This window comes from Leucoraja erinacea, unplaced genomic scaffold (assembly GCF_028641065.1).
Source record: "Leucoraja erinacea ecotype New England unplaced genomic scaffold, Leri_hhj_1 Leri_293S, whole genome shotgun sequence".
In the NCBI taxonomy this organism is placed as follows: domain Eukaryota; kingdom Metazoa; phylum Chordata; class Chondrichthyes; order Rajiformes; family Rajidae; genus Leucoraja; species Leucoraja erinaceus.
The window spans coordinates 1-71,866 of record NW_026576194.1 but is presented as its reverse complement, the minus strand read 5'-3'; the positions used below and the strand labels follow the sequence as shown (position 1 = coordinate 71,866).

The 71,866-nt window shown below is 47.4% G+C and overlaps 12 non-coding genes across 12 annotated transcripts; all 12 read right to left on the bottom strand.

Moving 5' to 3' along the window:
* Positions 1-34,719: 34,719 nt before the first annotated feature.
* Positions 34,720-34,801, bottom strand: trnas-aga (transfer RNA serine (anticodon AGA)). Its single transcript has one exon. It is a non-coding gene; the product is annotated as a tRNA-Ser (tRNA).
* A 5,182-nt stretch (positions 34,802-39,983) lies between these two features.
* Positions 39,984-40,057, bottom strand: trnan-guu (transfer RNA asparagine (anticodon GUU)). The gene has a single exon. It is a non-coding gene; the product is annotated as a tRNA-Asn (tRNA).
* A 221-nt stretch (positions 40,058-40,278) lies between these two features.
* trnas-aga (transfer RNA serine (anticodon AGA)) lies at positions 40,279-40,360 on the bottom strand. The gene has a single exon. It is a non-coding gene; the product is annotated as a tRNA-Ser (tRNA).
* Positions 40,361-48,424: 8,064 nt separating this feature from the next.
* Positions 48,425-48,501, bottom strand: trnan-guu (transfer RNA asparagine (anticodon GUU)). Its single transcript has one exon. It is a non-coding gene; the product is annotated as a tRNA-Asn (tRNA).
* A 926-nt stretch (positions 48,502-49,427) lies between these two features.
* Positions 49,428-49,509, bottom strand: trnas-aga (transfer RNA serine (anticodon AGA)). Its single transcript has one exon. It is a non-coding gene; the product is annotated as a tRNA-Ser (tRNA).
* A 2,435-nt stretch (positions 49,510-51,944) lies between these two features.
* trnan-guu (transfer RNA asparagine (anticodon GUU)) lies at positions 51,945-52,018 on the bottom strand. Its single transcript has one exon. It is a non-coding gene; the product is annotated as a tRNA-Asn (tRNA).
* A 3,611-nt stretch (positions 52,019-55,629) lies between these two features.
* Positions 55,630-55,703, bottom strand: trnad-guc (transfer RNA aspartic acid (anticodon GUC)). Its single transcript has one exon. It is a non-coding gene; the product is annotated as a tRNA-Asp (tRNA).
* A 624-nt stretch (positions 55,704-56,327) lies between these two features.
* On the bottom strand, positions 56,328-56,409 carry trnas-aga (transfer RNA serine (anticodon AGA)). Its single transcript has one exon. It is a non-coding gene; the product is annotated as a tRNA-Ser (tRNA).
* Positions 56,410-58,551: 2,142 nt separating this feature from the next.
* trnan-guu (transfer RNA asparagine (anticodon GUU)) lies at positions 58,552-58,625 on the bottom strand. Its single transcript has one exon. It is a non-coding gene; the product is annotated as a tRNA-Asn (tRNA).
* Positions 58,626-59,580: 955 nt separating this feature from the next.
* trnas-aga (transfer RNA serine (anticodon AGA)) lies at positions 59,581-59,662 on the bottom strand. The gene has a single exon. It is a non-coding gene; the product is annotated as a tRNA-Ser (tRNA).
* Positions 59,663-67,646: 7,984 nt separating this feature from the next.
* On the bottom strand, positions 67,647-67,730 carry trnas-aga (transfer RNA serine (anticodon AGA)). Its single transcript has one exon. It is a non-coding gene; the product is annotated as a tRNA-Ser (tRNA).
* Positions 67,731-70,981: 3,251 nt separating this feature from the next.
* trnat-ugu (transfer RNA threonine (anticodon UGU)) lies at positions 70,982-71,056 on the bottom strand. Its single transcript has one exon. It is a non-coding gene; the product is annotated as a tRNA-Thr (tRNA).
* Between the last annotated feature and the right edge of the window lie 810 nt (positions 71,057-71,866).

Below are 71,866 nucleotides of genomic sequence, written 5' to 3'. Positions count from 1 at the left end.
ACTGGGCGGAAGTCGTTGAGGCTTGCCGCAGTGGAGTGTTTTGGCACTGGCATGATGGAGGTGGTTTTGAGGCAAGTGGGGACAACTGCTTGGGCAAGTGACAGGTTGAAGATGTCAGTCCAGACGTCTGTCAGCTGCGCAGCACAGGCCCTGAGCACGCGCCCGGGGATGCCGTCAGGGCCAGCAGCTTTACGTGCATTAGTCCTACTCAGTGCCACGTATACGTCGTAGGGGGTGAGTGTGAGGGGTTGGTGATCGGCAGGTAGCACAGCCTTGATGGCTGTCTCTAGATTGAACCCAGGTCTCTCGCGCTGTAAGGACTGGGCTCTACTGCTACACCACCGTGCCACCTCTGCTCCTGCACTCTGATGGCTGGCTTTGTCCTGTATAGGACAGGTTTTGTCTGGGCCACAGCCAGACATAAAAACAGTATTTTTCCACGAGCAGTAGCTCTACTCAACAGCCAAAAGTCTGCAGGCTCTTTTTACACTGGTACTTTATTTCCACGTGTTTAAATTATAATGTTTTATTTTTAATTGGCTACTGTATATTATGTTTTTATCCTTGCAAGCAAAGCACCAACGCAAGTTCCTTGTATGTATACATACTTGGCTAATAAAATTATATTTATTATTATTATTATTATAGGTTAACGGATGAACAGAAGCAGCTACTGACTGCACTGGCGCTGCTGGAGGAGCAGCTCGGCCAGACACGGCTGGAGCTGCAGGCTGCACGTGCGGCAAACAAGGACATGGATTCCAGCATGCGAACAATGGAAAGCAGTGTGAAAAGTATAAATGATGTAAGTTTTCCCAATTAGTTTGTATTTAACTGTAAAAGGCCAAAACATAGCATGTCTCCTGCCTTGGAGATGAACAAAGAGATTGAGGTGAAGTGGAATCTGTGGAAAGTAACTTCCCCTCTTCCCTCTCCTTCACTAACACTCAACTCTCACTCTCTCCCTCCCTCTCTACTGCGTTCTTCCCTTTCTCTCACTGTCTCCTTTTCCCCTTCGTCTCCTTTCCCTGTGTTCACGATGTGGTCTCTACATTGGAGAAACCAAACAGACATGGGTTTCTACTTTGCAGAGCACCTGTGTTCGATCCATGGGGCACTCCTGAGCTTCCTGTTATCGCATTCTGACTCTTGGATGTAGGAGTGACCGAACAGTCTGTGAATTCCTGCGCTGTTGCAATGAGGCTCAAGTAATCTTGAGGAATGGCATCTCATCTTCCATTTGGGCTCATGGTAGTCCTCTGGGCTTGAACTAAATTCGATAATCTTGGGTGACTCTGTATCAGTTAGTATCAGTTGTCCATTTGTGATAATAGGGTTGGCTTGTATTTTTAAATATCCAATAGTGGAGGGCATGTGCATGTTGACCTGCTAGACATGTCTTGTCTGAAAAGTGTCTCCACCTGAAACATCACCCATTCCTTCTCTCCAGAGATGCAGCCTGTCCCGTTGTCTATCTTCGGTTTAAACCAGCATCTGCCGTTCCTTCCTAGACATGTCTTCTTGCTCTGCATTTTACAACTGCTACGATCTTTTGTCTATTTTTCTTATCACCTAACCGCTCCTATTCACTGCTTGACCAGATAGTTTTGCTTGCAGCTTATCGCCATGGTCACCTGGTTTTACACTATCAGAGCAATCCACCCACCTGTGCAGCTTTACAAGTTTCTTTTGTCACCTCCCCAGTTATGATGAAGGGTCGTTGACTTGAAACATGAATTATGTTTCTCTGGCTCCAGATGCAGCCGGACCCGAGTGCTCCCAACAATTTGTTTTTCAGATATATTCCATTAACAGTTTTCATGCATTTATTCTAATTTTTTTTCCCTATATGACTGCCACCTTTCAGTCCATGTTAGCACACGTCCTCCAATATCTTGGCCTCTTAATTTTTTTTGCAGCAGACTCATATGTGGTAAATGCCTTTCAGGGATCAAAATACACACTACATTTACAGGAGATAGACACAAAAAGCTGGAGTAACGCAGCGGGTCAGACAGCATCGCTGGAGAAAACAAATAGAAAATTCCTTTTTTCCAGAGATGCTATCTGAGCCGCTAAATTACTCCAGCTTATTGTCTGTCTAGGTTTAAACCAGCATTTACAGTTCCTTCCTGCTACATTTACAGGTTTCCCTTATCAACTCCCTATCACATCCTGTCAAGTTTTGTCACACATGATTTTCATTAAACCATGTCGGCTGCATTTGATTAGATTCAGCTCACCAAATGATTAGTTATTTCCTCTTGCGAACTATGAGTGCTGGATGAATTAGAATCATAGAGTGATACAGTGTGGAAACAGACGCTTCGGCCCAACTTGCCCACACCTGCCAACATGTCCCAGCTGCACTAGTCCCAGCTGCACTAGTCCCACCTGCCTGCGTTTGGTCCACATACCTCCAAACCTGTCCTATGCATGTACCTGTCAATTGACCTATAGTTCCCAGCTTCTGTTTTACGTGCTGGGAGGCCAGGTGAATCTCACTCACAGCCTCTTCTCCTGCTGGTCCAGGTGCCCAGTAAATGTGACATCTGCTTCCAACAGCCAGTCAGGCAGTGAACCCTTGGCCCACTGTACTAATTGCATCAAATCCTTGTGCCAAATGATTTACATTTCCAATTTTGTGTAGGAAAGATGGTTACCTTGTTTACTCTGAATGGACCAGTCAGAATATCATAACCTTATGTGTAGGAAGGAACTGCAGATGCTGGTTTACACCACAGATAGACATCAGCGAGACAGGCAGCATCTCTAGGGGGGGGAGGAATGGATGACATTTCGGGATGAGATGGCTGAAGAAGGGTCTCAATCCGAAACATGATCTATTCTTTCTCTCCAGAGATGCTGCCTGTCCTGCTGAGTTCCTCCAGCATTTTGTCTCTTTTTCTCTAATATTATAACCACTCAAACAATCTACCTGCTGCAGTTCCGGGCAACTCTCTCCTTGCTTCTCAATCCAACCTTTCTTCTCCAGTCCTGCCAATGTCATAAACCTTTCTTGTGCCTCTCTAGTGCACTCCCATCAATCCTGTAGAATGGCAACCAGAATCCACACAATGTTACAGGTACTTCTGAGCTAACGTTTTCCACAGTTCCAAGATGACTGTCCCATTACCTTCAAAGACCCATGAACAAGCCCTCCAAAGATAGACACAAAATGCTGGAGTAACTCAGCGGGACAGACAGCATCTCTGGAGCATTAAATGCTGCCTGGTCCGCAGAGTAACTCCATCATTTTGTGTCTATCTTCAGTGTAAACCAGCATCTGCATTTCCTTCCTACACGACAAGTTCTCGAAAATATTTCTGTTCCCCACCACGGTTCAGTATCCTTTCAGCTATAATGTATCCCCTTGCCTTGTCTCCCTCACCAAAGGATCAACAATTGTAAAATAATGTTTTTTTACGATGACAAATGTACTGCTTTGCATTGATTTTAATGTTTCCAAGGAGGAGCACTGACTATCCTGCTCTTGTGTGTTTAGAAGGAGACGGCGTTGCTCCCACTTGTCAACAAGCTGCTGTTTGGTTCCTCACAAGACAGTACAGGTGAACCACTGACAGCACAGCTGGTCCATCGCCAGGAACTTGAGGCCCTCCTTGCTGTGTTGGAGAAAACGATCTGCTCAGATGCTTCAATATATCCTTGTCTGGCAATGGAGGCAGCTGTCAGAACAGGGATTATTAAGGTACAAGCATGCAAGCAGCCAGTGGCTCTAACTCTGGAACAGACTATTGTATTTCAGAAAAGTAATTTATTCATAATATATACAGTTAATGAAATTGGGGCATGTCTTGCTTCTACGTTCCATCAATTCAGCACTTTTGCTTGCAATGTGTCAATCAACACCACATCCTTAAACAGTGCTCCCATGAAGTGTCTGAGAGTCCCTCAGTGACTAGTGATGGCTGGACCTTAGACCAAGGCCACTCCCCCACAGCCTCTGCGGTGACTGCACTGACCTTCAGTGTGTCCCACACACCACATACTCTCGCATCCTGGAATGTGCCAGTCGGCAGCAATTCATTTACCGACATCTTGAGCACAGAAGGTTAAAGGGGGACTTGATAGAGGTCTTTAAAATGATGAGAGGGATAGACAGAGTTGACGCGGATAAGCTTTTCCCACTGAGAGTAGGGAAGATTCAAACAAGGGGACATGACTTGAGAATTAAGGGACTGAAGTTTAGGGGTAACATGTGGGGGAACTTCTTTACTCAGAGAGTGGTGGGTGTGTGGAATGAGCTTCCAGTGAAGGTGGTGGAGGCAGGTTCGTTTTTATCATTTAAAAATAAATTGGATAGTTATATGGACGGGAAAGGAATGGAGGGTTATGGTCTGAGCGCAGGTATATGGGACTAGGGGAGAATACGTGTTCAGCATGGACTAGAAGGTTCGAGATGGCCTGTTTCCTTGCTGTAATTGTTATATGGTGATATGGTTGTGCAGGAAGATCAATTTTTGGGCAGACCAAAGTGAGTCTTCCGCTGAGATAATGATCTTCCAGCAGCAGTTGACATTTATCTTGTTGTGCGTCCCTGTGAACAGCTCCTAGATCACTGATGCACAACTGCTCAGGATGAACCATGGCAAGAGCCCTTGCATTCTTCTGACATTCCTGTCAAATACCCAGTGCACAAGGAGGTGAATGTTGTCCACACTGCAACCATCTCAATGGCAGCGTGCAGTGGGGTACTTTTCTGACCGAGCAGGCAGGGTCTGACTGGGAAGGCTCCTCACACTACTGTTGGTGAGTTCCTCTGTCTGCTTGGGGAGCCATCTGATGGGATCCATCGAGTCCTTCTCCCACAGTGCCTGTAGCTCGTTCTACGTTGATCACTTGTGGTCAAAGGTAGTTTTCTTCAGGAACCTTTCTGTGAAGGAACAGGTAGTAAGGCAATGTCAAACTGAATGGAACATTCTATAAGTCTACATCGGCCAACAGCTACACTAGTCCCACCTGCCTGCGTTTGACTTGTATCCCTCCAAACCTGTCCTATCCATGTCAATGTACTTTAATAATTCTTGACCTAATCACATGATCCTGCCGCCTTCTATGCAGTATACTTGGGCTCTCCATTGCTCACTTTTATTAGACCTTGCCAATTCCAGATTATGGGAATGGATAAGAGTGAACATTTTGTGGGAACTGTTGAAGGGAGCATTGCATGTCTGGTTTCTGTGTGTATTGTGTACAGTTTTGGTCTCCTAATTTGAGGAAGGACATCCTTGTGATTGAGGCAGTACAGCGTAGGTTCATGAGATCGATACCTGGGATGGCGGGACTGTCATATTAGGAAAGATTGAAAAGACTAGGCTTGTATTCACTGCAGTTTAGAAGGATGAGGGGAGATCTTATGCAAACATATACAATTATAAAAGGACTGGAGAAGCTAGAAGCAGGAACCAGTTCACTGCAAACCTGCATATTTCTTGAAGGATTCATGATTAACTTTGTCTATTCAGTGATATGATTATGATTATTTTTTCTCTTGTTAGGTGGCACTGTGATCCACACGCGCTGCACAGAGACGTTAGAGACCAAGACTATTCATAGTCTGTTTGGCATTCCACTGTGGTACCAATCTCACTCACCCACCCAGAGCTGTCATTCAGGTATATAATCCTTGTACTGCTGCTCCCTTCTGTCTTGAAAGCAGTGACCTTCGAATCCTCTCCTAGAGGCAGAAAGGTATAGGGACGCTATATGTCCACAACTTCAAGATTTGCTGTTGGGAGCACCACAACTAGTGTGTGTCTTCTGCTTTTCCCAGGTTTATGTGAAACATACTCTGTCTGCATAACAGTTCTTCCCAGTCAGAAGAATGCAAGGTATTGATATACATGTCAAAAAAAGTCATGTATTGGCCCATTATGCGTGCTTGTTCAGTACCACAGTTCTGGGATATGGAATAGAAACATGGAAATTATGAACAGGAGTAAGCAATGTGGCCCTGCAAATCCACTCAACCCCTCAGTGTGATCATGGCTGATCATCCAAATTGATCCCCAGTTTGGGGACTCCCCATAGCTTTCTCCCCATACCTCTTGGTCCCTCTAGCTACAAAAACAATATTTAACACATGAGTATATTGAACAATCTGATTTCAATTGCATTCCATGATAGAGAGTTCTTGGTTTCTTGGTCCTCCAAAATATTCCAAATGGAATTTAAACTGGAGGTGGTAGTTCACTACTCTGGATGAAGAGATTTCTCCCCCTCTGAGTTTTATATGACCTCACCTTATCCTTGCACTGTGAAACTGGTCCTGAATCTCCCCAGCATCAGGAACATCTTACCTCTAATCTTCCCAGTCCTGTTAGAACTTCTAAATTGTGTAGGTTTCTATAAAATTATCATTCCTTCCAAACCCCAGTGAATATTGACCAGATTGCTCTTCAGACGTCAGCCCTGCCATCCCTACAGTTAATCTGCTGCACTTTTGATGTGATCTCTCCATAGCAAAAATATCCTTCCTGAAGGAAAAGTGGGCTCCTTCATGTGCTTTAATACAATGCTTTTTGCTCCCCATTCCTCTCACCTGAATGTAGATTGCCAGTGTGTATGTCAAATCCTTCAATTGAGTTTAGATTTTTTAAATCCACTTATGGAGTCATATAGCAGAGAAACAGACCTTTTGTGCCCAACACGTCCACGTCAGCCATCAAATACCCGTACAACTAATCCCATTTGCCAGCTTTTGCCTGTAGCTTACAGAGGTGCCTCAATCCAGAGGGTATAAGTTTTTAAGCAAAGAAAGATTTAGAGGAAATCGGAGAAAGCATATTTTGGGTTGCATTTGATCACACTGCCCGAGACGGAGGTCCTGCTGATTCAGGTACTTGTCCTGATACTTTGTAAATGGTGTGAGAGCATCTGTCTTGGGGACAAGGTATTAGAAATGTCTCAGTAGCTCCTGTTCTCTGCATTAACTTAATAATTGTCACATCATGAACCAAAAGCAGCAATGGGCTCTGCTGGAAAATTATAGTGTGATTTCTCATTGTGCAGGGTTGAGGCAAATTGGCAGAAATCATAGAGGGAGAGAGACTGCAGATTCCTGCCATAGCAACCTCCACCCAACAACCCATTCCTGTTCCCAAAATGACCCTTGACACCCGTTCTAATGAAGATTTTGTCTATCTCTGCCTTAAAAGTACAGGGCTGCCAACATTGGGTGAGAGTTGGGAGTGAGAAATTGCGAGGGACCAAGCCCAAGGGATGCACCGAGCCACAGCCTGAAGGGCCTGTCCCACTTAGGCAATCTTTTGAACGACTACAAGCGAGAGGGGCAATGTTCGCTGTTGTATGTTGTTGTAGGTTGCCGCAAGGTGTTGTAGGTGAATGCTAGTAAAACTAGTCCCTGACAGTCGCCTAAAGAGTGGCCTCAATGGGACAGGCCAATAAGTGCGGGGGAATAGCGTAGATCAGGGGATCCCCGACCAGCTGTGTCACGCGTTGTCCAGCCCACTCTTCAAGTCACTGATAGACAAAAAAAGCCGGAGTAACATCCAATTTCCTCTCTGTGTCTGTGGACCGAGTCCAAGCACCAGAGGCCCATTGATCTGCGGTGCTGCTCTATACATGATTGGCTTTGTGGAGATCAGAGCCAGATGTCACCGTGTCCCGGCATTCGGCCTTACACAGCCCTGCTAGCCGGACAGGTTTCAGTTTAGAGATACAGCACGGAAACAGGCCCTTCGGCCCACCGAGTCCGCACTGACCAGCGACCCCAACACATTAACACTATCCTACACACACTAGGGACTTTACACTTATACCAAGCCAATTAACCAGACCTTCAGTCTGAAGAAGGGTCTCGACCCAAAATATCACCCATTTCTTCCCTCTAGAGATGCTGCCTGACCCGCTGAGTTACTCCAGCACTTTGTGTCTATCGGTTTAAACCAGCATCTGCAGTTCCTTCCTGCACGTGTACCTGTCCAAATGCCGTTTAAATGTCATTGTGGTAATTTCAAGTGTAGAATGAAGACAAGAGTGTTTAGTTGTCACGTGCAGCGACATCAGAACAATGATATTCTCAGTTGCTGCACCTTAACAGGCCGGTTAAAACAACAACACACATGTAAATAGATTGATTATGATTATTGCCACCTGTAGGGAGGTACAGGGAATAGGTTTTGTTGCATGCTATCCGGTAAAAGCAAGCAAGCCGCTCACAATGTACAGATAAAGGAGAACGGGCGTAACATATATAATCAATAATACAATCGATTAATAATCAGTAATATTGGGTAATCATCCCGGCATATCAGCGGAGGCCCAAGTATTTGCAATACAATTAATGCCCCACAGCGCCAGAGATCTGGGTTTGATCCTGGTCTCGGGTGTTGTCTGTGTGGAGTTTGCACGTTCTTCCTGTGACTGCGTGGGTTTCCACTGGGTGCTCCGGTTTCCTACCACATCCCAAAGACGAGCGGGTTTGTAGGTTAATTGGCCCTCTGCAAATTGCCCCCTAGTGTGTAGGGAGTGGTTGAGAAAGTGCGATAACATAGAACCAGTGTGAACGGGTGATCGATGGTTGGCACGGACTTGAGGGGCCGAAGGGCCTGTTTCCACGCTGCATCTTTGAACTAATTATAATATTGAACAAATTAAAACTTGCCTATCAGATTTGAACATGAAACATATTATTCCAAGGTTGCAAAGTATTTGAATGACATTTACTGCATAATCCCTGAGGTTATTCTTTGTAAAGTGAAGGGCAAAGTTCATCTCTCCAAGTTTCATTTTCTGGCGTTAATTTGTAATTTATATTTACCATCTTGCCTTTGTTTATTTGTTCCCACTATACATGAATCCAAGACTTACTTTTAAAGATGAACAAAATATCAATTTAAAGACATATCAACTAATTTCCCCGACAGAGCGTGAGAAATTTGTGATCAGCGTGAGAATTTGTCAAAATGCGTGAGTCTCACGCTCAAAGCGTGAGAGTTGGCAGCCCTGAAAGTATCCACTGACTTGAACTCCACAGCCCTCTGTGGCAATGAAGTTCCTCCTCACCCCCTTTCTAAAGGCGCACCGTTTAATTCTGAGGCTATGACCTCTGGTCCTAGACTCTCCCACCAGTGGAAACGTCCTTTCCACATCCACTCTATGCGTTTCATTATTCTGTAAGTAATCACGTGGATCGTGTCCAAAAATCTAAATCTTTGCTGTCCCTTGAGGAAGAATCAGTGTTCTGAAAGAAAGGGGGATAATTGTGGGTAGAGAATTGTGGGCAGCACAGTGGTAGAATGGTTGCCTTACAGCGGTTGCAGAGACAGAGAACCCGGTTCGATCCCAACTATGGGTGCTGTCTGTACGGTGTTTGTACGTTCTCCCCGTGACCTGCGTGGATTTGCTCCTAGATCTTCGGTTTCCTCCCATTCTCCAAAGACGTACAGGTTTGTAGGTTAATTGGCTTGGTAAATGTTAAAAAAATATCCCGAGTGTGTAGAGTAGAGCATAGTGTTAATATTTCCTGTTTCCGCGCTGTATTTCTTAACTAAACTGAGAATCTTTCCTAATGTTTTTGTTTATGTTCTCCCTTGCAGCCGGAGGTTCATCCTGGGAACTGTTGGCCATTTAAAGGCTCCCAAGGCTTTGTTGTCATCGAGCTTGCTGTCTGGATCAGGCCTACAGCCTTTACCCTGGAGCACATTCCAAAATCCATTTCTCCGCATGGATCAATTAGAAGTGCCCCTCAAGACTTCTCAGTTTATGTGAGTGAAACGTATAGAATATGAGTGAATGTTTGTGAACCATGGTGTTTGTCTGGAGCATGCTGCTGAACATGGCAAGGATTTCTTGGACATTGGATTCCATGTTCAGGGTCCCAAGTGCTCACAACCCACATCAATAGAATTAAGAAGTTCCGTTAAAATTGAGCAAATTCCATTTCACAGTCCAGAACAATAATCCCTCAAATAATCTTCAATCTTCAATTTGTGTAGCATTTGCTACACAAATTGCTCATAATGGTGTTTGAACTGTGATTCTGGGTTTTCATTGTCTTCACTGAGTTTTGTCACTTTATTGCACAATTCTCAACACACTGCTAACCACAAAAGCATCATTAATTAGTGATTAAGCAACTTTACAACCAATAGATGGGATTAAAGTTAACACAACCCTACACATACTAGGGACAGTTTTTATGCCAATGCTTTCCTGAGTGGGGGTGAACAATTCTTCACTGGAATTCTCTCAGGATTGAGGATGACCTGCTTCCACTCTAGTTCTGTGGGTATAGAGGTGCCTGATGAAGCCCCTGTGGTGGGACACACTGATTCTACCACAGATGAGAGTTGATGCTACGTATGCAGGACATCGTTTCATTCTGTTTGATTGTGTACAGATGCACTTCATGTGCTAAATGAGGTGATGACATTTTTCCAATTGACTTTTAGGGAACTACTAGTTCTGTTTGAAATGAAATGACTTTATATATTCAACCAAGCTTTCTTCCAGGCAAGGACGAAAGTCCTGCTTTCATCAGTGGTATAATTGTTGGGGTGACTGGAGAGTAATTCTCTGTGTACAAAGCTTACTAATTTCTATTTGTTCACAGGGCTTGGATGATGAAAATCAAGCCAAAGGGGTCCTGTTGGGACAGTATACGTATAATGAATAATCCAGATGTTTGAGGTGCAGGTATAGTAGTGCATAAGGGATCATTGATTCTTTGCTGGAACAATCCTATAACCTTGTCCTTTTCCTGCAAGGTTTTATTTTCCTTTGCCTCAAATATTTATCTATCTTTTACAAAAATAGGCTTTGCGATGTAGTGATTAACTAGTGATTACCTAGTGATTAAATGTAACCTAGTTACCTAGTGATACCTAGTGATTAAATGTAGGCCGTTTTATCTGCCTTGGGAGTTTACTGTGGCTATCATCATGGCCATATACATCCCACCACAGGCTAATGCTAACCTAGCACTAGCACAGCTGCACGCGGCCATCAGTAAGCAGCAGGATGCTCACCCCGGCGGTACCTTCATTGTTGCAGGGGACCTTAATCAGGTTGATCTCAGAGCTGCACTCCGTAAATTCCACCAGCATGTGCAGTGCCCTACCAGGAGTTCAAACACGCTGGATAAAGTGTACACAAACATCAAGGACGCATACAGAGCTCTCCCCTACCCATCCCTGAGACAATCCGATCACCTCTCACTGTTTCTACTGCCTGCATACAAACCCCTCATCCGCAAGATCAAACCTGAAATAAAGACGGTCAAAATATGGCCCGAGGACGCCACCCTACACCTTCAGGACTGCTTTGATCGCACCGACTGGGACCTGTTTGCACAACAGGCTACCAGTGGTACAGAGGTAGACCTGGAGGAGTACACATTCACTGTGCTCTCCTACATCAGATAGATAGATAGATATGCCATTTATTGTCACTATACATGTACAATGAATTTAAAAGCTGCTCGTACTCAGTGCATACATATAATTTAGTACAAAAAACAAGAAACAGAAAAACAAAAACAGAAGGGAGAAGGGGGTGCAATTCTGCGACGCTATATATGTAATATACATATATACAGATGGAAGTCCGGGTGTTGGGCTGTGAAGTCAGTGCATGTGTGAATTTGAATTAAGAGTAGTTATAATTTTCGGAAAGCAACTATTCCTGAGTCTATTTGTCCTGGATTTGATGCACCTATAGCGCCTTCCAGAGGGCAGCAGGTCGAACAGTCCAAACGCAGGATGGGGCCGTGAGTCGCTGCGACCGTGCGCGCCGCCATCTGCTGTGTGGAGACTGTCACAGTGGACAAGCAAATAAAGATGTTCCCAAAACGGAAACCCTGGATGAACAAGGAGGTTCAGAATCTGCTAAAGGCACGCAACAATGCCTTTAAATCCAGGGACACTACTGCCTACAGTGCTGCCAGGTCGAACCTGAACAAAGCTATAAAAAAGGCTAAAGACATCCACAGGCAAAGGGTGGAAAACCACTTCAATACCGCGGACACCCTGCCACATACCGTATGTGGCAGGGTGTCAGGGACATCACTGACTACAAGAGCAGCCCCGCCTGCCCCCACAGTGATATCACACTGGCCAACAAACTAAACACCTTCTTTGCCCGCTGCAAAACTGGCAATACCACCAGGAGTGGAATAACCTCGGCCATGGCGGAGGGACAGGCCTTATCACTGAGCACTCAGGAGGTACAGTGTCCTCCCTGCGTAGGGTCAATCCACGCAAGGCTGCAGGCCCGGATGGAGTCCAGGGAAGGGTACTAAAGGACGGTGCTGTACAGCTGGCGGAGGTATTCACGAGAATCTTTAACCTGTCTCTATCTCTGGCAACAGTCCCCAAGTGCCTGAAAACAGCCACCATAGTGCTGGTGCCGAAAAAGTCTAAAGTCACCAACCTGAATGACTACCGGCGGTTGCCCTAACTCCAGTACCAATGAAGTGCTTCGAAAGGCTGGTCCTCCCACATCAAATCCAGCATCCCTGCCTCACTAGATCAACAGAGGATGCCATCTCTCTGGCTCTTCACACTGTCCTGACTCACCTGGATAGAGAGGGCACGTACGTGTGGATGCTCTTCATAGACTATAGCTCTGCATTCAATACGGTCATCCCCACCAAGCTCACCACCAAGCTCACCACCAAACTCCACCACCAAACTCCACCAGCTAGGCCTCAGCTCGCCGATATGTGATTGGATCCTGGACTTCCTGACGGAGCGACCGCAGACAGTGAGACTGGGCCCGCACCTGTCCTCCACTAACCCCCTGAGCACCGGCACACCACAGGGCTGTATACTAAGCCCCATGCTCTACTCCCTCTTCACACACGACTGTGTTCCTGCATTCGACACCAACACCATCGTGAAGTTTGCAGACGACACAACAGTGATTGGGCTGGTCACCAACGGTGATGAAACAAAATACAGAGTGGAGGTACAGAACCTGGCGGACTGGTGTGCAGGTAACAACTTGTCACTAAACACCTCCAAGACCAAGGAGCTGATTATTGTCTTCAGGAGGTTACATAATGGATGGTCCCCAATCTCCATCTACGGGGCCCCAACAGTGACAACCTTCTACCGCGCTGCACCACAGAGAGTAGTATCTCAGCTGCACGGAGGCGGAGAGGACAGCTTTAACAGAGCGCAGAAGTTTACCAGACTGGGCACTCAGCATGTTTTCTGCCCAACCACATTTCCGAGGACCTCACCATGGTCCTGTACCAAAACGACACGCTGCGCTGGTCAAGAGGCACAAAAACGACTGTGCTCTTCCTGAGGACATTAAAGTTAAACACCCCTCCCCCAGACAACGACACCCTGCCTGAGAAAACCTGGTCTGCCGCAACAGCTGCTGACAACCTTCTACCGCTGCACCACAGAGAGCATATTAACCTATGGCATCTCTGTGTAGTATCTCAGCTGCACGGAGGCGGAGAGGACAGCTCTTCAGCGCATCGTCCACAGAGCGCAGAAGATTATTGGGACACAGCTACCAGCCTTGGAGGGCATCTACCACACATGGTGCCTCAGGAAGGCCATCAGCATCCATAAAGACTCCTCACACCCTTATAATGGACTTTTCGAACTACTTCCCTCCGGCAGACGTTACAAGGCCTTCTACGCCCGAATCTCCAGACTCAGAAACAGCTTCATTCCCAGAGCTATAGCTGCTCTGAACCGGCCCTGCTGAGTGCCCCCCAACCCCCCTGGACTGTCTCCCTCGGATGATCACGTCGCACAGACACATCTACACTTTAGTCTGTTTGAACTGTTTTGACTATTTTACTGTTCTTTTTACAATCCATGTTCTCAGGGATATCTAAATCCAAATTTTATTAGTTATTTATGTTATGACATCGGATGGAAGCTGCATACCAAATCTCGTTGCGCTTATGTGCAATGACAATAAAATATATTATTATTATTAGTAACTGTTAACCAAAATCTCGCTTGTGCCAATATTTGACAGTTAGCTCACTGGTGTTTGAACTGTGATTCTGAGTTTTGGTGCTGACTTCACCCATGTTTGAGTTTAGCTTAAAGATACAGTGCTGAAACAGACCCTTAGTCCACACCGACCAGCGATCCTCGCACACTAACAGTATCAATAGACAATTGGTGCAGAAGTAGGCCATTTGGCCCTTCAAGCCAGCACCGCCATTCAATGTGATACAGAGACAACGAAATGCATTCTGCTTATCATCCACAATCAGTATCCCGTTCCTGCCTTCCCCCCATATCCCCTGATTCCACTATCTTCAAGAGCTCTATCTAGCTCTCTCTTGAAAGTTTCCAGTGAACCCTCCTCTGAGGTAGAGAATTCCACAGACTCGCAAGACACACACGAGGGACAATTTACTTCTTTACCAAGCCGATTAACCTACATTATTTATACCTTTAATCAACTCACCTGAATTAGAAAAACGGCAGATATCGGTGCTGTAATGGACATGCTGCTCGTGCACTTGTTTTACACCGAATATGAACACAAAATGCAGGAGTAACTCAGTGGGTCAGGCAGCATCTTTGGAGAGAAGGAATGGGCAGCGTTTCAGGTCCAGACCCTTCTTCAGACTCGTATTATCGCAAATATCATATTGACTGGAACAAATTTCGTTAAAAATACAAAATTGCAAATCTGCAGGTGATGGAGGACTGAAACACAATGCTAGAAATACTTGTGTCAGGCAGCAGGTGTGCAGAGATACTTTTTTAAATTGACCATTCATGCAATCTGGTCAAGGATAAACATATTTTCAGATGCAGAGATAGGGAAACCGAGGAGAGCTGGATCAGTGGCTGATCTACTTGAAGCATCTACAAGTTTCAAACTTGCTGAACCAATCCAGATTACGGATTGTAGAATCAAGAACCAGCAGATGCTGGTTTACCAAGGAAAGACGCAAAATGTTGGAGCAACTCAGCAGGACAGGCAGGTCCAGGAATGCTGCCTGACCCACTGAGTTACTCCAGCCATTTATCTTTCAACAGTAGAAGTTTATTTTTTATGGCCACTTTATTCACAATTTGTCAGTTGCCACAAAGCAAGCCTGTGTAAATAAGCTTGTTCTCTCCCCATCCACGATGCTACATGGAGTAAAGCTGTTGCTCCCAGTATTTCCTGCTGTAATTTGAGATCCATGTTCTTCTTATACCTCTGTAAAACATCTACCTTTTCCATGATAAAATGCTTGTTGTCAATGCTGTATGTAATTGAATAGACAGTCCTGAAATCCATGATCAGCAGGATGTTTTAAGTCTGGTTTGTAGCTAATCCACCTTCTCTCCTGCCTACAGTACTTTCATACTGAAGCACAGGTTCCCTGATCTGTCGTCATGTTTTTTTTTGCTTTGTAGAATAAAGATGCTGCAGCATTTAAACTAATTGAACTGAGGGTGAATAACAACTGGGGTCATCCAGAATACACCTGCCTCTACCGGTTCCGCATCCATGGAGATCCAGTGATGTGATGCTGGAAGTTGGCTACCCCGCGCTCGACAATCCTCCAACCTCTACACCGCCCCGCCCGCGCTCCACGTAGATTTCCCACAACAATGTCAATTTCTGACATAAATGGTAATTGTTTTTTAAATTATTTATAATTATTTTATATTAAATATAGTTAGAATGAAACATCCTTAATTTGAAAGTTTTTTTTTTGTTTACGTCGGGGGGTTGTGGGGGGAGGGGGGTGGAGGGGTGGGTGGTGTGTTGGTGGGGTGTGAGGGCAGGGGGAGGGGGTGTGTGGGCGGGGGTGTAGGGGGGGCAGGTGGGCAAGGGAGGAGGTGTGTGGGCGGGGGGGTTTGTGACTAGAGAGGTGTGGGGGTCGCGGGGGGTTGTGGGTGGAGGAGAGGGGTGGTGTGAGCAGGGGAGAGGGGTGTGGGGGGGGAGAGGGGGTGTGGTGGGGGGAGTGGTTGTGTGGCGGAGTGGGTGTGGTCGGGGAGGGGGTGTGTGAGGGAGGGGGGTGTATGGGCGGGTGCGGTCAGCGGGTTGTGGGGAGAGGGGTGTGGTGGAGGTGGTGTGGGCAGGGTGTTGTCAGGGAGGGGATGTGGGTGGGTGGTGTGTGGGGGAGGGGGGTTATGGAGGGAAGGGGGTTGGGGCAGGGAGAGAGCTCGGTGAAAAGACGGGGTTGTGAGGGAGAGGGGTATCATGGGGGACAGGAGCCAACGAGGGCGACCAGAGTGGAAGGGGATGGAACTGACAATGCGATGGGAACTCACAGCGGGCGCTGGTTACTGGACGTTCTCCTCCATGGGGATCAGATTCTCCGCTTTCCATTTGGTGCAGGCGCCGGGCTGGACTTCCATCCTAAAATTGTGGCCGATTGGAAGCCTCCGCCGGCCATCCTCAGGTCCAGTAAAGATGTGATGGCGCAGGAAGTGGCGGACTGTCCCGCTGTGTGACAGGAGAAAGACTAATCCATGTGGCGCTGACTGGCAGGAGAGCAGATCGATCTGCGCATATGCAGTTTTTAAGATTTTTATACCTCGTTACCTTTTACATTAGACCACCGATCGGAACAATGCCTGCCTGCCTGTCTGCCTGCCCGCCCAACCTCTCATCTTGTCCTGTTGCAGTTTGCCCTGTTTTTAAATTTGTGTAAAAACAATCCGCCATAGCGCTACGATTTTTCGCCACCTTACTCGCCACAGAGCTTACGTGGATTTTGAAGAAGCAGCAACAAGGAGAAGCAGGAAGAAGCACTGATTGGCTCAAGCCCGTGGGGGAGTTGAGTAAGTCACAGGGGACAAACAGTTTAAAACAGGAATTTGGTTTGTAAATTGGTAAATTAAGCAATGTATGCAATTTATCAGTCAATGTTTGCAAGGCTGCTCTAGGGGAATGGCCTTGTGAGTCTTTGGCTCGAGAATCTTTGGTGAGGAGGTTGAGCGGAGGAGACTATGCAATACGCTGGAGAGGGAGAGACAAAACTAACTGGTCTGTAATTCCCCGTTTTCTCTCTCGATTTTTAAAAAGTGAGGTTACATTAGCTACTCTCCAACCCTCAGGAACTACTCCAGAATCTAAAGAGGTTTGAAAAATTATCGCTAATGCATCCACTATTTCTGGGGCTACTTCCTTAAGTACTCTGGGATGCAGCCTATCTGGCCCTGGGGATTTATCAGCCTTTAATCCAATCAATTTACATAACACCACGTCCCGGCTAACCTGGATTTCACTCAGTTCCTCCATCTCATTTGGTCCCCTGCTATTTCTGGCAGGTTATTTATGTCTTCCTTAGTGAAGACAGAACCTAAGTAGTTATTCAATTGGTCTGCCATGTCCTTGTTCCCCATGATCAATTCATCTGTTTCTGACTGCAAGGGACCTATTTGTTTTAACTAATCTTTTTCTTTTCACGTATCTATAAAAGCTTTTGCAGTCAGTTTTTATGTTTCCTGCCAGTTTTCTTTCACAATCTATTGTCCCTTTCCTAATTAAGCCCTTTGTCCTCCTCTGCTGAACTCTGAATTTCTCCCAGTCCTCTGGTAGGCTGCTTTTTCCTGCAAATTTGTACGCTTCATCTTTTGTTTTAATACTATCCCTGATTTCCCTTGTTATCCACGGATGCACTACCTTCCCTGATTTATTTTTTTGCCAAACTGGGATGAACAATTGTAGTTTATCCATGCAGTCTTTAAATGCCTTCCATTGCATATCCACCGTCAACGCATTAAAAATCAATTGCCAGTCTATCTTGGCCAATTCACATCTCATACCCTCAAAGTTACCTTTCTTTAAGTTCAGGACCCTTGTTTCTGAATTAACAATGTCACTCTCCATCCTAATGAAGAACTCAACCATATTATGGTCACTCTTGCCCAAGGGGCCACACACAACAAGACTGCTAACTAACCCTTCCTCATTACTCAATACCCAATCTAGAATAGCCTGCTCTCTCGTTGGTTCCTCTACATGTTGGTTTAGAAAACTATCCCGCATACATTCCAAGAAATCCTCTTCCTCAGCACCCTTGCCAATGTGATTCACCCAATCTATATGTATATTGAAGTCACCCATTATAACTGATTTAGCTTTGTTGCACGCATTTCTAATTTCCTGTTTGATGCCATCCCCAACTTCGCTACCACTGTTAGGTGGCCTGTACACAACTCCCACTAGCGTTTTCTGCCCCTTAGTGTTTCGCAACTCTACCCATATCGATTCCACATCCTCTAAGCTAATGTCCTTCCTTTCTATTGCGTTAATCTGCTCTCTAACTAACAACGCTACCCCACCTCCTTTCCCTTTCTGTCTATCCCTCCTGAATATTGAATATCCCTGGATGTTCAGCTCCCAGCTCTCAGCTATGTTTCTATGTTTTGCAAACAACCGTTAAATGCTTCATTTCGATTGGATCGCTGCAAGGCCATTGTAAATAGTATCAATAACGTTGCGGGACGGTCATCCTGTTAATTAGTCGAACTGTTGAGGTTTGGAGAACCTGTTGGAATCCCAGTGCACATGTATCAATGTTTATTCTTGTCTGCTTCCTTCTAGAAGTTTATTTCAAATACAATGTGTTCAAGATTGTATTATTGGGTTAGGGAACTGCCAATTATATACTGTCATTATTAATATGTTTAATTGGTTTATAAAGAGACCATCCCCATGTGATTCGTCCCCTCAAGTTTCAGGGACCTATACAAAGTAGCTCCCACGAGGTCCGATGTCGGTCGTCTGGATGCACGCTTGGGACTGCGTGACCTTTTGGAGTGTCTCTGCTTGCACAAGGAAAGAAGGGCCTGGCCAAGCAGATACAAGGATCGAACCCGCGGTGGTTAGGGTATTGCATAGGGGAATTTGTGTTGTGTATTCCAAAATAAAGTTTAGTTGTTCAAGTTATTGATTCAGCATTTTATTGACTGGCACTAGACTGGGGGAGCTTAGAACGTTTATACTTGCACATCACAAAACAAATAATAAGAAGTTAAGAAAAAATCGTGTATAAAATCATGTGAGCAATCGATCGGGTAAATGCACTGAGTCTAACGCCCAAGGTAGGTGAGTGGAGGAGTAGAGGACACACATGGGTTTAAGGTAAAGGGAAAACGATTTTATAGGAAACTTGAGGGGTATATTTTTACATGAAAGGGTGGTGTGTGTAAGAAACCAGCTACCAAGGGAGATCATTGAGGCGGGGATTATCCCAACATTTATGAAAGAGTTAGACAGGTACATGGATTGGACAGGTTTGGAGGGATATGGGTCATACGGGGGCAAGTGGGACTAGTGCAGGTCGGACAAGTTGGCCAGTGAAGGCAGGTTGAGCCGAAGGGCCAGTTTCCACATTGTATCACTCTATCACTCTACGACTAATTTCCATATTGAAAGCTTCTAACAAATATATAAACAATGAAAGATGAATGGGTTGGAGAGGTCCACTCACACAACTTCTTCGAATTAAAAGACACACGCTATACCGGCCATACTCCCTTCTCGCTGCTACCGTCTGGAAAAAGAAACAGGTGCCTGAGAATCGACATCCACACGACTGAAACAGATTTTTGTGCCGCCAACCACTCTGGGTAACCCCAACCCCAACCCAACCTCAGCATCAAACAATAATGTCCTTTGTATATGCTTGCACTTCGTAGTTCAGCGCGCCATTATGTTCAAGAGTCAAGAGTCAAGAGTCAAGACTGTTTTATTGTCGGGACAATGACATTCTTACTTGCTGCAGCACAACAGAATATTTGAATATGTACACATTGTACATAACGGGAAACAAAAAAGAAAAGGTTCCATAAGTAACAAATATAGTGCAAATAACAAATAATAATATAGTCTTTTGCAGTTCAGAGCTTAGAGTTTATTCGATATTGTGTTTAATAGCCTCATGGCTGTGGGGAAGAAGCTGTTCCTCAACCTGGACGTTACCGATTCCAGGCTCTTGTACCTTCTTCCTGATGGCAATTATGTTCTGGTCACCTAGTATAACTAATAATGTTAAGATTCATTAAATATATATATTTGTTGCGTTTAATGTGCCTGTAATTTGCAATATTTTAGAATTTTATTTTCCAGTCTAGATGCATATGCCAATTATACACAATTAAACAGACTTGATCTTCAATAAGCACAAACAATGTCGACAATTTCCCAACTCCAGACAGGGAAGTTCCATTGATTGCATCACAGGGAATAGAGGACAGGACCCAGTTTACTACTACACAGATTGAGGCGGGAGACTGCTAGGAAGATGAGAGGGGATGGAATTCGGATGCTTGAACCGCCTCCGAATACCCGATCTTTTAATAATTGCAGCAATTGTGGGAAACGGGTATTGAATCTTATTGTGCAGCTGTTGTCTGAACTTGGTCTGTGACATGGCATAGGTGATCGTGTTTGAGCAGCAATTCAGAAACTGCATAATGTATCCAAATTCCTCCATCATAAAAAATGTACCAGAATTTCCCAACCACATAATGCGCCATCAAATTAAATTCACTGCAAACAGCGCCCATAACACTAAGAAATTCCCTGAGATAACGAACAGTAAAATTATAGATTTTCTGCGGGTCTCCAATCCTGGATCTTTGCTATTTTCTGACGGGCGCGATGAAGGAGTCGCTCGCGGGCTCTGCTGCCGATTAAAATATTTCTGACTCTTAAGGCAAAATTAGCACAAATGGGACACAGGGGGTGAGAACATAATGGAAGAGCGCAATTGCTGCCCACGCCTGTGAAACACTGACACTCGTCTCCACGCCACAAAATGTGGGGTTATTACCAAGGCGATATTGTTTCATATGTATGAAGTACCAGGTCACGTCCTTTAAACAAAATAGTCCCGTCACGGTTCCCAGGACCACAGCCGCCGTTTTCTCGGTGCAATATTTAACTTTAAGTCTTTGGCAACTGATGGCCACAAATCGGTCAAATGTGAAACTGACTGTGAACCAAACAAGGAATCTACCGCAGCATACAGCAGGATCGAATGGACATTACACACGGGTAGTGACAACACGAAACGGAACTGGTCCGGATAGACGATCGGAATGTGCCTTAGAACGACGTCGAAGAGGATGTCGAGAAGATCCGCCGTTGCCATGGCCACCATGTAGCGAGTGACACACATGGAGAGACCGCACTTTCCTTTATTCAGAATCACAATCACCAATAAGTTGGCTGGGGAAGAAAAATGAACAAACACTGTACTTCAATCTGGAAGAAAAAACCAGAGCATGCCGGCATACAGATGTAGACGTTTGCCAACATTCGTGATGCAATCTTGAAACAGATGGAAGGTTTGATTTGTCAATAATTGGAACCACATAATCTAATATGGAAAGAATAATCATCCGATGAATAATAGGTCACACATTTCTCAATATTCATCCAATGGCAGTTTCTGGACCCTCTATGTGGCTGCTTCAGGTGGGTATGAAATTGTTGACGTGTAAGTCAACTCCACATACAGGGGTAGCGGGTGGGATTCTACTTACTCTCCGAAGGTTATTAAAATATGTGTTTATCTTGAACAATTAACAATATACAAGTCGACGGAGTTCAAATCTAAATTCACGGACAACAATTTTAAACAAACGTACTTAAAATCACAAACTGGAAAGGAAGAAGAATCAGAAAATAATTAATGAAATGGATTAACAAGGAATTACTTTCATTTTGCTGTATTATAAATCAAATCCAAAGTCACGTTAGGACAGATTTTGGCATAGTCGTTAAACCAACATCTACAAAATGGTTTACATTTAATTATGAATGTGTATGCATTAATTTATATAATAATAATAATTTCCATGCCCACGTAATAACGCGCAGAATGCATTACTCCTCCGCCTAGCAGAGCTGGTCCTTACTTTTAACAACTTCTGTTTCGACTCCTCCCACTTCCTCCAAATCCGAGCTATGCCTGCTTCTTTGTCGGGTACTTCGATCAATCCCTGTTTCAGGCGTTCACTGGCCCTATCCCTGAACTCTATCTCCGCTACATTGACGACTGCATCGGGGCTACTACCTGCACCCATGCAGAACGTACTGACTTCATTAACTTCACAACTAATTTCCATCCTGCACTCAATTTCACTTGGACCATCTCCGACATTCCCCTATTGTTTCTTGATCTCTCCGTCTCCTTCACAGGAGATAGACTATGGACTGACATCTGATATAACCTTACTGACTCCCACAGGTATCTAGACTACACTTACTGCCTCCTGCAAAGGCTCTGTCCCTTCCTCCTAATTCCGCGGTCTACGTCGCTCGGTAGGGCCTCATCGATATCCTGCAGCTCCACATTTGCTCCCCCTTACCCCAGTCGCAACAGGGACAGAGCTTTCCCAAATCCATACCTTTCACCCCATCAGCCGTCGCATGCACCACCTAATCCTCCGACATTTTAGCCACCTCCAACGGGACCCCGCCATTAGCAACATCTTCCCATCTCCACTCATTTGCACTTTCCGCAGAGGCCGTTTCCTCCGCAAATCCCTGGTGAACTCGACCCTTACCGACCCACTCCCCAGGTACTTTGCCCTGAAACGGTAGGGGATGCAACACCTGTCCCTATACCTCCTCCCGCGACTCCGTCCTCGGACCCCGACAATATTTTTAGGTGAGGCAGAGGTTCACCAGCACCTCCTCCAGCCTCATCTACTGTATGCGCTGTTCCAGGTGTGGACTCCTATGTATCAGCAAGACCAAGCACAGGCTCGGTGATCGTTTCGCTGAACACTCCGCTCATGCCGCTTAAACTTACCTGAGCTCCCGGTTGCTAAACACATTAACGCCCCCTCCCATTCCCATACTGACCATTTTCTCCTTTGCCACCTCCATTGTCAAAGTGAGGCCCAGCGCAGATTGGAGGACCAGCACCTTGGGCAGCTTGCACCCCAGCGGTATGAATATTGTATTCGCTAACTTCAAGTAATGCTCGCATTCCCGCTCTCTCCATCCCTCTTCTTCCCAATTCTCCGACAAGTCTGACTGCCCCCCTCATGACATTGTATCGCTGTTTGTTTTATTGTCACTTTCTCCGAACTAACAATGATCTATTCTACATGTTCCTTAATCGTCATCTATTTCATCTCTTACACGTCCTCATCTCTGTAATCTCCTTTCCACTGACGGTCAGCCTGAAGAAGGGTTTCGAACCGATACGACACCCATTCCTTCATCCAGAGTATGCGCTGTTCCAGGTGTGGACTCCAATACATCGGTGAGACAAAGCGCAGATCTTTCCCGATATTACTTCCGCATTTCGTGTCTTTCAGTGGAAATCCAGTGACATTTCCATCAGCCATTGTTGAGAAAAATACTTTCCATGCTGGATCTGACAAAGAACGGAGTCTGCATCTGCTGGAAAAATAAGAAAGCTGCAAGGGAACTCTGCGGGTCAGAGAATCTCTGAGGATGTAAATAAGCTCAATATGAAATATCACCATCCCATACATCGATTATGCATTTCCGCTTCAGATGCTCTCTGAGGCGCAGTTCCCACACCAGCTCTCCATTTTTGCAATATCTATATTACGAAAACTCTGTTCTTGACCGGTTTTGGCTTTCTTTCCGAGAGAACGCCGCCACCTACGGCCGTCATTTTTGGCCACCTCGCTCAGAGCCCCCCCCCTCCGCCGTATGTGGGCCGAGGATTTTTCCGGTCGATGAAATATGACAGAGATATTAATGATTTTACAAAATTATCCATTCGCTCTGCTGCCCCGCTGGCAGCAGGGGGAGGAACTATAAAACCAGGAAGTGGTGTCCCTCAATCAGTGTCTGCAAGTGGTGTGCTCAATCAGTCTCTGCAAGTGGTGTGCCTCAATCAGAGCTTTGAATGACACTGACAAATGTCTACAGCACTGTGTGTACCCTTAATTTGGTTTGAAAATGAAAATATGGTTAGAGGTAAAAAAAAAAGGCACTGCCTGCAAATGGTTGTTTGGGTTTGGGTTGAAGTAAAAAGGCACTCTCTCTTCCCCCCCCCTCCCTCTCCTCTCCCCCACCCTCCTCTCCTCCCCGTCTCCCCCCCTTCCTCCTCCTCTCCCCCCCTCCCCCCTCCTCCCCCTCACGTCCCTCTCCCCCCTCTCCTCCTCTCGCCCCTCTCTTCCTCTCTCCCCCTCTCTTCCTCCCCCCCTCTCTTCCTCTCCTCCTCTCCCCCTCTCTCCTCTCTCTCCCCCCTCTCCTCCTCTCTCCCTCTCCTCCTCTCCCCCTCTCCTCCTCTCACCCTCTCTCCTCCTATCCCCCCATCTCCTCCTCTCCCCCCTCTCCTCCTCTCCCCCTCTCTCCTCGAATTACTCGTGGGCTTTTTCCATGAAACCAAACCGCTTGCCGTCATGCGTTAAAATACCGTGATTAATCTCACCAATAACGCAATGTGCAAATCAAAAAAAGGTTAAAATGGACGACAGAACTAATTCCTTAACATTATTCCAATCGTCAGCCGCAAAGAAGCGGAAAGAACGGAAAATATTTATCACAGGGAGAGATTATCTGAGCTTGCGAATACATCAGTTATATTTGTGCTAGGCTGCCAAAAGCAGTGTTGCACTGTGTGTAATATAATAGTAAGATTAAACGAGAACTTACCAGTTTGAAGTTTGATCTTTATTTTATGAGGAGGAACGTTGAGGGAATACGTGAAGAAGCCCGCTACGACGCATGCGTGTCATCCTTCAAAGCAGCGGTGTGAGGTCACAGATACACTATAATGACCTAAAATAGTAAGATTATTAAAGAGATACCAGTTTAAGATATGACCATTCGAGGGTGGGAGCGGAGGGCACGTATTCCCTCAACGTTCCTCCTCATAAAATAAAGATCAAACTTCAAACTGGTAAGTTCTCGTTTAATCTTACTATTTTACTTCGGAGTCACGTGAGTGACTACGTGAAGATTTCAAAGCTCTGTGACCTCATGCCGTGGAACGAGTCCATGCTTCACAACTGCCTTGGTAGTTTGGGAGAAATTGTTAATGATATTCAAAACATTCATACCAATTATTTAATGGAAATGATAAATAATATCTAATTAATTCAAATCATAACCCTGTATTCTTCAGGGATAAATTATCATACAGAACTTAAAATGTTCCCCGAAAAACGTTCCCATACTGCTAACTGGTTTGTTATAACATTTCTGAAACGTTTTCTCCGACAACCATCCTGCAATCCTGAGGATTTGGTCCATGGATACATCAAGGCGTTTTGCTGCGGATGTAGCTGCCGCCCTGGTGGAGTGAGATTTAAATATGTTAGTGTCCACTCCCGCCTATCTTAACCCATATTTCAGCCACCGCGAAATGGTCTGAGTTACACTCTACGGTACGGTTTCTTATAGCTGATTAAACGCCATTGCCTTGCCTCTGATAGCCTTTGTCCTTTCACTGTATAACAAAACGTGCTTCACTATACAGAGGCGTTTGTCCTCCGGGTAGGCCATCAATTCTATGACCTGCCCCGCTGATCCTGGTCTATTTTGTTTAATAACACGGTCCTAGATCACAAACCCCAAACTTCCTGCCGCCATAGTGAAGCCATCCAGTCTTACTTTTTGCAATAACTGGACCCTTTGCGCTGTGACTAGCGCCATCAGCATTACCATTTCTTAGTTAGTTTATCCAGATTTAATGCTGTAGCCGGCGACCAATTCCTTAGCATGGTCAAGGCCACACTTACATCCCAGATTTTGTTGTATCTTATTTTGGGTGGCTTGGTGTTAACATTGCCTCTTAAAAGTTAAACTACCAGAGGATGTGATCCCACAGACTGTCTTTCTGTTCCTTGCCACCAATAACTTGACAATGCACTTCTGGCACTATTCACAGTGCTGTGACTCAGTCCTCCATAGTGCAGGCTGGTGAGAAAACTCGAGCACCGCCGGAACATCCTTATTTCTGTGGTCCAGAAGGTTATTATGGCAGTAATTAGTCCATTTTTTAATATGACCTAAATACTGTTTTTGTGTAGACCTTCTTTGTGCTGCTGTGATCATGTCCACAGTTCTTTTTTGATAGCCCCATGTCCCGTAGCGGTCTTTTAGAGTCTACAACCTACTAAATCAATATTTTCTATGGCATGGATAGCTATCCTGAGTTACTGGATGCACCAGTAACTTAGGACTATGTCTTAAAGTTATACATGGTTCCAGCACCATGTCCTGTACCCCGGAAAACCATAGTTGGGTAAGCCAATCAGGTACTAAGAAATCCCAGATGCCGATTCCTGTTGAATTTCCCTTAGTACCCGATTGATTAGGCAGAAAAAGGAGGAAATACATAAATGAAATCTCCCCCCCCCCCCCCCCACCCCCCCCCCCCCCCCCCCCCCCCCCCCCCCCCCCCCCCCCCCCCCCCCCCTAGTGCAGTGAAAAAGCATCTGTAGCTTCTGCCTCAGGATCTGGTTCCAATGATACATACCTCGGTAACTGGTGATTTAAACCTGGATGCAAATCTAATATCCGGCCTTCCATACTTTACTGTGATTTCAGCAAATACCGTTCTATCCAACATCCATTCAGTACTTTCAATAAATTTTTGTGACCTGGTGTCTGCCACTGAATTAGTATCCCTGGTAGATATGTAGCCGATAACCAAATATTCCTTTGGACACACCATTGCCAAATTGAATTTGCCAATTCATCACAAGATGTTGATATATTTCCACCCATATGACTTATATATGCCACCACCGAGGTATTATCTATCTACAATCTAACATGCTGCTGTTTCATTCCTGAGCAATAAGATTTTAGCCCATGAAATGCACTTAACATTTCTAAGTACTTATACCCTTAGTGTTAAGTAGGTTAGCTTTTTGTATATTCCATCTCCCCCATAGCTCGAGATGGTATCAGTTGTACCCTAACCAATTGCACTGGCATCTGTTTGTAATAGCACAGACGGGTTGTGAATAACTATTGGGTTGGAGCAATACTTAACATTGTGTTCCCACCATTATAATTCTTTTATGGCTTCTATTGTTCCCATTAGTAAAGTCATCAACATATTAAATGTGTTAATGGTGTCAATTTTGACTTAAGTGGATGGATAATGAATCCCAGCTGTTCAAACAATTGTTTAGTGGCAACCACTGCCTAACATGCCAATGCATAAGTTATTCCCACAATAAGTATATCATCCAACTATGCCATTACTCTATGATTTTGGTGTTGCGGCAATACCAAAGCTGGTTTAAAAATGTTTCTTCTGTTGGATATTGTATAGTAAGCATCTTTAAGATCAATATTTGCCATAAAGTAGCCTGCTGAAACTAACTCTTTAGCACTGCTAAAGTATCCATTTTTAAAATGAACATATTGCACAACATTGTGAAGCGTTGACAAATCCATAATAATACGGCAACCCCCATCTTTCTTATTTCTAATAAATATGTTTGAGACAAAATCCTGTTGTTCAGGTTTGGTTTGTTCCATTACCCCTTTAGTGAATAATCTTTGTAGTTCCCTTTTAGTAAGCATGTATATTCTGTCCGGTGCATGTTGTACTGGAGGGTTTTGTTTGTGTAGAAACTCTATCAGATATCCCTTAATACTGCTAAGGATATATCTGTCCATAGTTATATTACACCATGCTTCCAAATAAAGTTGCAATGTCCCTCCAACTTCCATGCTCCCTATTAATGCTGGAGCCCCAGATTCACCTACCTCCATGGTTATCGGTGGTAACCAAGTTATTTTCTTGGTTTCATTCGTGGTTGTGGAGGGCCTTGAGGTTTAGGTTGGGGTAGATGCTGAAGTAGAGGCTTTTGCATCTTCCACAGTGGTCGTCCCGGGCCAAACCCTAAACAGGACGCTGCTGCTGGGTACCTCTGCCCAATTCTTTGTAGTATTATTACAAAAACTACCTCTCTTAGGATGCCCATAAGGTTAATGTCTTCCCCAGATATCCTTTGGATGCTCTAATCAGCCCCAAAGTCTAGACTCCTCATCCAAATCTTTAACCTGTTTGGACAGGTCTCCCCCAAATAACAGGGTCTATAGCCCTTTGCTTACATAGTATAGCGAACTTAGGGTCTAGAGCTGGCTGAATGGCCCTCTTTCTAATATATTTAGTTCAAACTGCACATTGCAAAAATAGTGCAATAGAATCCTTGTGGTCACTAATCATGTCCACCTTTTCTAACATGCGGGCCAAAGCTGTTATGCCCGCCATGAGACCTTTCAGAGTATTTTGGATTTTAATATCCTGACTCCTAACGCCTGCCCAACATGTCTGCAAGTGCACCTGTAACACTCGCTACATTAAGAGCACCACAATTTCCCGGGGTATAAATGCCTTGCCAACACTTCAGCAAAAGTATTAGCTTGAAGTTGATGGGTGGACATATATTCAATACTCACAGCCATCCTTCTCGAGATCATTCTCAGTGTGTTCCTGCTGGCAGTACTGGCTCATCATGTTCAGCAGGTTGATTTTTCCCACCCTTCAATAGGGGAAGGTGGCTCCATCACCTGCTCAGATTTTTTACCCCGTCAGACCTTCAATACCCTCCTCAGAGGCGCTGATATTTCATGCAGCCCTTATGGGAAACTGCTGTGGGACTTATATTTTTTGCCCACTGTGGCTATCTTCCAATCCCGGAGCCTGCCACTGTGGAGAAATTTACTCTAGCAACCGCTCCAGCCGACTTACATGCTCTCGGGCACTAGTCGATCGCGGGTGCTTTAATATATCGGACCGCTCCTGCCGACCTTGGTGCTCTCGGGCACTAGTCGCACGCGGTATTTCCCGCAACCGGTCCCCATGCCTACGGGCACTGGTCGCTCCCGGCCTCCCGATATACTCATGCCGCTCCTCATGGTCCCGGTACTCACGGGCACCTCTACCCGTTTAGGGTGAAGTTTGGCACTTGCTCCCTTATGGGAGATGCTGGTGCCGACATTCATTGCTGCCTGCTGCTGGTCAGTAAACAGCAGCGATATTTGTGTGGCGGCGATATCTGTGTTCTGTACTGACGTCCGTAGCTGGCTGCCTGCTGCTCTTCAGAATACGGCAGCGACGTCTGTAAAGAACAAAGGTAAGGAAAAATTGTTCTTACCTGTGCTGGTTCTCAGCCTGCCGTTTGGGAGGAACGTCCTTCCTCCCGCAGCCCCACGGACCCCGTAGCGTAGGTCCTTGGGCTGTTGTCCGAGATGTCGGCTGACGGCTACGGAGTACTCACGGTACTGGTCGCTCGTCCCGGTCCTCCAGCCGCTTCAATCGGCTCCAATGCCGCTAGCGACTGTATCCAACCCGGGACTTGTTGCTTCGCTTCCCGCCCGGCAGCAGTGAATCTTGCCGGTGCGGGGAGCGACGTCGGGCACAGCTGTTTCCTCTCCGGAGGATTTGCGTGCCGTCGGCTGCTGCTGGCTGCCCGCTGTCTCCGCGGTTCTCCCCTCCAGCTTTCCCGCAGCTTCTTCATCCTGCGGTTTCCTACCTGCAAGGTAAGTGGGAAAAATTTTGCAGTCTCTTACCTGCTTCTTTCCATTTACCTCTAGGGAGACGTCCTCTCCCACGTCTGACTCGTACAATGCGTGTATGCGATATGACACGCATGCGTCGTAGCGGGCTTCTTCACGTAGTCACTCACGTGACTCCGAACACGGAAACAGGCCATCTCGGCCCTACAAGTCCGTGCCGAACAACGTTTTTCCCTTAGTCCCACCTGCCTGCACTCATACCATAACCCTCCATTCCCTTCTCATCCATATGCCTATCCAATTTATCTTTAAATGATACCAACGAACCTGCCGCCACCACTTCCACTGGAAGCTCATTCCACACCGCTACCACTCTCTGAGTAAAGAAGTTCCCCCTCATGTTACCCCTAAACTACTGTCCCTTAATTCTGAAGTCATATCCTCTTGTTTGAAACTTCCCTATTCTCAAAGGGAAAAGCTTGTCCACATCAACTCTGTCTATCCCTCTCATCATTTTAAAGACCTCTATCAAGTCCCCCCTTAACCTTCTGCGCTCCAGAGAATAAAGACCTAACTTATTCAACCTATCTCTGTAACTTAGTTGTTGAAACCCAGGCAACATTCTAGTAAATCTCCTCTGTACTCTTTCTATTTTGTTGACATCCTTCCTATAATTAGGCGACCAAAATTGTACACCATACGCCAGATTTGGTCTCACCAATGCCTTGCACAATTTTAACATTACATCCCAGCTTCTATACTCAATGCTCTGATTTATAAAGGCTAGCATACCAAAAGCTTTCTTTACCATCCTATCTATATGAGATTCCACCTTGAAATGAACTATGCACGGTAATGTTGGGTTAGGAATAATTGGTGATATATTGAGCGCGTTATGAGCACAAAACGGGAGGAAAGCCAGTTCCCAAATATTCGTCGACGAAAAAGAAATGCTGGCGTGAGTCCTCCGTTAAACTGACTGCACTAGAGAGCACGGCGTGGGGTCAAAGCCATTTTCTGAGACGGAGTCAAATAGGACAAACTCAACCAGCAGGTAATTTTTGAGACGTTTTTGCAAAATTAATAACACCCGAGGGGGCAGCGGCAAAGTTGCTGTATTACGGTGCCAGAGACCCGGGTTCAATCCAGTCTTTTCGGAGTTTGTTCGTTCTTCCCGTGAAATGCGTGGGTTTTCCTGGGGAAATGCCTGGGGTTTCCTCACAGACTCCAAAGGTAGGTAATCTACAGGTAGGTTAATTGTAAAACAGATTAGGTTCTTGTGGTCGGTGAAATTTCATGTTGTCCTTCGAGTGTGCAGAATAATGTTAGTGTGTGGCGATCGTTCGATTCTAAACCGTAAAAAGTTGCACTACACGCACTGTATCTCTGAATTAAAAACTAAACTAAACTGAGTACATAAAATTAATCCTTCGAAAATTAAACATACGACAATAGAAGATCCACATGCAGCGATATTCCACAATTATATTCAAGATCATTTTTAAATTGACATAATAGGCAATAATTACGATTGCATTGTTATTTTATACGTCTATAGGAATGAAATAATTTGTACATGACAGCTGAGCAGTGTCCGATAACGCGACAAAACGCTTTCAACTATCATGTCCGCGCCTCGTATTAATCCCACTATAATTATACATTATTCTACCCATATTCCTACCAACGCCTATCGGATTCTACTGTTGAAAACGCACAGCGGCTAAATAGCTCTGGTAAATAGTCTGCAGACTGCACACCTTCCACTCTGTAGAAATCAATGCCGTCAGGGGAAGGTCCTGCAAACTGCACACAGACAGGACGGTGTTGATCCAAGTTGCTGGATCTGCGAATCAGCGACCACACTACATTTCTCACAGTGCAGCGCTTTATATTCCGTATAACACAAAACACTGCTCCGTGTTCACGGGGAATGACATTTCCAATTGCCAGTTACTTTGGAGAAACCTCATATGAATAGCCGAACACTTCCAGAAAACATTTACACAGCTAACCATATAATGTAGTATTGTATATAAAAGGCAATTTGTGGTCGTGGGATGATTTCATTCTGACATTTTGGACGAGACACAAACCCAGGAAAATGAAAGGGGCCTCATTCGGATATCGGTGGAAATACGGCAGGAATAGATGCGAAACTTTTATGTCGAATTGAAAACAGCAACAGGTCATGAACGCTAAGAACGACGACTGAGTGAGGAATTGTATCGTCCACGGAAACCTATCGTGGTCAAAGATGCACAGGCTCCTAGCAAACTGCAGATGTAAAAGCTAGAAGGTAACATATAATGTTCATTAATGTCCGTCTTTTGAGCTATTTATATAATCTAGCAAGTTTTAATAACAGAGCATCATGCCGTCAATATACGGAAATATGGCGCAGGGTGGAAACAGACAGTGAAACCAGAAGTGTGAGGAAATCCTGACGGGAGTGAGTGGAACGAGATAATGACAACCTTTATGTCTGTGATTATTCGGCAGCAGATAAAATTGCCACAGATTCAACAAACATTCATTGGAGCTGACGTCTGTGCTCAGCGCTCGATCAGAGTGAAAAGCTACAAATAAGATAATTTGCCAAATTCGGTGGTGAGTGAGAAATAAACCATTTGAAGGGTAGCAAAGAAATAGGATGTGAAAGAGGATCGACGGCGAAGAGTTTTTGAGTGGGAAATGGATTAGACGAGAAGCAGAGGTGGGTAACATTCACATAATAGATATCGTGACATTTACAGAAACACCACAACTCCAGCTGCGATATAAATATCAGAAATAAACTGTTCAAACTTAGAATTATTAATCATTGACCTGTTGCCAAGTAAATGAAAATCATATTGTAAAGGTAATGTAACAGCAATATCCTGCCGTTGCTACTTACCAGGGATACCGAGTAGCGCGAATAGTGGATAGATGACCTTTTCCATATCACGAAATATTGTTTTTACCCGCATCATTTCACGAATTGGGAATTTCATTTCACGAATGAGGGAAGTTAGTGTAGAAATAGCCGGGGCTATGACAGAAATATTTCAAATGTCATTAGAAACGGGAATAGTCCCCGAGGATTGGCGTACTGCGCATGTTGTTCCATTGTTTAAAAAGGGTGCTAAGAGTAAACCTAGCAATTATAGACCTGTTAGTTTGACTTCAGTGGCGGGCAAATTAATGGAAAAGATACTTAGAGATAATATATATAAGCATCTAGATAAACATGGTCTGATTAGGTACAGTCAACATGGATTTGTGCCTGGAAGGTCATGTTCGACTAATCTTCTTGAATTTTTTGAAGAGGTTACTAGGGAAATTGACGAGGGTAAAGCAGTGGATGTTGTCTATATGGACTTTAGTAAGGCCTTTGACAAGGTTCCTCATGGAAGGTTGGTTAAGAAGGTTAAACTGTTTGGTATAAATGCAGGAATAGCAAGATGGATTCAACAGTGGCTGAATGGGAGAAGCCAGAGGGTAATGGTGGATGGCTGTTTGTCGGGTTGGAGGCAGGTGACTAGTGGGGTGCCTCAGGGATCTGTGTTGGGTCCTTTGTTGTTTGTCATGTACATCAATGAAGGGGTGGTAAATTGGATTAGTAAGTATGCAGATTATACCAAGATAGGGGGTGTTGTGGATAATGAAGAGGATTTCCAAAGTCTACAGAGTGATTTAGGCCATTTGGAAAAATGGGCTGAAAGTAAACAGTACAATTTTTGATACTTTCTAGCTCCCGGGCGGCTAGACTGTGGGGGTTAGGGGAGCTAATTTTCTCGAACACCCTAATTATTGGGTAAATCCAGATCAGGTTCGCCTCAGCTTCCTTTGTTCCAGGAAAATAAACCTGTCTGTCCAGACTCGCACCTTTCTGGTGGATTCCCCCCCCACGCCTCTCCTTTACACTCACACCGCTCCAATCACTCCAATCGTATTCCAGATTGTTGCCATCATTCTATCCTTTATAGTCTGTTTTGTCTCTCTATAGTCTGCTATAGTCTATCTATCTATACATCACAAATACTCGTCTTGTTTGTTTGCCGGATTTGTATTTGTGGAAAAACCGTGCACTTTTTGCACCACTCACATTTTCCTGTGATATAAATGAAATTAGTTTTGTTCAGATCCGGGGCATATTTTTAAAGTTATTACCGTTTTCTTTTTAAACTTAAAACAGCGCAGTTGGGGGAGAGTTCCCGTGTGCGTCTTTACTGGCGACGGGAGCTCAGCAGCGCCTGCGCATTTGGGTCCCTTTCCAGATATTGTGTATGGATCAATGTCATTTAAAGAGTCTCTCACCCACACCCAGTTGTCTTTCATGGCTCTTTTATCTGGTTGCAGGTTGAAGAAACCTTTCCCCAGTTTTTTTGCAAATTTTAAATTTCTCGTTGTTCACTTTTGGATAGTGGGGGGATGGAATGAGAGGAGTGGGGGAGGCAGGGAGTGGGGATTATAGGGAGAGGAGGGCAGTGGAGAGGAGGGCATTTCTGTTGGGAAATGCGTGAAAGGTAAATAGTTGCAGAAGCAACATCCAACATTCTCAACGCTTACACATACAGCAATTTGTTTTATATTCTGTGGATAAAGTATCTTTATACCAAGCCCCCTTAACGTTCACTTGGTTAGGAAGTCACGGTCCTCATCAAGCAGAACATTCTGGATACATTTAGATTCCTGTGTACAGATCCGCCCCCAACCCGAGAAAGGGTACGCATGTGGTCGACACAAAATGCTGCAGGAACTGTGCGGGACAGGCAGCAGTGAGAAGGAATGGAGAGAAGGAATGGGTGACGTTTTGGGTAGAGACCCTTCTTCAGACTGATAGACAGGGGAGAGGGAAGGTCGAGATGTTGAAGGGTTGAACAAGAATGTAAGGTGTGAAAACAACAGATAATCAGAGAGGAGGAGCAGCGGGAGAGGTTGTTGTAGTATTTTCAGCGGAGAGTGGAGGAGAACTTCACATGTGATCGGGGGTGCCGCGACAATTCACCGGGTATGTCCAGTGAGCACAGGTGTGGCAGTGTGGGCCGACACTCTCTGGCGTTCAGTGAATGAGTGAATTATCGCTCAGCACATACTCTGGGCCGCAGTATTCAGTACCGGAGCCAACTAGGCAAATGTACAGCTGAGTAACGAAGCCATTTGTTCCATGTCGCAGCAGATAATCAATCGACTTACCGGCGTGACCAAAATCTTTGCGCTACGGACATATTTATTAACCTATTTCCGCGGAATATTAATTCTGACAGCAGTTAGTGAAGATCCCGTCAAAATTATGCACAGGTCGGTTCAAACGAGCGGACCTGCTACCGCCGTAATCGGCAGGATTCGAACCTGCGCGGGGAAACCCCAATGGATTTCTAGTCCATCGCCTTAACCACTCGGCCACGACCACTGCCCTCCAAATACCTGCGCTCGAAGAAGATAGTTCACCAGAAAAATTCGGTGAGTGCTGAGACAAACTGAGACTGCGCTGATTGCAGTGTGACGGCAGTAGTACTGACCCTAAACCAAAGCTGGAACGCGCCGGAAACACACAACAGGCCAGGCAGATTCGTTGAAAATCGCTATCAGAATATGTGTGGAGGTGAGACACAATTTGGGGGGGACTCACTTTCATGGTGCCCGCGCAGGGCTTCAACATCGGGAGCCTCTATCGCCTCGACGCAGCAGTTTGATGTTAAGCTGCATCGGGCGATGAAAGCCCTCGCGAACGGGCCGATTCAGCCCTTAGAAACCGTCTGATACCCGCTTGAATCGTTCAAAAGCTACGTGATAAATAACACTTAAACAAATTCAATTGAAGCTAATAAAGGCAAACAGAAGAATCAACCTTGGAGGGGAGAGACAGAGAGTGATGGGGAAAAACATACTAAATAACGTGAATAAGCATGAATGAGGGACTTACCTGCAAGCCAGCCAGGAAACCCTTTCGACCTGAGCCCTTAATCAGTTTAAATCCGATACCCGTTTAAATCTTTCCCATCCACCAATATATCCAATTATTGGATGTTCGGCAGCTGTGGCGAGGCCTGATGGTATTTCAGTCACAGTCACAGAGGCCGACGTCAGGAAATCCTTCAGAGGGGTGAACCCGCCGAAAAGCACCTGAACCTGATGATATACCCGGTCGTGTTCTAAAAACCTGTGCGGACCAACTGGCTGGAGTTTTAAAGGACATTTTCAACCAGTCACTACTGAGGTCTGAGGTTCCCACCTGCTTCAAAAGGGCAGCAATTATACCAGTGCCCAAGAAGAGTAATATCTCCAAGTTTGCGGAAGACACTAAGCTGGGGGGGGGGGGGGGGGCAGTGTTAGCTGTGAGGAGGATGCTAGGAGACTGCAAGGTGACTTGGATAGGCTGGGTGAGTGGGCAAATGTTTGGCAGATGCAGTATAATGTGGATAAATGTGAGGTTATCCATTTGGTGGCAAAAACAGGAAAGCAGACTATTATCTAAATGGTGGCCGACTAGGAAAAGGGGATATGCAGCGAGGCCTGGGTGTCATGGTACACCAGCCATTGAAAGTAGGCATGCAGGTGCAGCAGGCAGTGAAGAAAGCGAATGGTATGTTAGCTTTCATAGCAAAAGGATTTGAGTATAGGAGAAGGGAGGTTCTACTGCAGTTGTACAGGGTCTTGGTGAGAGCACACCTGGAGTATTGCGTGCAGTTTTGGTCTCCAAATCTGAGGAAGGACATTATTGCCATAGAGGGAGTGCAGAGAAGGTTCACCAGACTGATTCCTGGGATGTCAGGACTGTCTTATGAAGAAAGACTGGATAGACTCGGTTTATACTCTCTAGAATTTAGGAGATTGAGAGGGGATCTTACAGAAACTTACAAAATTCTTAAGGGGTTGGACAGGCTAGATGCAGGAAGATTGCTCCCGATGTGGGGAAGTCCAGGACAAGGGGTCACAGCTTAAGGATAAGGGGGAAATCCTTTAAAACCGAGATGAGAAGAACTTTTTTCACACAGAGAGTGGTGAATCTCTGGAACTCTCTGCCGCAGAGGGTAGTCGAGGCCAGTTCATTGGCTATATTTAAGAGGGAGTTAGATGTGGCCCTTGTGGCTAAGGGGATCAGAGGGTATGGAGAAAAGGCAGGTACGGGATACTGAGTTGGATGATCAGCCATGATCATATTGAATGGCGGTGCAGGCTCGAAGGGCCGAATGGCCTACTCCTGCACCTAATTTCTATGTAAGAGTAAGGTGTGTGCCTCAATGACTACCGACCTGTGGCACTGTGGTGATGAAGTGCTTCGAGAGGTTAATCATGGCGAAAATCAACGCCTACCTCGACAAAAACCTGGACCCACTGCAGTTTGCTTACCGTCACAAGAGATCAACGGTGGATGCGACCTCGCTGGCCCTCCACTCCACTCTGGACCACTTGGACAACAAAAACTCATATGTCAGGCTGTTATTCATTGATAACAGCTCGGCATTTAACACAATCATCCCTTCCAAGCTGGTTACCAAACTCGCGGAACTGGGTCTCTGCGCATCCCTCTGCAATTGGATTCTCAACTTCCTCATTCACAGACCACAGTCTGTTCGTATTGGTGGAAATGTGTCAGACTCGATAACAATCAGCACGGGAGCACCTCAAGGCTGCGTGCTCAGCCCCCTGCTGTACTCACTCTATATTCATGGCTGCGTAGCCGGTCATAGTGCGAACTCCATCATCAAGTTCGCTGACGACACCACTGTTGTGGGACGTATCACTGATGGGGATGAGTCCGAGTATAGAAGAGAGATTGAGCAACTGTCCATATGGTGCCAGCAGAATAACCTGGCCCTCAACACCAGCAAAACCAAGGAACTGATTGTGGACTTTGGAAGGAGTAGGATGGGGACCCACTGCCTCGTTTATATCAACGGGTCGACGATTGAAAGGGCCAAGAGCTTCAAATTCCAGGGCGTTCACATCTCTGAAGATCTTTCCTGGTCCGAGAACACTGATGCAATTATGAAGAGAGCTCATCAGCGCCTCTACTTCCTGAGAAGATTACGGAGAGTCGGTTTGTCAAGGAGGGCTCTCTCTAACTTCTACAGGTGCACAATATAGAGCATGCTGACCGGTTGCATCGTGGCTTGGTTAGGCAACTTGAGTGCCCTTGAGACTACAAAAAGTAGTAAACACTGCCCAGTCCATCATCGGCTCTGACCTTCCTTCTATCGAGGGGATTTATCGAAGTTGCTGCCTCAAAAAGGCTGGCAGTATCATCAAAGACCCACACCATCCTGGCCACACACTCATCCTCCTGCTACCTTCAGGTAGAAGGTACAGGAGCCTGAAGACCACAACGACCAGGTTCAGGAATAGCTACTTCCCCACAGCCATCAGGCTATTAAACCTGACTCGGCCAAAACTCTGAACATTAATAACCCATTATTTGTTATTTGCCCTTTATCAATTTATTTATTCATGTGTTTTGTAGTCAATGCCTATTATGTTCTGTGTGCTGAAGCAAAGCAAAACTTTCATTTTCCTATCAGGGACACATGACAATAAACTTGAACTTGAACTTAAATTAGTTCAAATGGTAATTGTACCCGCATCAGGCAGCTTTAAGTAATTCTCCGTGAATACCTTCAGTTATACTTGAAGGTCAAAACACAATTAATGACACATCATGTTAATTCGACGTTAATAGAGACATTTAACAAGCGCTGAACCGTGACACCCCCACTGTCGCGCGGAGAGCGGAGATTTTAATAGATTTATTTTCACCGAATTTCATAATCCGGATTACAAAACATGGGATGGATTGTCCCCACCTCTCAAAACATGGGTAGGGACATTTCTATATGTAGGTAGAGTGGGAAAATCAGGTTTGTTCTGGACCCCAAGAAAGGGACTTTGTAGAGTACGTTCGAGATGGATTCTTAGAGCAAATGTACTGGAGCCTGCCAGAATGAAGGCAATTCAGGATTAGGTGTTGTCTAATGAATCATGACTTAATAAGGGAACTCAAGGTAAATGAACCGCCAGGTGGTAGTGACCATAATATGATATGTTTTAATCTGCAATTTGAGAGGGAGAAGCGTAAATAAAAAGTATCAGTGTTGCAGTTGATCAAACGAACTATGAATGCATGAGAGAGGAATTGATCAAGGTCGACTGGTAAAGGATCCCTGCAAGAATGACGCTGGAACAGCAATGGCAGGAATGTCTGTGCATCATCCAGAAGATGCAGGATCATTTTATTCCAAAGAGGAAGAAATATTCTAAGGGCAGTAAGAGGCAACCCTGGCTGACAAGGGAAGATAGGGATGGAACAATACTAAACTAATAGGAGTATAACATAGCAAAGAGCAGCGGGAAGCCAGAGGGTTGGGTAACTTTCAAAGGACAACATGAGGTAAGACAGAGGGCCGTCAAGGGACAACCAAATTAGTGTGGGCGGGAGTCACATTCAGTCCCCGGCAGGTGAAGGCGGGGGTTCTTCCCTCAGGTCCCGAGTCAGCAGGCTGGAGAGACTGAGCCCGGTTGGCGGGTATCCCGCCTGTTGTGAAAGGATACTTTCCTGTTCCTCTCATCACGTGCCGCAGCGTGATCTGCGCAGGAACCTCTCCGCTTTAATGTAATGTCAAGGGGGGGCAAACAGAGGAGGGAGGGCGGGCTGGGTATAGAGGGTCTGGCAGCAAACGCGGGAACTACTTTTTTACATTGATGGAAACTCTTTGGGGGTTACGTTGGGGGAATCGGGCCTCCGTGCGACCCAACGGGTCCCACTTCGTCCAGCATTTCTTAAATATTGTGATAGTACCTGGATCCACCAGCCTCCTACATGCGGTAGGATCCAGATACATGCTCCTGGTTCCCAGGTCCCGACATTGAACGAAATAAAATATAAACGGGCAAATCGACCGGGATTTATACCTCCGAAACGTCACTTTCCCAGTTCTCGAGGATTCGGGGCAAAGTCGAGTCTGCATTTTAATGTCCAAATTTCTTCAGATACCGTTTGCGGGATTTTCCCCAACTTTTGTAAAGTCAACAGGTGGAACTGACGGGAATTGAACCTGGGGCCTTAAATAAGAAAATCGTGCGCCCTTCTGCAGAGCTACATCCCGGACTTCGTGAGAACAACATCGACATTTAAAATAGCTGGAGCAGGCCACGCGGCCACACGAGTTTCCACCACCATTCAACATGTTCTCAGCTGATCATCCCAACACAATCCACTGTTCCCCTCCCTCCCAATACCTCTCGGCGCCTTTTGTGTCCAAACGCCTCGCTGTACCTTCTTTAAACTGTCCAGCGGCAGTTCTGCAGAGAATCCAATCCGCTAGTTCCAGGGATAGACATACAACGCTTAAATAACTCAGCGGGACAAGCAGCATCTCCGGAGAGAAGGAATAAGCGACGTTTCGGGTCGAGACCCTTCTTCAGTTCCTGGTATGTTGCATATAGAAAAGAGGAACATTTCAATGAAAGGAAGTGAGACGCCGCAGGCGGACACCCAATCAGCGGATTGAGGCGACAGCAGAGACCGCCAGCGTCTGGAGAGAGCAGATTTGCTCAGCTGCCTTGGACACGCACAGCAAAAAATAACCGATCACCAACGTCCCTGGGTGGGCTCGAACCACCAACCTTTCGGTTAACAGCCGAACGCGCGGACCCATTGCGCCACAGAGACAACTGGACGGAAAGGGCAATAAACGGACGATTCCCGGGCTGGGAAGCGGTGACCAGGGACACGGTTGGGACACTGCTTTTCGTAAACGGCATCAAAGATTTGGGCCAGAAAGATTTGTCTAAAATACATGTTATCCAACCTCCCTCAGCCACCCCGTGTATAGTACAGGATCCCGTCAAAATTATGCACAGGTCGGTACAAACGAACGGACCTGCTACCGCCGTGATCAGCAGGATTCGAACCTGCGCGGGGAAACCCCAATGGATTTCTAGTCCATCGCCTTAACCACTCGGCCACGACCACTACGCTGCAACTACCTGCGCTCGAAGAACATAAATCACTAGAAATTATTGGTGAGTCCTGGGACAAACTGAGACAGCGCTGATTGCAGTGTCACGGCAGCAGTCCTGATCCTAAACCATAGCTGGAAAGCGCCGGAACAGTGAAAGGCCTGGATAGAGCGGAAGTAGAGAGGTTGTTTCCACTAATGGAACACTCTGGAGCAAGAGGGCATAGACTCAGAATAAGAGGAAATACCTTTGGAAAGGAGATGAGGAGGAATTTATTTCGTCAGAAGGTGGTGAATCTCTGGAATTCAGTGCCGCAGACAGCTGTGGTGGATCAGACATTGGGTATTTTTAAGGCGGAGATTGACAGATAATTGATTAGGATTGACGGCAAAGCTTACAGGGATAAACCACGAGAATGGGTGTGAGAGGGAAATATATAATAATATATAAAGAGGCCCGGGACCGTTGGAGAGCAGTGGAGGAGGGTCAGGGCGGTGAGTACTTAAATCGGGCGCGGGGCTTGTTTTCACAGAGGCCCGGGACCGTTGGAGAGCAGTGGAGGAGGGTCAGGGCGGTGAGTACTTAAATTGGGCGCGGGGCTTGTTTTCACAGAGGCCCGGGGGCGTTGGAGAGCAGTGGAGGAGGGTCAGGTCGGTAAGTACTTATATCGGGCGCGGGGCTTTGTTTCACAGAGGCCCGGGACCGTTGGAGAGAGTGGAGGAGGGTCAGGGCGGTGAGTACTTAAATCGGGCGCGGGGCTTTATTTCACAGAGGCCCGGGACCGTTGGAGAGCAGTGGAGGAGGGTCAGGGCGGTGAGTACTTAAATCGGGCGCGGGGCTTGTTTTCACAGAGGCCCGGGACCGTTGGAGAGTGTGGAGGAGGGTCAGGGCTTTTACCAAAATCCGTAACGTTCCACACTCCATAGGGAGGGTTCTGGTGGAAGCCGCTGATTGGCGGAAGCAGACTAGAGGAAGCAGCTGATTGGGGGCAACCTCAGGTTAGCATTTGTGCTTTCTGGTTAAAGGTGCAGTGCTTTAGTAAAAGTACAGTGGGCTAAAGGTACAGTGGGCTAAAGGTATAGTGCTTTTTGTTTATATAATAAAGGTGCAGTTTAAAGGTCACGAGGGAGCAGCTGTTGTGAGTCAGATACCTGCTGATTTCCCCCAGCAGTTTCTATTGTATTATATTGGTATCAGATCCAGGGTAAGGCGGGAGAATGACAGTCAGAGCAGTGTACTGTTCTGGATGTCAGATGTGGGAGGTCATGGTGTCAGATGGCCCTCCAGACGTCCACATCTGCACCAGGTGCAGCGAGATGGGGCTCCTAAGGGACCGTATTAGGATCCTGGAGCAGCAGCTCGATGACCTCTGTCTGATCAGGGAGAGTGAGGAGGTCATAGAGGGGAGTTATAGGGAGGTGGTCACTCCAAAACCACGGGAGAGAGACATGTAGGTCACGCTAAGGAAGGGCAAGGGGCAGAGGCAGGAACGAGTGAGTACTCCAATGTCGGTACACCTCGCAAATAAGTACTCCTGTTTGAGTACGGATGGGGGTGACAGCCTGCCCGGGGGTAGTGACAGCGGACGGGCCTCCAGCACAGAGACCGGCCCTGTTGCTCCAAAAGATAGGGAAAAAAAGGGGGCAATTGTAATTTGGGACTCTATTGTTAGGGGGTCGGATAGGCGATTCTGTGGACACAGTCGGGAGCCCAGGATGGTGGTCTGCCTCCCTGGTGCCAAGGTCTCGGACGTGTCTCAACGCATCCAAGATATCCTTAAATCAGAGGGAGAGGAGCCTGAGGTCGTGGTACATATAGGTACCAATGACATAGGTAAAAAAAGGGAAGAGGTCCTGAAGGGAGGATTTAGGGAGTTGGGAGGAGAGTTAAGAAAAAGGACCAAAAATGTAACAATCTCAGGATTACTGCCTGTGCCACGTGACAGTGAGAGTAGGAATGGAGCGAGGTGGAGGATAAATGCGTGGCTGAAAGACTGGTGCAGAGGGCAGGGATTCAAGTTCCTGGATCATTGGGACTTCGTTTGGGGAAGGTGGGACCTGTACAGAAAGGATGGGTTGCACTTGAACCCGAGGGGGCCAATATCCTGGCGGGGAAATTTGCAAAGGCCACTGGGGAGACTTTAAACTAGAATGGTTGGGGCGAGGGACTCAAATAGCGAAAGCTAGTAGACAGAATGGGAGGCAGGAAGCAGAAAAGGGAAGCACTCGGACACAAGAGGAGAAAGAAAAAAAAGGAAATAAACAGAGAATAAGAGGCGGGGGGGTTTCTTAAATGTGCATATTTTAATGCTAGGAGCGTTGTAAGAAAGGTGGATGAGCTTAGAGTCTGGACAGACATCTGGAAGTATGATGTTGTGGCGATCAGTGAAACGTGGTTGCAGGAGGGCTGTGATTGGAAACTAAATATTCCAGGATTTCGTTGCTTCAGGTGTGATAGAATTGGAGGGGCAAGAGGTGGAGGTGTTGCATTGCTAGTCAGGGAAGATATTACAGCAGTGCTTTGGCAGGATAGATTGGAGGGCTCATCTAGGGAGGCTATTTGGGTGGAATTGAGAAGTGGGAAAGGTGTAGCAACACTTATAGGGGTGTATTATAGACCGCCAAACGGGGAACGAGAATTGGAAGAGCAAATATGTAAGGAGATAGCAGATATTAGTAGTAAGCACAAGGTAGTGATTGTGGGAGATTTCAACTTTCCACACATAGACTGGGAAACACATTCTGTAAATGGGCTGGATGGGTTGGAGTTTGTAAAATGTGTGCAGGATATTTTTTTTGCAGCAATACATAGAAGTACCTACTAGAGGAGGGGCAGTGCTGGACCTCCTGTTAGGAAATGAGACGGGACAGGTGGCGGAGGTATGCGTTGGGGAGCACTTCGGGTCCAGTGATCACAATACCATTAGTTTCAATATAATTATGGAGAGGGTCAGAACTGGACCTAGGGTTGAGATTTTTGATTGGAGAAAGGCTAACTTTGATGAGATGCGAGATGATTTAAAAGGAGTGAACTGGGACATTTTGTTTTATGGGAAAGATGTAGAAGAGAAATGGAGGACATTTAAAGGGGAAATTTTAAGAGTACAGAATCTTTATGTTCCTGTTCGGTTGAAAGGAAACAGTAAAAATTGGAAAGAGCCCTGGTTTTCAAGGGAAATTGGACAACTTGTTCGGAAAAAAAGAGGGAGATCTACAATAATTACAGGCAGCATGAAGTAAATGAGGTGCTTGAGGAGTATAAGGAATGTAAAAAGAATCTTAAGAAAGAAATTAGAAAAGCTAAATGAAGATATGAGGTTGCTTTGGCAAGTAATGTGAAAGTAAATCCAAAGGGTTTCTACAGCTATATTAATAGCAAAAGGATAACGAGGGATAAAATTGGTCCATTGGAGAGACAGAGTGGACAGCTATCTGCAGAGACAAAAGAGATGGGGGAGATATTGAACAATTTTTTTTCTTCGGTATTCACCAAGGAGAAGGATATTGAATTATGTGAGGTCAGGGAAACTAGTACAGTAGCTATGGATACTATGAGGTTCAAAGTAAAAGAAGTACGGACACTTTTGAAAAATATAAAAGTGGATACGTCTCCAGGTCCTGACAGGATATTCCCTAGGACATTGAGGGAAGTTAGTGTAGAAATAGCCGGGGCTATGACAGAAATATTTCAAATGTCATTAGAAACGGGAATAGTCCCAGAGGATTGGCGTACATGCCATGTTGTTCCATTGTTTAAAAAGGGTTCTAAGAGTATACCTAGCAATTATAGACCTGTTAGTTTGACTTCAGTGGTGGACAAATTAATGGAAAAGATACTTAGAGATAATATATATAAGCATCTAGATAAACAGGGTCTGATTAGGAACAGTCAACATGGATTTGTGCCTGGAAGGTCATGTTTGACTAATCTTCTTGAATTTTGTGAAGAGGTTACTAGGGAAATTGACGAGGGTAAAGCAGTGGATGTTATCTATATGGACATTAGTAAGGCCTTTGACAAGTTTCCTCATGGAAGGTTGGTTAAGAAGGTTCAACTGTTTGGGTATAAATGCAGGAATAGCAAGATGGATTCAACAGTGGCTGAATGGGAGAAGCCAGATGGTAATGGTGGATGGCTGTTTATCGGGTTGGAGGCAGGTGACTCGTGGGGTGCCTCAGGGATTTGTGTTGGGTCCTTTGTTATTTGTCATGTACATCAATGATCTGGATGAAGGTGTGGTAAATTGGATTAGTAAGTATGCAGATGATACCAAGATAGGGGGTGTTGTGGATAATGAAGAGGATTTCCAAAGTCTACATAGTGATTTAGGCCATTTGGAAAAATGGGCTGAAAGATGGCAGATGGAGTTTAATGCTGATAAATGTGAGGTGCTACACCTTGGCAGGACAAATCAAAGTAGGACGTACATGGTAAATGGCAGGGAATTGAAGAATACAGTTGAACAGAGGGATCTGGGTATAACCGTGCATAGTTCCTTGAAGGTGGAATCTCATATAGATAGGGTGGTAAAGAAAACTTTTGGTATGCCTGCCTTTATAAATCAGAGCATTGAGTATAGAAGCTGGGATGTAATACTAAAATTGTACAAGGCATTGGTGAGACCAAATCTGGAGTATGGTGTACAATTTTGGTCGCCCAATTATAGGAAGGATGTCAACAAGATAGAGAGAGTACAGAGGAGATTTACCAGAATGTTGCCTGGGTTTCAACAACTAAGTTACAGAGTTAGGTTGAATAAGTTAGGTCTTTATTCTCTGGATCGCAGAAGGTTAAGGGGGGACATGACAGAGGTCATTAAAATGATGAGAGGGATAGACAGAGTTGATGTGGACAAGCTTTTCCCTTTGAGAATAGGGAAGATTCAAACAAGAGGACATGACTTCAGAATTAAGGGACAGAAGTTTAGCGGTAATATGAGGGGGAACTTCTTTACTCAGAGAGTGGTAGCGGTGTGGAATGAGCTTCCAGTGGAAGTGGTGGAGGCAGGTTCATTGGTATCATTTAAAAATAAATTGGATAGGCATATGGATGAGAAGGGAATGGAGGGTTATGGTATGTGTGCAGGCAGGTGGGACTAAAGGGAAAAACAAAAGTTGTTCGGCACGGACTTGTAGCGCCGAGATGGCCTGTTTAGGTGCTGTAATTGTTATATGGTTATATGCCCACCATGATTGAATGGCAATGTATACTATGGGTTGAATGGCCCGATTTCTGTCGTGGTTAAATATATAGTAATATCATGGTATATATTTGAATATAGTGTAATATAGTAACATTCTCGCGGTTTCTCTTTGCAAACTTTGGCTGGATGTGTATCTCCCTCCCCGCCCCCCAACCCCCCCCCCCCCACACACAAGCCCCCCACAACCTGCCCGCGCCCCCACAACCCTCCCCACCGCCACAACCCCCCCCCCACAACCCCCCCCCCACACACCCCCCCCACACAACCCCCCCCCCCCCCCCACACACACACTCGGCCCACACCCACCTCACACCCTCCGCCTATACACACATCCCTCCCTCACACACACACACCAAGAGATTTAAACATAACAAAACAATCCCCCACAACGATTTCCATTATGAGGAAGGCATACAGTCCAGTCCCCATCCCCATGTCCACCATAGTCGGGCTTATTAAAGTGGGGGGGGAAGGATAGGAAGGGGGTAGGGAGGGGGTAGGGAGGGGAGATGAGTTATGGAGGAGGGGGGGAATGACTGAGGGTAGGGAAAAGAGAGGGAGGGATAGGTGAGGGATTGGAGGAGGGGAGTAGGAGGAGGAGGGAAAGAAGAGGGAGATGAGGATGGAGAGTGGGTAGGAGTGGGGATAGAGGCAGAGGATGGGGAGTGGGGGAGATAGGGCGTGGGTAATATAGGGAGAGGAGGGCCGTGGGGAAGATCAGGAGGGATATTGGGGGGATAGGGGGAGATGAGGAGTGGGGGGGGGTAGAGGAAAATGGGAGGGGAGAATATTTTGGAGGGAGGGAGGGAGATATAGGGCAAGGGAAAGTAGTAGGAGAAATAAGTGAGGGAGGGATTGGAGAGGGTAGGAGCAGAAGGGGAAGAAGAGGGAGGATGAATAGGAGGGGGAGGGAGTGTTCCCTTCCCCTTTTGTCTTTCTCACTGTCTTTCTTCGTTTTCTTGGTGTGCACATCGTAGGTATGTTGCCAAGCCTACCTGAATCGCCGTTGAGAATCTGTCCCAGGCCGTGTGTGTGATTTTGGCGCTGTTTAGAGGGGGCGGGTTTAAAACGCGATTTTTACTAGGCTGTTGCAATCGAAAATGTTCAGCCTAGTAAATCATTAACGAAAAATCTCTGAAAGACCCCGTCGCAAATGGTATTATTAGTTTTTATGGCCTTGTATAATAGTTATAGTAGTTTAAAAATTATTCTCTAAACCCGCGACCTCTCGCAGCCCCAGGGTTTTATAAAGCAAACAATTAAAGGTATGTACGTTATTTTTACATTAAAAGGGGCTTCTTAAGAACCCTGTATATAAAGTTTTCTATAGCGAGTAGCTCATTTTGGGCTCTTTATATCCCGCAATATTTTTCTGGGTATTTGAGGCACAAATCTACCGCAATGTGAACGTTCTAAACCAGCGCGTTAATAGCAACCCACTAGAAAGCTGATTTAAAATGGACTTTAATTTACAGCAATTGAACACTAAATTCCTTCCATTTGGCCTATAAATTAATGTAAATTAGATTTTAAAATCATGTTTTATTGTGAATTATTTATGAATATTATTTGGACACTTGGGCTATTTAAAACCGTTAATCATTTATTAAGAAAAGGATAGATGATTAGATCTAGTAATTGAAGTTTGAAATTTGCTACACTTGGGTAACTAACTAATTATAGGCTTTAATTTCAGGTCATCCAAGTTAGATTATTTCATGTTTGTTTCAGAATGGTTCAATCTACGATAACTGAAAATTTCATTCAGTTCTCTTAATTTTTAAGAAGGTTATGGCTTTTTGACAGCACGCGATCACAGCATTTTTTGTTATGTCCATAGAAAATCAATAGGGAACAAGATGCTAATTTCCGAGTATGAAAATGGCCATAACCTTTTAAATACTTGAGATATGAAAGTGAATTAGGTGTCAAATTAAACTTCTTTTTATGCTTTATCTGATGGGATAAATTATTTTTGATTTTTGACTTGATTTTTTAAATCTCAAAATTTTGTAACATTGCTACACATCGGTGTTGTTATCCCTGTCTCACTACTTCGCCATGTTCCCAGGTTTCTACACCTGGGTTAATATTCTTGTGCTCACTGCTGTCGCATATACTTGATCCCGGTTCCCAGATCCTGACATTGAACGAAATAAAATATAAACGGGCAAATCGACGAGGATTTATACCTCCGAAACGTCACTTTCCCAGTTCTCTAGGATTCCGGGCAAAATCATGTCTGCATTTTAAAGACCGAATTTCTTCAGACACCGTTTGCGGGATTTTTCCCAACTTTTGTAAAGTCACCAGGTGGAAGTGACGAGGATTGAACCTGGGGGCATTAAACACGCAAAACGTGCGCCCTTCTGCAAAGCTACATCCCGGACTCCGTGAGAACAACATCGACATTGAAAATAGCTGGAGCAGGCCACGCGGCCACACGAGTTTCCACCACCATTCAACATGATCTGAGCTGATCATCCCAACACAGTCCACTGTTCCCCTCCCCATACCTCTCGAAGCCTTTTGTGTCCAAACGTCTCGCTGTACCTTCTTCAAACTGTCCAGCGGCAGTTCAGCAGAGAATCCCATGCGCTAGATGCAGGGATAAACACAACAAGCTTAAATAACTCAGCGGGACAGGCAGCATCTCTGGAGAGAAGGAATAAGCGACGTTTCGGGTCGAGACGCTTCTTCAGTTCCTGGGATGTTGTTTATTGAAAAGAGGAACATTTGAATGAAAGGAAACGAGATGCCGCAAGGAGACACGCAATCAGCGGATTGAGGCGACAGCAGAGAGCGCCAGCGTCTGGAGAGAGCAGATTTGCTCAGCTGCCAAGGACATGCACATAAAAATTATCAGATCGCCAGCGTTATTGGGTGGGCTCGAACCACCAACCTTTCGGTTAACAGCCGAACGCGCTGACCGATTGCGCCACAGAGACAACTTGGAGACGGAAAGGGGGGATAAACGGATCATTTCCGAGCTGGGAAGCGATGACCTGGGACACGGTTGGGAAACTGCTTGTCATAAACGACATCAAAGATTTGGGCCAGGAAGATTTTTTTGTAAAATAAATGTTATTCAGACCCCCCCCCCCGTGTATAGTGCAGAATCACATCCAACATTCTCAACGATTACACATACAGTAATTTGTTTTATATTCTGTGGATAAAGTATCCTTATACCAACCCCCCTACCGTTCACCTGGTCAGGAAGTCACAGTCCTCATCATGCAGACAATTCTACAAACACTTAGCTTCCTGGGTACAGATCCGCCCCCAACCTGATAAAGGGTACGCTTGTGGTCGACAGAAAATGCTGCAGGAACTGTGCGGGGCAGGCAGCATTTCTGGAGAGAAGGAATGGGTGACGTTTTGGGTAGAGACCCTTCTTCAGACTGATAGACAGGGGAGAGGGAAGGTCGAGATGTTGAAGGGTTGAACAAGAATGTAAGGTGTGAAAAGAACAGATAATCAGAGAGGAGGAGTAGCGGGAGAGGTTGTTGTAGTACTCTCAGCGCAGAGAGGAGGAGAACTTCACCTGTGGTCGGGGGTGCCGCAACAATTCACCGGGTATGTCCAGTGAGCACAGGTGTGGCAGTGTGGGCCGACACTCTATGTCGTTCAGTGAATGAGAGGTGATTTAACGCCCAGCACATATTCTGGGCCGCAGTATTCAGGACCGGAGCCAACTAGGCATTTGTTTCATGCCGCGGCAGATAATCAATCGGTTTACCGGCGTGACCAAAATCTTTGCGCTAGGGACATATTTACTAACCTATTTCCGCGGAATATTAATTGTGACAACAGTTAGTGAAGATCACGTCAACATTTTGCACAGGTCGGTTCAAACGAGCGGACCAGCTACCTCCGTGATCAGCAGGATTCGAACCTGCGCGGGGAAACCCCAATGGATTTCTAGTCCATCGCCTTAACCACTCGGCCACGACCACTACGCTCCAACTTCCTGCGCTCGAAGAAGATAAATCACCAGAAATTATCGGCGAGTCCTGGGACGAACTGAGACAGCGCTGATTGCAGTGTCACGGCAGTAGTACTGATCCTAAACCAAAGCTGGAGAGCGCCGGAACAGTGAAAGGCCTGGATAGAGCGGAAGTAGAGAGGTTGTTTCCACTAATGGAACACTCTGGAGCAAGAGGGCATAGACTCAGAATAAAAGGAAATACACACCCCGCCCACACACCCCCCCGCCTATACACACACACCCTCCCCAACACACCCCTCCCCTCCCACATCCCACTTCCTCCCACACCCCTCCCGCCCACATACACACCTGCCCCCCCCCCCACCCCACTTCACGCCGCCACACACACCCCACCCCCACAATCCCTCTCCCCCCAACACCACACTCTCCCCCGCTCCGACACCAGCCTCTCACTCCACCACCGGCCACGCACCCAACTTCCCTCCCACCTTTCCTTCCTCCCCCCCCACACATGAAGAGGAGGGGGAGGGAGTGCTCGTGTAAGAAGGGAAATGAGCCACGCCTGCGCAGTTAGGGGCTATGGGTGAGTGGTGGAATATTGCGTTGGGGGAACGGGTGAGTGGTGGAATATCAATGGTTCAAAGGTTCAAAGGGACTTTATTAGTGAAAAGCTTATTGCCATTGCAGCACATAAAAATAATACAGAAATGACAATAATGAAGACATTTAAACATAAAAAAACATCCCCCGCAATGGTTTCCATTATGAGGAAGACATAAAGTCCAGTCCCCATCCCCATGTCCACCCATAGTCGGGCTTATTTTGGCCTCCGCAGTCGCCGCTACTGGGGCCCGATGTTGCAGGCCGTTCTCGCCGGATGATAATACTCAGGCGTCGGAAAAAACCTCACAGCTTTGGGAAACCTGGAACGGCCGCTTATTTACCGTAGACCGCGACTTCCGAAGCCGACAGGCCGCGCTGGATGGAGCTCCACAGTTCTTTGCAAAATTTAAAATTTCTCATTGTTCACTTTTGGAAAGTTGGGGAGGGGTGTGGGGGGGGAGGGGGGGGGGGTGTGGAAGGATGGGATGGGGGGTAGGGAGGGGGTAGGGAGGGGAGAGGAGTTATGGAGGGAGGGAGGGAATGACTGAGGGTAGGGAAAGGAGAGGGAGGGATAGGTGAGGGATTGGAGGGGGGGAGGAGGAGGAGGGAAAGAAGAGGGAGATGAGGATGGAGAGTGGGTAGGAGTGGGGATAGAGGCAGAGGATGGGGGGAGTGGGGGAGGTAGGGCGTGGGGAATATATAGGGAGAGGAGGGCCGTGGGGAAGATCAGGAGGGATAGTGGGGGGATAGGGGGAGGTGAGGAGTGGCCGGGGGGGGGGGGGTGGGATAGAGAGGGATATGGGAGGGGGAGAAGAGTTTAGGAGGGAGGGAGGGAGATATAGGGTAAGGGAAAGGAGTAGGAGAAATAGATGAGGGAGGGATTGGAGAGGGTAGGAGCAGAAGGGAAAGAAGAGTGAGGATGAAGAGGAGGGGGAGGGAGTGCTCCCTTCTTCTTTTGAATTTCTCACTGTCTTTCTTCATTTTCTTGGTGTTGTTGGTGTTGTTATCCCTGTCCCACTACTTCGCCATGTTCCCAGGTTTATACACCTTTGGTAATATCCTTGTGCTCACTGCTGTCGCGTATACTTGCTCCCGGTTCCCAGGTCCTGACATTGAACGAAATAAAATATAAACGGGCAAATCGACGGGGATTTATACCTCCGAAACGTCACTTTCCCAGTTCACTAGGATTCCGGGCAAAATCAAGTCTGCATTTTAAAGTCCGAATTTCTTCAGACACCGTTTGCGGGATTTTCCCAACTTTTGTAAAGTCACCAGGTGGAAGTGACGGGAATTCAACCTGGGGCCTTAAACTCGCAAAACGAGCGCCCTTCTGCAGAGCTACATCCCGGACTCCGTAAGAACAACATCGACATTGAAAATAGCTGGAGCAGGCCACGCGGCCACACGAGTTTCCACCACCATTCAACATGATCTGAGCTGATCATCCCAACACAGTCCACTGTTCCCCTCCTCATACCTCTCGACGCCTTTTGTGTCCAAACGTCTCGCTGTACCTTCTTAAAACTGCCCAGCGGCAGTTCAGCAGGTAATCCCATGCGCTAGTTCCAGGGATAAACACAACAAGCTTAAATAACTCAGCGGGACAAGCAGCATCTCTGGAGAGAAGGAATAAGAGACGTTTCGGGTCGAGACGCTTCTTCAGTTCCTGGGATGTTGTTTATTGAAAAGAGGAACATTTGAATGAAAGGAAATGAGATGCCGCAAGGAGACACCCAATCAGCGGATTGAGGCGACAGCAGAGAGCGCCAGCGTCTGGAGAGAGCAGATTTGCTCAGCTACCAAGGACATGCACAGGAAAACATATCAGATCGCCATCGTCCCTGGGTGGGCTCGAACCACCAACCTTTCAGTTAACAGCCGAACGCGCTGACCAATTGCGCCACAGAGACAACTGGACGGAAAGGGGAATAAACGGACGATTCCCGGAGTGGGAAGCGGTGACCTGGGACAGGGTTGGGACACTGCTTTTCATAAATGGCATCAAAGATTTGGGCCAGAAAGATTATTCTAAAATAAATGTTATTCAGACTCCCCCACCCACCCCATCCCCACCATATAACCATATAACCATATAACAATTACAGCACGGAAACAGGCCATCTCGGCCCTACAAGTCCGTGCCGAACAACTGTTTTCCCTTAGTCCCACCTGCCTGCACTTGTACCATAACCCTCCATTCCCTTCGCATCCATATGCCTATCCAATTTATTTTTAAATGAGACCAATGAACCTGCCTCCACCACTTCCACTGGAAGGTCATTCCACACCGCTACCACTCTCTGAGTAAAGAAGTCCCCCCTCATATTACCCCTAAACCTCTGTCCCTTAATTCTGAAGTCATGTCCTCTTGTTTGAATCTTCCCTATTCTCAAAGGGAAAAGCTTGTCCACATCAACTCTGTCTATCCCTCTCATAATTTTAAAGACCTCTATCAAGTCCTCCCTTAACCTTCTGCGCTCCAAAGAATAAAGACCTAACTTATTCAACCTATCTCTGTAACTTAGTTGTTGAAACCCAGGCAACATTCTAGTAAATCACCTCTGTACTCTCTCTATTTTGTTGACATCCTTCCTATAATTGGGCAACCAAAATTGTACACCATACTCCAGATTTGGTCTCACCAATGCCTTGTACAATTTTAACATTACAACCCAGCTTCTATACTCAATGCTCTGATTTATAAAGGCTAGCATACCAAAAGCTTTCTTTACCACCCTATCTATATGAGATTCCACCTTGAAGGAACTATGCACGGTTATACCCAGATCCCTCTGTTCAACTGTATTCTTCAATTCCCTACCATTTACCATGTACGTCCTATTTTGATTTGTCCTGCCAAGGTGTAGCACCTCACATTTATCAGCATTAAACTCCATCTGCCATCTTTCAGCCCATTTTTTCCAAATGGCCTAAATCACTCTGTAGACTTTGGAAATCCTCTTCATTATCCACAACACCCCCTATCTTGTTATCATCTGTATACTTACTAATCCAATTTACCACCCCTTCATCCAGATCATTGATGTACATGACAAACAACAACGGACCCAACACAGATCCCTGAGGCACCCCACTAGTCACCTGCCTCCAACCCGATAAACAGCCATCCGCCATTACCCTCTGGCTTCTCCCATTCAGCCACTGTTGAATCCATCTTGCTATTCCTGCATTTATACCCAACAGTTGAACCTTCTTAACCAACCTTCCATGAGGAACCTTGTCAAAGGCCATTCTAAAGTCCATATAGACAACATCCACTGCTTTACCCTCGTCAATTTCCCTAGTAACCTCTTCAAAAAATTCAAGAAGATTAGTCAAACATGAACTTCCAGGCACAAATCCATGTTGACTTTTCCTAATCAGACCCTGTTTATCCAGATGCTTATATATATTATCTCTAAGTATCTTTTCCATTAATTTGCCCACCACTGAAGTCAAACTAACAGGTCTATAATTGCGATGTTTACTCTTAGAACCCTTTTTAAACAATGGAACAACATGCGCAGTACAACAAACCTCGGGGACTATTCCCTTTTCTAATGGCATTTGAAATATTTCTGTCATAGCCCCGGCTATTTCTACACTAACTTCCCTCAATGTCCTAGGGAATATCCTGTCAGGACCTGGAGACGTATCCACTTTTATATTTTTCAAAAGTGTCAGTACTTCTTTTACTTTGAACCTCATAGTATCCATAGCTACTCTACTCGTTTCCCTTACCTCACATCATTCAATATCCTTCTCCTTGGTGAATACCGAAGAAAAACAATTGTTCAATATCTCCCCCATCTCTTTCGGCTCTGCAGATAGCTGGCCACTCTGTCTCTCCAATGGACCAATTTTATCCCTCGTTATCCTTTTGCTATAGTACAGTATAGTACAGGATCACATCCAACATCCCCAACGCTTGCACATACAGTAATTTGTTTTATATTCTGAAGATAAAGTTTCCTTATACCAAGCCCCCCTACCGTTCACTTGGTCAGGAAATCACGGTCCTCATCATGCAGACAATTCGGCAAACACTTAGCTTTCCCAGTTCCCTAGGATTCCGGGCAAAATCATGTCTGCATTTTAAAGTCCGAATTTCTTCAGACACCGTTTGCGGGATTTTAACCAACTTTTGTAAATTCACCAGGTGGAAGTGACGGGGATTGTCTCTCCCAGATGCGATAAATGTTTGTTTCAAAACGCTAATATAACACACTCATTTGTTGGATGTACAAAGTTGAATAAATTTTGGAGTGATATATTTGATATATTTACAAAGATTTTCAAGTCAAGAATAGAACCCAAAACGGAATGGATTATATTTGGAATAATAGGAGAAGATAGCAATTTAAATAAAGATCAAAATGTTTTTTTTAATTATGGGTTAATAATTGGAAAGAAATTGATACTTAAATTTTGGAAAAATACAACCACACCAACGGTTAAAATGTGGATTAGGAATATGATGGACATAGCACGCCTTGAAGAAATGAGACTCCGACTAATAGATAAATATGACCAATTCTTAAAGAGTTGGTCTCCTTTCATCGGCTTTTTGGAATCATGTGATGCAGCGGTGCCGTAAGGATTGCCGATTTCAGTTCATGACGCGGATAGAGCTACATCTCCGAATACAGATTTGAAAAATTCTCTTTTAAGGGGCCTTCTCTTCTATTTCTACTTTCCTCTTTCTCTCTTCCTTTTTTTATTTTTTATATACACACTTCACGTTTTTCTACTCTCTACCATCTATTTTTCCACTTTTCCCCCTTTCTATTGCTTTCTTTTTCTTGTTCTGCTTACATCTTTCTAATAACATAAAACTAGAGGTTCTACATAGAATGGATTACGGTATTACATAGTTGGCACCTAAAATTAGGTGCCACTGTACTGTTTTGTGCTGTATTAACTTCTAATAAAATAAACAAAAAAAAAAAAAAAAAAAAGGAAGTGACGGGGATTGAACCTGGGGCCTTAAACACGCAAAACGTGCGCCCTTCTGCAGAGCTACACCCCGGACTCCGTGAGAACAACATGGACATTAAAAATAGCTGGAGCAGGCCACGCGGCCACACGAGTTTCCACCACCATTCAACATGTTCTCAGCTGATCATCCCAACACAGTCCACGTTTCCCCTCCCTCCCCATACCTCTCGGCGCCTTTTGTGTCCAAACGTCTCGCTGTACCTTCTTTAAACTGTCCAGCGGCAGTTCAGCAGAGAATCCAATCCGCTAGTTCGAGGGGTAGACATAAAACACTTAAATAACTCAGCGGGACAGGCAGCATCTCTGGAGAGAAGGAATAGGCGACGTTTCGGGTCGAGATCCTTCTTCAGTTCCTGGAATGTTGTTTATAGAAAAGAGGAACCTTTCAATGAAAGGAAGTGAAACGCCGCAGGGAGACACCCAATCAGTGGATTGAGGCGACAGCAGAGACCGCCAGCGTCTGGAGAGAGCAGATTTGCTCAGCTGCCAAGTGCATGCACAGCAAAAAATATCCGATCACCAGCGTCCCTGGGTGGGCTCGAACCACCAACCTTTCGGTTGACAGCCGAACGCGCTGACCCATTGCGCCACAGAGACAACTGGACGGAAAGGGGAATAAACGGATTGTTCCCGGGCTGGGAAGCGGTGACCAGGGACACGGTTGGGACACTGCTTTTCATAAACGGCATCAAAGATTTGGGCCAGAAAGATTTGTCTAAAATACATGTTATTCAGACCCACCCCACCTCGAGATGTTGAAGGGTTGAGCAAGAATGTGAGGTGTGAAAACAACAGATAATCAGAGAGGAGGAGCAGCGGGAGAGGTTGTTGTAGTACTCTCAGCGGAGAGAGGAGGATAACTTCACATGTGATCGGGGGTGCCGCAACAATTCACCGGGTGTGTAAAGTTAGCACAGGTGTGGCAGTGTGGGCTGACACTCTATGGCGTTCAGTGAATGAGAGGTGAATTATCGCTGAGCACATATTCTGGGCCGCAGTATTCAGGACCGGAGCCAACTGGGCAAATATACAGCTGAGTATCGAAGCCATTTGTTCCATGTCGCAGCAGATAACCAATCAACTTACCGGCGTGACCAAAATGTTTGCGCTAGGGACATATTTACTAACCTATTTCCGCGGAATATTAATTGTGACAGCAGTTAGTGAAGATCCCGTCAAAATTATGCACAGGTCGGTTTAAACGAGCGGACCTGCTACCGCCGTGATCAGCAGGATTCGAATCTGCGCGGGGAAACCCCAATGGATTTCTAGTCCATCGCCTTAACCACTAGCCCACGACCACTACGCTCCAACAGCCTGCGCTCGAAGAAGATAAATCACTAGAAATTATCGGTGAGTCCTGGGACAAACTGAGACAGCGCTGTTTGCAGTGTCACGGCAGTAGTACTGATCCTAAACCAAAGCTGGAGAGCGCCGGAACAGTGAAAGGCCTGGATAGAGCGGAAGTAGACAGGTTGTTTCCACTAATGGAACACTCCGGAGCAAGAGGGCATAGACTCAGAATAAATGGAAATACCTTTGGAAAGGAGATGAGGAGGAATATAGTGTAATATAGTAACATTCTCGCGGTTTCTCCTTGCAAACTTTGCTGGATGTATTCTCCCTCCCCGCCCCACAATCCCCCTCACACACAAGCCCCCCACAACCTGCACTCGCCCCCACAACCCGCCCCACCGTCACAATCCCCTCCCCACACACACACCCCTCCCCACAACCAACCCCCCACACACCCCTCCCCACACAAACCCCACCCACACACACTCACACACACACACACACACACACATACACCCCCCCCCCCCACCCCCCGCCTATACACACATCCCTCCCCCACACACACACCCTCCCCAACACACCCCTCCCCTCCCACATCCCACTTCCCCCCACACCCCTCCCGCACACATACACATCTGCCCCCCCCCCCCCCACTTCACGCCGCCACACACACCCCACCCCCACAATCCCTCTCCCCCCCCCCCCGCACCACACTCACACCCCCCGCTCCGACACCAGCCGTCCACACGCACCCCTCCTCCCTCTCACTCCAACACTGGCCACGCACCCAACTTCCCTCCCACCTTTCCTTCCTCCCCCCCCCCCCCCCCCCCACACATGAAGGAGGAGGAGGAGGGAGTGCTCGTGTAAGAAGGGAAATGAGCCACGCCTGCGCAGTTAGGGGCTATGGGTGAGTGGTGGAATATTGCGTTGGGGGAACGGGCGAGTGGTGGAATATCAAAGGTTCAAAGGTTCAAAGGGACTTTATTAGTGAAAAGCTTATTGCCATTGCAGCACATAAAAAATAATACAGAAATGACAATAATAAAGACATTTAAACATAAAAAATATCCCCCGCAATGGTTTCCATTATGAGGAAGACATAAAGTCCAGTCCCCATCCCCATGTCCACCCATAGTCGGGCTTATTTTGCCCTCCGCAGTCGCCGCTACGGGGCCCGATGTTGCAGGCCGTTCTCGCCGGATGATAATACTCAGGCGTCGGGAGAAACCTCACAGCTTTGGGAAACCTGGAACGGCCGCTTATTTACCGTAGACCGCGACTTCCGAAGCCGACAGGCCGCGCTGGATGGAGCTCCACAGTTCTTTGCAAAATTTAAAATTTCTCATTGTTCACTTTTGGAAAGTGGGGGGGGGGGGGGGGGGGGGGGGGGGGGGGGGTGGTGGTGGGGGGGTGGAAGGATAGGAAGGGGGTAGGGAGGGGGTAGGGAGGGGGGAGGAGTTATTGAGGGAGGGAGGGAATGACTGAGGGTAGGGAAAGGAGAGGGAGGGATAGGTGAGGGGATTGGAGGGGGGGAGGAGGAGGAGGAGAAGGGAAAGAAGAGGGAGATGAGGATGGAGAGTGGGTAGGAGTGGGGATAGAGGCAGAGGATGGGGAGTGGGGGAGGTAGGGAGTGGGGAATATAGGGTGAGCTATAATCCCGGACCCCGTGAGAACAACATCGACATTGAAAATAGCTGGAGCAGGCCACGCGGCCACACGAGTTTCCACCACCATTCAACATCATCTGAGCTGATCATCCCAACACAGTCCACTGTTCCCCTCCCCATACCTCTCGACTCCTTTTGTGTCCAAACGTCACGCTGTACCTTCTTAAAACTGTCCAGCGGCAGTTCAGCAGATAATCCAATCCGCTAGTTTCAGGGATAGAACACAAGCTTAAATAACTCAGCGGGACAAGCAGCATCTCTGGAGAGAAGGAATAAGCGACGTTTCGGGTCGAGACCCTTCTTCAGTTCCTGGGATGTTGTTTATTGAAAAGAGGAACATTTGAATGAAAGGAAACGAGACGCCGCAAGGAGACACCCAATCAGCGGATTGAGGCGACAGCAGAGAGCGCCAGCGTATCGACAGAGCAGATTTGCTCAGCTGCCAAGGACATGCACGGGAAAAAATATCAGATCGCCAGCGTCCCTGGGTGGGCTCGAACCACCAACCTTTCGGTTAACAGCCGAACGCGCTGACCGATTGCGCCACAGAGACAACTTGGAGACGGAAAGGGGGGAATAAACGTATCATTTCCGAGTTGGGAAGCGATGACCTGGGACACGGTTGGGAAACTGCTTGTCATAAACGACATCAAAGATTTGGGCCAGGAAGATTTTTTGGTAAAATAAATATTATTCAGATCCCCCCCCCCGTATATAGTGCAGGATCACATCCAACATTCTCAACGATTACACATACAGTAATTTGGTTTATATTCTGTGGATAAAGTATCCTTATACCAACCCCCCTACCGTTCACTTGGTCAGGAAGTCACGGTCCTCATCATGCAGACAATTCTGCAAACTCTTAGCTTCCTGGGTACAGATCCGCCCCCAACCTGATAAAAGGTACGCATGTGGTCGACACAAACTCCTGCAGGAACTGTGCGGGACAGGCAGCATTTCTGGAGAGAAGGAATGGGTGACGTTTTGGGTAGAGACCCTTCTTCAGACTGATAATCAGGGGAGAGGGAAGCTCGAGATGTTGAAGGGTTGAACAAGAATGTAAGGTGTGAAAACAACAGATAATCAGAGAGGAGGAGTAGCGGGAGAGGTTGTTGTAGTACTCTCGGCGGAGAGAGGAGGAGAACTTCACCTGTGGTCGGGGGTGCCGCGACAATTCACCGGGTATGTCCAGCGAGCACAGGTGTGGCAGTGTGGGCCGACACTCTATGTGGTTCAGTGAATGAGAGATGAATTATCGCTCAGCACATACTCTGGGCCTCAGTATTCAGGACCGGAGCCAACTAGGCACATATACAGCTGAGTAACGAAGTCATTTGTTCCATGTCGCAGTAGATAATCAATCTACTTACCGGCGTGACCAAAATGTTTGCGCTAGGGACATATTTACTAACCTATTTCCGCGGAATATTAATTGTGACAACAGTTAGTGAAGATCCCGTCAAAATTATGCACAGGTCGGTTCAAACGAGCGGACCAGCTACCTCCGTGATCAGCAGGATTCGAACCTGCGCGGGGAAACCCCAATGGATTTCTAGTCCATCGCCTTAACCACTCGGCCACGACCACTACGCTCCAACTGCCTGCGCTCGAAGAAGATAAATCACCAGATATTATCGGCGAGTCCTGGGACAAACTGAGACAGCGCTGATCGCAGTGTCACGGCAGTAGTGCTGATCCTAAACCAAAGCTGGAGAGCGCCGGAACAGTGAAAGGCCTGGATAGAGCGGAAGTAGAGAGGTTGTTTCCACTAACGGAACACTCTGGAGCAAGAGGGCATAGACTCAGAATAAAATGAAATACCTTTGGAAATCCCCCCCGCCCCCCCCACAATCCCCCCCCCCCCCCAACCCCCCCCCCCCCGTTGCCCCCCCCCCCCCCACACCCCCCCCCCCCCCACACACCCCACCCCCCCACCCACCCACACACACACACACACATACACACCCCCCTCACACCCCCGCCTATACACACATCCCTCCCCCACACACACACCCTCCCCAACACACCCCTCCCCACCCCACATCCCACTTCCCGCCACACCCCTCCCGCCCACGTACACACCTGCCCCCCCACCCCACTTCACGCTGCCACACACACCCCACCCCCACAATCCCTCTCCCCCCCCACACCACACTCTCCCCCGCTCCGACACCAGCCCGTCCACACGCACCCCCTCCTCCCTCTCAAGAGTCAAGAGTCAATTTAATTGTCATTTGGACCCCTTGAGGTCCAAACGAAATGCCGTTTCTGCAGCCATACATTACAAACAAATAGACCCCAGACACAACATAATTTACATTTTACATAAACATCCATCACATCGCTGTGATGGAAGGCCAAAAAAACTTATCTCTCCACTGCACTCCCCCCCCCCCCCCCCCCCGATGTCAGAGTCAAAGTCAAAGCCCCCCGGCTGGCGATGGCGATTGTCCCGCGGCCATTAAAGCCACGCCGGGTGGTGCAAGATCGCACACCGGGTCTTGGTGTTAGAGTACCGGGGTGCGCTCGCAGAGTCCCGCGGCCATTCCAAGCCGCGCGGGGCGGTGATATTAGGCCCCGCTCCAGGAGCTCTTCAACCCCGCAACTCGGGCGGGGGAAGTCGCCGTTGCAGGAGCCCTGAAAAGCGGTCTCCCTCCAGGGACCCGCGGGCTCCCGGTGTCGCCGTCCGCAGACCCGCAGTAGCAGCCTCCGAATCTCCGGAGGTCGGGCCGCAGCAGCAGCAGCGCTCCACCACCGCTCCACCCGCTCCGGACTCGGCCAGCTCCACGACGGTAACGGTGAGTTGTCGGCACCAGAGTCCCCGGTCTTCTTATGTTGGAAGCCGCTCCTCATTGCAGCCCCAACGACAATGGAGACCCGACAAGGAAAAGGTCCGGTCTCCCGTGCAGGGAGAGATTTAAAAGTTGCCCCCCCCCTCCCCTCCCACCCCCCCCCCCCCCCCACACACACCCAACATAAAATAACAAAAATTACATAGAAACATAGACAAAAAATAATAAAAACGCGGACGGGCTGCAGAGGCCGCTGCTGACGAAAGTCGCGCCGCCTACCGCCGCCTCACTCCACCTCCGGCCTCGCACCCAACTTCTCTCCAACCTTTCCTTCCTCCCCTCCCACACATGAAGAGGAGGGGGAGGGAGTGCTCGTGTAAGAAGGGAAATGAGCCACGCCTGCGCAGTTAGGGGCTATGGGTGAGTGGTGGAATATTGCGTTGGGGGAACGGGGTGAGTGGTGGAATATCAAAGGTTCAAAGGTTCAAAGGGAATTTATTAGGGAAAAGCTTATTGCCATTGCAGCACATAAAAAATAATACAGAAATGACAATAATAAAGACATTTAAACATAAAAAAAACATCCCCCGCAATGGTTTCCATTATGAGGAAGGCATAAAGTCCAGTCCCCATCCCCATGTCCACCCATAGTCGGGCTTATTTTGGCCTCCGCAGTCGCCGCTACGGGGCCCGATGTTGCAGGCCGTTCTCGCCGGATGATAATACTCAGGCGTCGGGAGAAACCTCACAGCTTTGGGAAACCTGGGAACGGCCGCTGGATGGAGCTCCACAGTTCTTTGCAAAATTTAAAATTTCTCATTGTTCACTTTTGGAAAGTGGTGTGGGTGGGGGGTGGAAGGATAGGAAGGGGGTAGGGAGGGGGTAGGGAGGGGAGAGGAGTTATTGAGGGAATGACTGAGGGTAGGGGAAGGAGAGGGAGGGATAGGTGAGGGATTGGAGGAGGGGAGGAGGAGGAGAAGGGAAAGAAGAGGGAAATGAGGATGGAGAGTGGGTAGGAGTGGGGGATAGAGGCAGGGGATGGGGAGTGGGGGAGGTAGGGAGTGGGGAATATGGGGGGGAGAGGAGGGCCGTGGGGAAGATCAGGAGGGATAGTGGGGGGATAGGGGGAGGTGAGGAGTGGGGCATGGGGGGGATATGGGAGGGGAGAAGAGTTTAGGTGGGAGGGAGGGAGATATAGGGTAAGGGAAAGGAGTGCGATAAATAGGTGAGGGAGGGATTGGAGAGGGTAGGAGCAGAAGGGAAAGAAGAGGGAGGATGAGGAGGAGGGGGAGGGAGTGCTCCCTTCCCCTTTTGAATTGCTCACTGTCTTTCTTCATTTTCTTGGTGTGCTAATCGGTGTTGTTATCCCTGTCTCACTACTTCGCCATGTCCCCAGGTTTTTACACCAGGGTTAATATTCTTGTGCTCACTGCTGCCGCGTATACTTGCTCCCGGTTCCCAGCTCCTGAATTTGAACGAAATGCAATACAAACGGGCAAATCGACGAGGATTTATACCTCCAAACGTCACTTTCCCAGTTCTCCAGGATTCCGGGCAAAATCATGTCTGCATTTTAAAGTCCAATTTCTTCAGACACCGTTTGCGGGATTTTTCCCAACTTTTGTAAAGTCATCAGGTGGAAGTGACGGGGATTGAACCTATGGCCTTAAACTCGCAAATCGTGCGCCCTTCTGCAAAGCTACATCCCGGACTCCGTGAGAACAACATCGACATTGAAAATAGCTGGAGCAGGCCACGCGGCCACACGAGTTTCCACCACCATTCAACATGATCTGAGCTGATCATCCCAACACAGTCCACGTTTCCCCTCCCCATACCTCTCGACGCCTTTTGTGTCCAAACGCCTCGCTGTGCATTCTTAAAACTGTCCAGCGGCAGTTCAGCAGAGAATCCAATCCGCTAGTTCCAGGGATAGACATACAACGCTTAATTAACTCAGCGGCACAAGCAGCATCTCCGGAGAGAAGGAATAGGCGACGTTTCGGGTCGAGACCCTTCTTCAGTTCCTGGTATGTTGTTTATAGAAAAGAGGAACATTTCATCGAAAGGAAGTGAAACGCCGCAGGGAGACACCCAATCAGTGGATTGAGGCGACAACAGAGACCGCCAGCCTCTGGAGAGAGCAAACGGAATCAAAGATTTGGGCCAGAAACGTTTTTCTAAAATAAATGTTATTCAGACCTCCCTCAGCCACCACGTGTTTAGTACAAAATACCGTCAAAATTATGCAGAGGTCGGTACAAACGAGCGGACCTGCTACATCCGTGAGAAGCAGGATTCGAACCTGCGAGGGGGAAACCCCAATGGATTCTAGTCCATCGCCTTAACCACTCGGCCACGACCACTACGCTCCAACATCCTACGCTCGAAGAAGATAAATCACTAGAATTTATCGGGTGAGTCCCGGGACAAAACTGATTCAACGCTGATTGCAGTGTCACGGCAGTAGTCCTGATCCTAAACCATAGCTGGAGAGCGCCGGAACAGCGCAAGGTCTGGATAGAGCGGAAGTAGAGAGGTTGTTTCCACTAATGGAACACTCTGGAGCAAGAGGGCATAGACTGATAATAAAAGGAAATACCTTTGGAAAGGAGATGAGGAGGATTTTATTTCGTCGGAAGGTGGCGAATCTCTGGAATTCAGTGCCGCAGACAGCTGTGGTGGATCAGACATTGGGTATTTTTAAGGCGGAGATTGACAGATAATGGATTAGGATTGACGCCAAAGCTTACAGGGAGAAACCACGAGAATGGGTTTGAGGGGGAAATATATGCCCACCATTATTGAATGGCAATGTAGACTATGGGCTGAATGGCCCAATTCCGCGATTCATTCGTGGTTGAATAAAGTGTAATATAGTAATATCATTGGTATATATATGAATAAAGTCGTAGTATAGTAACATTCTCGCGGTTTCTCCTTGCAAACTTGACTGGATGTGTATCTCCCTCCCCGCCCCCCCCATTCTCCCCACACACAAGCCCCCCACAACCTGCCCGCGCCCCCAACAACCCCTCCCACCGCCACAATCGCAGCCCCCCACAACCCCCCCCCCACCCACCACTCCCTACCCTACACAACCCCCCCCACCCACACACACACACACACACACACACACACCCACACACACCCACCCTCCCACACACACACACACACACCCCTCCCCAACACACCCCACCCCTCCCACATCCCACTTCCCCCCACACCCCTTCCGCCCGCCCATACACACCTGCCCCCCCACCCCACTTCACGCCGCCACACACACCCCACCCCCCCACACAACCCTTCTCCCCCTCCACACCACACTCTTCCCCCTCCGACACCAGCCCGTCCACCACGCACCCTCCTCCCTCTCACTCCACCCCCGACCACGAACCCATGAAGAGCGGGGGGGGGGGGGGTGGTCGGGTAAGAAGGGAAATGAGCCACGCCTACGCAGTAAGGGGCTATGGGTGGGTGGTGGAATATTGCGTTGGGGGAACGGGTGTGAGTGGTGGAATATCAAAGGTTCAAAGGGACTTTATTAGTGAAAAGCTTATTGCCATTGCAGCACATAAAAAATAATACAGAAATGACAATAATAAAGAGATTTAAACATAAAACACATCCCCCCACAATGATTTCCATTATGAGGAAGGCATAAAGTCCAGTCCCCATCCCCTTGTCCACCCATAGTCGGGCTTATTTTGCCCTCCGCAGTCGCCGCTACGGGGCCCGATGTTGCAGGCCGTTCTCGCCGGATGATGATGCTCAGGCGTCGGGAGAAACCTCACAGCTTTGGGAAACCTGGAACGGCCGCTTATTTACCGTAGACCGCGACCTTCAGAAGCCGACAGGCCCGCGCTGGATGGAGCTCGTTTCCCTTCTTACACGAGCACTCCCTCCCCTCTCATCTGAATGTGTGGGCGGGGAGGAAGGAAAGGTGGGGGGAAGTTGGGTGCGTGGCCAGTGGTGGAGTGAGAGGGAGGAGGGGTGCGTGTGGACGGGCTGGTGTCGGAGCGGAGGAGAGTGTGGTGCGGGGGGGGGGGGGGGGAGAGGGATTGTGGGGGTGGGGTGTGTGTGGCGGCGTGAAGTGGGGTGGGGGGGCAGATGTGTACGTGGGCGGGAGGGGTGTGGGGGGAAGTGGGATGTGGGGGGGAGGGGTGTGTTGGGGAGGGTGGTGTGTGTGGGGGAGGGATGTGTGTAGAGCGGGGGGTGTGAGGGGGGTGTGGGCGGGGGTGTGGATGTGTGTGTGTGTGTGTGTATGTTGTGGTGTGTGTGTGTGTGTGTGAGTGCTGGTGGGTGAAGCTTTTCAGCGAGTTTGTGTGGGGAGCGGTGTGTGTGTGGGAGGGGATTGTGACGGTGGGGGCGGGTTGTGGGGGCGAGTGCAAGGTTTGGGGGGCTGTGTGTTGTGAGGGGGATTGGGGGCGGGGAGGGAGAATACATCCAGCAAAGTTTGCAAGGAGAAACCGCGAGGAATGTTACTATATTACACTATATTTCCTCCACATCTCCTTTCCAAAGGTATTCCTTTTAGTTTCTGAGTCTATGCCCTCGTATTGCTCCAGAGTGTTCCGTTAGTGGAAAAAACCCCGTCTACTTCCGCTCTATCCAGGCCTTTCACTGTTACGGCGCTCTCAGCAGCTTTGGTTTAGGAACAGTCTACTGCCGGACACTGCAATCAGCGCTGTATCAGTGTTTGTCCCAGGACTCACCGATAATTTCTAGTGATTTATCTTCTTCGAGCGCAGGCAGTTGGAGCGTAGTGGTCGTGGGCCGAGTGGTTTAAGGCGATGGACTAGAAATCCATTGGGGATTCTAGTTCGAATCTGCTTCTCACGGAGGCAGCTGGTCCGCTCGTTTGAACCGACTGTGCAAAGTTTTTTGACGTGATCTTCACTAACTGTTGTCACAATTAATATTCCGCGGAAATAGGTTAGTATATATGTCCCTAGCGCAAACATTTTTGGTCACGCCGGTAAGTCAGATTGATTATCTACTGCGACATGGAACAAATGACATTCGTTACTCAGCTGTATATGTGCCTAGTTGGCTCACGGTCCTGAATTACTGAGGCCCAGAGTATGTGCTGAGCGATAATTCATCTCTCATTCACTGAACCACATAGTGTCGGCCCACACTGCAACACCTGTGCTCACTGGACATACCCGGTGAATTGTCGCGGCACCCCCGACCACAGGTGAAAGTTATACCTCCTCTCTCCGCTGAGAGTACTACAACAACACTCTATCGCCTACTCCTTCCTCTATGATTATCTGTTGTTTTCACACTTACATTCTTTGTTCAGCCCTTCAACATCTCGAGCTTCCCTCTCCCCTGTCTATCAGTCTGAAGAAGGGTCTCTACCCAAAACGTCACCCATTCCTTCTCTCCAGAAATGCTGCCTGCCCCGCACAGTTCCTGCAGGAGTTTGTGTCGACCACATGCGTACCCTTTATCAGGTTGGGGGCGGATCTGTACACAGGAAGCTAAGTGTTTGTAGAATTGTCTGCATGATGAGGGCCGTGACTTCCTGACCAAGTGAACGGTAGGGGGGTTGATTTAAGGATACTTTATCCACAGAATATAAACCAAATTACTGTATGTGTAATCGTTGAGAATGTTGGATGTGATGCCTGCATATATACGGGGGGGGGGGGGGGTCTGAGATAACATTTATTTTACAAAAAAATCTTCCTGGCCCAAGTCTTTGATGTCGTTTATGACAAGCATTTTCCCAACCGTGTCCCGGGTCATCGCCTCCCAGCGCGGAAATTAGCCGTTTATTCCCCCCTTTCCGTCTCCAAGTTGTCTCTGTGGCGCAATCGGTCAGCGCGTTCGGCTGTTTAACCGAAAGGTTGGTGGTTCGAGCCCACCCAGGGGACCGCTGGCGATCTGATATTTTTTCCCGTGCATGTCCTTGGCAGCTGAGCAAATCTGCTCTCTCCAGAGGCTGGCGCTCTCTGCTGTCGCCTCAATCCGCTGATTGGGTCGTCTCCTTGCGGCGTCTCGTTTCCTTTCATTCAAATGTTCCTCTTTTCAGGATAAAAACAACATCCCAGGAACTGAAGAAGGGTCTCGACCCGAAACGTCGCTTATTCCATCTCTCAGTGATGCATTGCTTGTCCCGCTGAGTTATTTAAGCTTGTGTTTATCCCTGGAACTAGCGGGACTAAGCATGTGGTCGGACACCAAACTCCTGCAGGAACTGTGCGGGACAGGCAGCATTTCTGGGGAGAAGGAATGGGTGACGTTTTGGGTAGGAGACCCTTCTTCAGACTGATAATCAGGGGGAGAGGGAAGCTCGAGATGTTGAAGGGTTGAACCGAATGTAAGGTGTGAAAACAAAAGATAATCAGAGAGGAGGAGTAGCGGGAGAGGTTGTTGTAGTACTCTCGGCGGAGAGAGGAGGAGAACTTCAACTGTGATCGGGGGTGCCGCAACAATTCACCGGGTATGTCCAGTGAGCACAGGTGTGGCAGTGTGGGCTGACACTCTCTGGCGTTCAGTGAATGAGAGGTGAATTATCGCTCAGCACATACTCTGGGCCTTCAGTATTCAGGACCGGAGCCAACTATACAAATTATACATCTGAGTAACGAAGCCATTTGTTCCATGTCGCAGCAGATAATCAAACGAATTACCGGGGTGACCAAAATCATTGCCCTAGGGACATATTTACTAACCTATTTCCGCGGAATATTAATTCTGACAGCAGCTAGTGAAGATCCCGTCAAAATTATGCACAGGTCGGTTCAAACGAGCAGACCTGCTACCGCCGTGATCAGCAGGATTCTAACCTGCGCGGGGACAAACCCAATGGATTTTCTAGTCCATCGCCTTAACCACTCGGCCACGACCACTACATTCAAAACTGCCTGCGCTCGAAGAAGATAAATCACCAGAAAATTATCAGGTGAGAGTCCTGGGACAAACTGAGACAGCGCCGATTGCAGTGTCACGGCAGTAGTACTGTTCCTAAACCAAAGCTGGAGAGCGCCGGAACAGTGAAAGGCCTGGATAGAGCGGAAGTAGAGAGGTTGTATCCACTAATGGAACACTCTGGAGCAAGAGGGCATAGACTCAGAATAAAAAGGAAATACCTTTGGAAAGGAGATGAGGAGGATTTTATTTCGTCGGAAGGTGGTGAATCTCTGGAATTCAGTGCCGCAGACAGCTGTGGTGGATCAGACATTGGGTATTTTTAAGGCGGAGATTGACAGATAATTGATTAGGATTGACGGCAAAGCTTACAGGGAGAAAACCACGACGAAGAATTGGTTTGAGAGGGAAATATATGCCCACCAGTATAGATGGAATGGCAATGTAGACCATGGGATGATATGGCCCAATTCACGCGATTTCTGTCGTGGTTGTTGAATATAGTCTAATATAATAATAACATGGTATATATGAATAAAGGTGTAATCATAGTAACATTCTCGCGGTTTCTCCTTGCAAACTTTGGCTGGATGTGTTCTCCCTCCCCCCAGCCCCGATCCCCCCACCAAACACGGCCCCCAACAACCTGCCCTCGCCCCCACAACCATCCCCACGGCCACAATCCCCTCCCAACAAACCCCCCCCACACACAACCTCCCCCACACAACCCCCACCCCCCCCCCACACACATCACATACCACACACAACACCCACACACACACAACCACACACCACACCACCTAACTACACCCCCTCACACACCCGCCTATACAGCACATCCCTCCACCACACACACCCTCCCCAACACACCCCTCCCCTCCCACATCCCACTTCCCACCACAACCCCTCCCGCCACATTACACACCTGCTCCCCCCCCACCCCTCTTCACGCCGCCACACAAACACCCACCCCCACAATCCCTCTCCCCCCCCCAACACCCTCACTCCCTCCCCCGCTCCGCCACCAGCCGTCACATGCACCCCTCCTCCCTCTCACTCCACAAACCGGCCTCGCATCCAACTTCCCTCCCACCTTTCCTTCCTCACCCCCAACATGAAGAGGGAGGGGAGGGAGTGATCGTGTAAGAAGGGAAAATGAAGCCACGCCTGCGCAGTTAGGGGCTATGGGGGAGTGGGGAATAGTGCGTTGGGGGGAAACGGGTGAGTGGTGGGAATATCAAGGTTCAAAGGTTCAAAGGGGACTTTATTAGTGTGAAAAGCTTATTTGCCATTGCAGCACATAAAAAAGAATACAGAAATGACAATAATAAAGACATTTAACCATAAAAAACATCCCCGCAATGGTTTCCATTACTGAGGAAGAATAAAAGTCCAGCCCCATCCCCATGTACACCCATAGTCGGGCTTATTTTTGGCCTCCGCAGTCGCCCGCTACGGGGCCCGATTGTTGCAGGCCATTCTCACCGGATGATAATATTCAGGCGTCGGGAGAAACCTCACAGCTTTGGGAAACCTGGAACGGCCCGCTTATTTACCGTAGACCGCGACTTCCGAAGCCGACAGGCCGCGCTGGATGGAGCTCCACAGTTCTTTGCAAAATTTAAAAATTTCTCATTTTTTTCACTTTTGGCAAAGTGGGGGGGGGGGGGGGCATGGAAGGATAGGAAGGGGTAGAGGAGGGGGTTTCCGGAGGGGGCGGGTTTTTGGGGTGGTGGTGGGTTTTTTTTTGTGGGGGGGGGTAGGGAGGGGGAGAGGAGTTATGGAGGGTGGGAGGGAATGACTGAGGGTAGGGAAAGGGGAGGGAGGGATAGGTGAGGGATTGGAGGAGGGGGAGGAGGAGGAGGGAAAAAGAGGGAGATGAGTATGGCGAGTGGGTAGGAGTGGGGATAGAGGCAGAGGATGGGAGCATAGTGGGGGGGTACGGTTAGGGAGTGGGGGATATAGGGTGAGGAGGGCCGTGGGGAAGATCAGGAGGGATAGTGGGGGGATAGGGGGAGGTGAGGAGTGGGGGGAAAGGGTGTAGTAGGGATATGGGAGGGGAGGAAGATTTTGGAGGGAGGGAGGGAGATATAATGGGGTACCAGGGAAGCAGTAGGAGAAATAGGTGAGGGAGGGATTGGACGAGGGTTGGAGCAGAAGGAAAAGCAAGAGGAGTATGAGAAGAGGAGTGGGGAGGGTGTGCTCCCTTCCCCTTTTGTCTTTCTCACTGTCTTCTTCATTTTTCTTGGTGTGCACATTCAGTGTTTGTTATCCCTGTCTCATACTTAACCATATAACCATATAACATATAACAATTTACAGCACGGAGACAGGCTATCCTCGACCCTTCTAGTCCGTGCCGAACACATAACCGTGCCGAACACATAACTTCGCCATGTTCCCAGGTTTTTTACACCTGGGTTAATATTCTTGTGCTCCCTGCTGTCGCGTTATACTTGACCGCCCGGTTCCCAGGCCTGACAAGAACGAAATAAAATATAACGGGCAAATCGACGAGGATGTATACCTCCAAACGTCACTTTCCCAGTTCTCTAGGATTCCGGGCTCAAAATCGATCGTCTGCATTTAAAAGTACAATTTCTTCAGACACCGTTTGCGGGCTTTTTTTCCCAACTTTTGTAAAGTCACCACCAGTGGAAGTGACGGGGATTGAACCTGGGCCTTTAAATTCGCAAAAACGTGCGCCCTTCGCAGAGCTAATCCCCCGGACTCCGTAAGAACAACGTCGCCATTAAAAATACTGGAGCAGGCCACGCGGACAACACTAGTTTTCCACCAGGCATTCAACATGATCTGAGCTGATCATCCCAACACAGTCCACTGTTCCCCTCCCCAAACCTCTCAACGCCTTTGTGTGTCCAATCGTCTCGCTGTACCCTTCTTAAAACTGTCCAGCGGCAGTTCACAGGTAATCCCATGCGCTAGTTCCAGTTGATAAAAAACAACAAGCTTAAATAACTCAGCGGGACAAGCAGCAGTCTATGGAGAGAAGGAATAAGGGACGTTTTTTCGGGTCGAGACCTTCTTTCAGTTCCTGGGATGTTGTTATTGAAAAGAGGAACATTTGAATGAAAGGAAATGAGATGCCGCAAGGAAGACACCCAATCAGCGGATTGAGGCGACAGCAGAGCTCGCCAGCGTCTGGAGAGAGCAGATTTGCTCAGCTGCCAAAGGACAATGCACAGGGAAAAAAAAAAATTCAGATCGCCAGCGTCCCTGGGTGGGCTCGAACCACCAACCTTTCGGTTACAGCCTGAACGCGCTGACCCGATTGCGCCACAGAGACCAACTGGACGGGAAAGGGGATAGAACGGATCCCTCCCGAGGGGGAAGCGGTGACATGGGACCACGGTTGGGGCTTTGGGGCCAGGAAGATTTTTTGTAAAATAAATGTATTTTTTTTTTTCAGACCCCCCCCCCCCCCCCCCCAACGGGTCCACTTCGTCCAGCATTCTTAAATATTGTGATAGTAGTGAGCACAGGTGTGGCAGTTGTGGGAACGATACTATATGTCGTTTAGTGAATGAGAGGTGAATTATTGCTCAGCACATATTCTGGGCCGCAGTATTCAGGACCGGAGCAACTAGGAAAATATACAGCTGATTAACGAAGACATTGTTTCCATGGTTGCAGCACTCATCAATCGACCTACCGGCGTTACCAAAATGTTAGCGCTACGGACATATTTACTAACGGAATTTACGCGGGATATTAATTGTGACAGCATTTAGTGAAGATCCCGTCAAAATTATGCACAGGTCGGTTCAAACGAGGCGGACCTGCTACCTCCGTGATCAGCAGGATTCGAACCTGCGCGGGGAAACCCCACCTGGATTTCTAGGCCAATCGCACTTAACCACTCGGCCACGACCACTACGCGTCAAGGCTCGAAGAAGAGCTTAAATACTAGACATTATCGGTTGAGTCCTGGGGACAAACTGAGACAGCGCTGATTGCAGTGTCACGGCAGTAGTACTGATCCGAAAGCCAAAGCTGGAGAGCGCCGGAACAGTGAAAGGCCTGGATAGAGCGGGGAAGTAGAGGGTTGTTTCCACTAATGGAACCTCTGAGCAAAGAGGGCAGAGACTCAGAATCA